Source organism: Malaclemys terrapin, chromosome 2, assembly GCF_027887155.1.
Source record: "Malaclemys terrapin pileata isolate rMalTer1 chromosome 2, rMalTer1.hap1, whole genome shotgun sequence".
NCBI classification, from domain to species: Eukaryota; Metazoa; Chordata; order Testudines; family Emydidae; genus Malaclemys; species Malaclemys terrapin.
This window is the reverse complement of record NC_071506.1, coordinates 181723419-181795507: the sequence shown is the minus strand read 5'-3', so window position 1 is coordinate 181795507 and position 72089 is coordinate 181723419. Positions and strand designations below refer to the sequence as shown.

General features: G+C 39.3%; 2 protein-coding genes across 2 annotated transcripts; both read left to right on the top strand.

Annotated features, from left to right (window-relative positions):
* Nucleotides 1-47946: 47946 nt before the first annotated feature.
* LOC128831298 (putative protein FAM10A4) lies at nucleotides 47947-48894 on the top strand. Its single transcript, XM_054017615.1, has one exon. It carries the CDS (start codon nucleotides 47947-47949, stop codon nucleotides 48892-48894), a length of 948 nt encoding a protein of 315 aa, XP_053873590.1.
* A 4543-nt stretch (nucleotides 48895-53437) lies between these two features.
* Nucleotides 53438-54385, top strand: LOC128831297 (putative protein FAM10A4). Its single transcript, XM_054017614.1, has one exon. The coding sequence runs from the start codon at nucleotides 53438-53440 to the stop codon at nucleotides 54383-54385; it is 948 nt and encodes a 315-aa protein (XP_053873589.1).
* Nucleotides 54386-72089: the final 17704 nt, after the last annotated feature.

Sequence of the window (72089 nt, the reverse complement as noted above, 5' to 3'; positions counted from 1 at the left end):
TTAGGGATCTAAAGGCAGAAGGCACCTGGGATTATTTCAAGTTGAAGTTGCAGGAGCTGTCGGAGGACTGTATCCCAAGAAAGGGAAAATGGTTCGTAGGCAGGAGATTTATACCTAGCTGGATGAACAAGCATCTCAGAGGGGTCATTAAGAAAAAACAGAAAGCGTACAGGGAGTGGAAGAGGGGAGGGATCAGCAAAGAAACCTACCTTATTGAGGTCAGAGCATGTAGAGAGAAAAGCCAAAAGCCGAGTAGAGTTGGACCTTGCGAGGGGAATTAAAACAAATAGTAAGAGCTTTTATAGCCATATAAATAGGAAGAAAACAAAGAAAGAAGAAGTGGGACCGCTTAAGACTGTAGATGGAGTGGAGATTAAGGATAATCTAGGCATGGCACAATATCTAAATGAATATTTTGCATCGGTATTTAATGAGGCTAATGAAAGGCCGAGGAATAGTAGAAGTGAGACAGATGGGAATAAAGGAATGGGGATTGACATTACCGTATCCGAGGTAGAAGCCAAACTTAAACAGCTTAACGGGACTAAATTGGGCGGACCAGATGATCTTAATCTGAGAATATTAAAAGAATTGGCGCGGGAAATTGCAAGCCCGTTAGCGATAATTTTTAATGAATCCATAAACTCGGGGGTGGTACCGTTTGACTGGAGAATAGCTAATGTGGTTCCTATTTTCAAGAAGGGGGAAAAAAAGTGACCCGGGTAACTACAGGCCTGTTAGTCTAACATTTGTAATATGCAAGGTCTTGGAAAAAATTTTGAAGGAGAAAATAGTTAAGGACCTTGAGGTCAATGCCAATTGGGACAAATTACAACATGGTTTTACGAAAGGTAGATCGTGCCAAACCAACATGATCTCCTTCTTTGAGAAAGTAACAGATTTCTTAGATAAAGGAAATGCGGGTGGATCTAATATACCTCGATTTCAGTAAAGTGTTTGATACGGTACCACATGAGGAATTATTGGTTACATTGGAAAAGATGGGGATTGATATGAAAATCCAGAGGTGGATAAGGAACTGGTTAAAGGGGAGACTACAGCGGGTCATACTAAAAAGTGAACTGTCAGGCTGGAGGGAGGTTACCAGTGGAGTTCCTCAAGGTTCGGTTTTGGGTCCGATTTTATTTAATCTATTCATTACTGACCTCGGAACCAAATGTAGGAGTGGGCTGATAAAGTCTGCGGATGACACAAAGTTGGGAGGTATTGCTAATTCGGAGAAGGATCGGGATATCCTTCAGGGAGATTTAGATGACCTTGTAAACTGGAGTAATAGTAATAGGATGAAATTTAATAGTGAGAAGTGTAAGGTTATGCATTTAGGGATAACTAACAAGAATTTTAGTTATAAGCTGGGGATGCATCGGTTGGAAGTAACGGAAGAGGAGAAGGACCTCGGAGTCCTGGTTGATCGCAGGATGACTATGAGTCGGCAATGTGATGTGGCCGTGAAAAAAGCGAATGCGGTTTTGGGATGCATTAGGCGAGGTATTTCTAGTAGGGATAGGGAGGTGCTGGTTCCGGTATACAAGGCACTGGTGAGACCTCATTTGGAGTACTGTATGCTGTTCTGGTCTCCCATGTTTAAAAAGGATGAAATCAAACTGGAACGGGTACAGAGAAGGGCCACTAGGATGATCCGAGGAATGGAAAATCTTTCGTATGAAAGGAGACTCGAGGAGCTCTGTTTGTTTACCTTAACCAAAAGAAGGCCGAGGGGGGATATGATTGCTCTCTTTAAATATAAGTTTCAGAGTAACAGCCGTGTTAGTCTGTATCCGCAAAAAGAAGAACAGGAGTACTTGTGGCACCTTAGAGACTAACAAATTTATTAGAGCATAAGCTTTCGTGGACTACAGCCCACTTCTTTGGATGCATCCGAAGAAGTGGGCTGTAGTCCACGAAAGCTTATGCTCTAATAAATTTGTTAGTCTCTAAGGTGCCACAAGTACTCCTGTTCTTCTCTTTAAATATGTCAGAGGGATAAATATCAGGGAGGGAGAGGAATTATTTCAGCTCAGTACTAATGTGGACAGTAGAACGAATGGATATAAACTGGCCGTCGGGAAGTTTAGGCTTGAAATTAGATGAAGGTTTCTAACCATCAGAGGGGTGAAGTTTTGGAACAGCCTTCTGAGGGAAACAGTGGGGGCGAAAGATCAAGCTTGATAAGTTTATGGAGGGGATGGTTTGATGGGATACAGTGATTTTAGTCAATAGGTCGATAACAATGGTCAATGATGGGATATTAAAAGTTACTACAGAGAACTTTTCCAGAAGGTCTGGCTAGAGAATCTTGCCCACATGCTCGGGGTTCAGCTGATCGCCATATTTGGTGTCGGGAAGGAATTTTCCTCCAGGGTAGATTGGCAGAGGCCCTGGAGGTTTTTCGCCTTCCTCCGCAGCATGGGGCAGGGGTTGCTTGCTGGAGGATTCTGAGCGACTAGAAGTCTTTAAATAATGATTTGGGGAGTTCAACAGCTAAGTAAAGGGAGAGAATTCTTCCAGGAGTGGGTGGGCCAGGTTTTGTGGCCCGCATCATGCGAGAGGTCAGACTAGATGATCATAATGGTCCCTTCTTACCTTAGAGTCTATGAGTCTATGTCTTTTGGAAAAATATTCCATCTTGATGTAAATACTTCAAGTGATGGAGAATCCACCACATCACTAGGCAAGTTTAAAACTTCTGAGTATACAGCACTTATGCACCAGTGTCCTACCTCTTATTGACAAGATGTTTCTGCTAATGATTTCTCTTCTGAAGTATCACATCAATCCATCATTTTTCTATCAGTAAATGGATTAAGATTATTTTCACTTTTCATGCCAAGATTCATATAGATTGAGTTTAAACAATCACCGTAAACCTAGAAGCATTCAGACCAGGATACATAATGTCATAGTATTTTTCAAGAAAGTGGATTTATTTGCAGTGAACAAGCAAAAATAAAAGCAAGGAATAAGCACTCTTATTTTCTAAATAGTTAATGCTAGAAATTTTGGCTTATGAAAAAGGCATTAATACATTTGATTTGCATCAGTCATAGTACAAAAAGGCATTATGCAAAAATCTGATGAAAAATAAGGTTTGGAGTGAAATGTATTATACCATATGTTCTCCACTATCCACATGTTATGTGCATAAGCAGAAGTAGTTTGGTTATACTAAAAAAGTAAATAATTAAGACAGAACTCCATTATGCTGGAAGACATATGGTATATTTCACCATCAGCTCTATTTTTTTTTCTTTTCCCTTTAAGGTAGTGACAGAATTTTTTTTTTCTTCAAAATAATTCACTCACCATCTCCATTAAATGATATAAAACAAAAGATAGCAATGCCATTGTTTTAAATATGCAAATTGTCATGATATAATAATTAGTCCAAGGCTGAAAATTGGTTTGCAGGTTAAAGACCTCTCTGCTCACTAGAATGGAGTTTTGACTGTGTTGAGAAGAAGGTGGCAAAAATATCTTTGGGACCTAGGACTCACAGCCCACGTGTGATGGTGGGAAAAATTCCATCAGACATTTGGAACAGAGCTGGGCCTGTGCCATGCCCCTCTGATTTGATTGGCTGGTTTGCAGTGCTAAGGGAGGCCTGATTGGCTCTCAGTGTGCCTAACTGGTGGTATTTAAGGAACCTCCCAGAAACGGCCCACTTCTGACTGGTGCTGTTTCTGACTCTAGTCTCTCTCTGTCTCTGTTCTAGTTTAGGAACTTAAGGTCTACTGGATGTGGCAGTTGACAGGGTGGGAGAGAGGGAAGCACCACTGATCACTTTACAGAGTATGGAAAGTCCCCCCCCCTCACCAACCCCCGTGGTATAATGGGAACAATCATGGATTTTATTTTTTTTTCCACTTTTCTCTCAGCATCCAGTAGGTTTAGTCCATTTGAGTTCCCTTGATTTTTAACTTGTCTCAGCACTTCACAGGCTTAGAGTGTGCACTGCATGTCACTTTTGGCCCCTGGACACCAGCTAGGTGCTGTACATATATTAGCTCTGGACATTGGCATTGCAGTAAGGGGAAGTGCAGTTATTGGTGTCTTGCGCTGGTGAATCCAGGTGGATTGCAATTTTCTCTGAGGGAACAGATTTCCTTTAAGTTTAGCTGGGATGGCTCCTGGCAGCCTCACCTTTTTTTCTTCCATGTGGCCAATAGGACTAATTTAGGATTCACACTAGAACAGTTCTACTAGGTAGATGATAGGATATTTATTTCCTTTGAAACTGGCAGGTAATAAAATTGTGGTCTCCTCTTTTAACCATAATGTTGGTATGTCATTATCTTTGTGTCTATGCATGAAGAAAAATATTTTGAACTTCTCAATCAAAAAGTGACCTACAACATATAGATATCTATTTTATTTTGAATTAAAATGAGGTTATTTTTTTTTCTAGTAAGATTAAGTGGTTTTAGTTCACATTAGCAAATGAGGACTGCCTGCCTGCAATATTTTTATATTAATAAAATATACTGCTCTAATTCTTCTACCATAGTAAAAGTTATGATCCTGGTAAATAATAGATGTGTTTGTACATTTTCCCACACAATGTCCTTGTGTATAGGGGAGCAATAGTGATTCCGGAAGTGCAGTTGCTATTTTACCACATACTAAAATAATTTACATGACTGGGCAGGTTTCTGGCTCCTGCTCTGACAACATACAGGGGCTTTTTAAAAAGCCCCCGTGCTGGCTAAGGGAGAATATTCTGGCAAAGGTCCCCTCATAGGTACCAATACAGAAAGCTTGCTGGGGGCAGAGGGGACATGCCAGAGGTGGGGAGGGGATTCCTCTAAGTGCAAGCCACTATGCGGATTCTTAGGTGCTGAATGCTTCAGAGTGTTCCAGAGGCAGCCCAGAAGAGTGGCACCATAAAGTAGTGGAGCAGGTTTAGTTCACTCTGTTTTATGCTGGGAGCCACACTGATTGCTGGAGAAGCTCCTAATGGAATGACTGAGCTCCCCCCATCAATGTCCTGGGCTGCATTTTCTGTGCTCCTCCCTCCCAGAAGGGACTGCACAGTACCCCAGTACTATATAGGACCCTCTGGGGCTCCACAACAAAACCTTGCGGAATGGGCAGAGGAGAAAGAAGTGATGCCAATGGTAGACCAAAATTGCAAGGAGTTTTGAGTCATAAATCTAGATGTTTGGGAAGGGGTTTTGAAGGCCAGAGAAGGCCCCCAGCTTCTGTAGAACATTTTAATAATTATGCATTTATCTCTTTGCCCATGAATATTTTTCCAAAGCATACTGTATATATACAGATTTTAGGAACTGTGGGGTTATCAGAAGTCACTCTCTCCTCTTCCTATTTGTAAATTATGTTGACATCCCTTTTGCCCTCTTACCTTTCAGTGAAGATATATGTGCTATTTCTGTCAAGATGAAGTTTCTCCATCATTCTCTCTTTCCACATTTTTTGTTTTTTTTCTACACTGTCTGGTTTTCTCCTCTCCTTCTCCTGGTTGTGGTACCTGCACCCCACTGGCATTTCTTTTACTTTAAGGCCATAAGAGAAAAGCAGACAGAGCAGAGATCAGAGCAGAGGAAGATAGACTAGCAGTACGAGTGCAGCACATGAAAGGCAAGTTTGAGGAAGGTGGCAAAATGATATACAGGGAAGGGAAAAAAAGACAATCGCTATAGTTTATAGGTTAGGTAGATGTTCTCTTCTACTCCTAAAAATATGTCAGAGCTCCACTTTCCTCAATATCAGTCACAATATTGAACCTTGATTCTTCGTATTATGGCATGAGAACAGACCTGGGTAATGTGGAGGAAGGGGGGAAATTTTATGCAAGAAACTTGTCAATTTTCCACAGAACAGAAACTGTTTTTCATTGCAAAACTAAAATATTTTTTGGCTGAAAATTCTTTGGTTTTTACCTTTTAATTCTCTTTAAAACTTAATCATCCATAGAAAGCAGGTACTTTTTGTGAAGAATATGGTAGATATCAGTATTTTTATGATTTGATGTAACTCTGATTACTGCCATGTCTGCTACGGGGTATAAAGAGTTAATTTAGGGCTTGTTTACATGGGGAATTATTTAGAATAGCTATTCCTGATTAAATCCCTGGATGAATGTTTGTATTCCAATATAAGTGGCTTATTCCAAATTTAGCTTAAACCATCTTTTCTCTCTGAGGCACTTATCTTTAGCTACATCAGCCAGCAGTCTTAAGACCCAATTCCATTAGCATTAAATGAAAGAAAATGCTATTGGCAATAGAGAGAATAATAAAATAAAAGTTGAGTGGACCTTTCATAGTCAAATACTACAATAGACATTAAACTGTGCTAATATGAAGTAGTGTATTTTAATAATGCACAACACAGCAAGAAAGAAAAAAAAAAACCCGTCTTCTCTAACTAGTTCTTCCTGCCTGTCAACTTTAACATCTGCTCGCATGTCCCACAGTAACCAAGTCCTCTAGTGTAATTAACACCCCATATAGATGTATCTCATAGGCAGTCTCTGTTTTCACTTGTATTGGGTTATACTGGTCATCTCAACTGAATGCTGAAAAAATCTTGGATATATGCCACACAATCATGTGTTTTCTCTGTTTTCACTTGTATTGGGTTATACTGGTCATCTCAACTGAATGCTGAAAAAATCTTGGATATATGCCACACAATCATGTGTTTTGCATATTATGCATGTGATCTAGCAAGTCTATATAATTCATGTATATTTTTAAAATATTGGGACTACTGTTCACATTCCTCCTCCTGTATGGCCGGGTACCTTAGTAACTAGGAGTACAGGAATGAGATGGAGCCATAAAATGTCTAAAGATTGCCTAATATAACTCTTCTGAAGCTACAAATGTCATGATTTTAAAATATGGCATCTCCTGTCTGATGGCCTAAAGCCTCCGTTTCTATCCCTGTAGGGTGATAGGTATCTGGCTTCAAAACTGTGACATTTTAGTGTCTTATGTATAGAAAAGTTCTCCGTGTCTTATGACTGAATTTTGCACATTCTGTGCAAAGGGTCACCGGACTAGGGGGTGGAGAGCATTATAGATTTAGGAGAGAGGAAGGAAAATATTTTTCTACCAGCTTGAGTTAGCTAACTTTAGTTTTTGATTTTAAGCTGCTCAAAGGTTGAGAGTGTTGGAATAAATCAGAAGGAAATGGGCTGATGGACCAGAGAGCAGGTGAGGTGGAAAGTTCATGAAAATACAATTTATCACATGGCTCTGAAATTTATTACATGTTTTTGCAACTTATCACTCTAGGTCTGTAATTATTCATTTGACACCACCTACATATATAGAATAGTACATCTAAAAATACCTAAGCATTTTTTATATATAGACTCTAAAGCTGCTAGGATATGCATATTAGCGCAGAAATTTCTTGAGGAAAAACAAGTGTCATGCCTAGGAAGCTGTGAATCTCTCCTTTCTGTGCTAAAAAATCTCCTTTCTACTTCTGGCAAGCAACTCATGGACTATCAGCCTTTACATCTGATAATGGCCTCAGATTGAACTTTGCACTGGCCTGATGTCCATGAAGGGTAATTTTTTTAAGAAGATGCACATATTGGAGGAAGCAATTTCACATATGAAGGGAAAAGAAGAAAACACTGTTGTGATAGGCCGACTTTCCTTTAAAACGGTGGCTGTTCTGAAGATGCTAAGATGTCTGGCATATTAGATGTAGCCCTGAGGGAGATGGATTAGTGGGTAGCATAGAAGGAAAGCTGGTCCAAAATGCCATTTATCACATGGATACCATCACCCCATATGTGATGGTAGTGATATTCATGCAATAAATTATTAAGCATTAAGATAAACTGGGAACTATGCAATAAATGTACATGCACCCTGTTAGTTTTTCTTCTCCAGTCACTCCCCTTCATCTCATATCCCTACTCTTCTTTTTGTCACTCCTGTGTGGGCACCCACCTCTCATGCTCTAGAATCTTCTTCATAGTTCACATTACAATCTGACATTCGCCCCCTGCAACCATCAGCCTGCTGCTGCCGCCTCTATGAACACCCTACACTGTTGCTCACAGCTCACTCTGCTAGTGCCCTGCTTCCACAAAGAAAATCCTCACTATTGTACCTACCTCATTAAAACAACCAGGCTATCATTTGTGTTACCTCCCACAAACTGCTGCTGCATCACCAAAACTTTCCCTTCCTCAAGAGGACTGTTGTCCTCCCATATCCAGGTACCTACCCCCAGTGCACTGACTGCCTGTTTAAAATTTCCAAACACTGCTGCTTTTCCCTTCACACTCCTCATTCATCCACTCTGACACAGCTGTTACCTGAAGGTACCCACTCATTTCCCACTGTACAGCTCACAGACCACATAGTCCTGCTGCTGTGCTGTCATGAATGTAAAGGGAGGGTGACCACCTTTCTGTATACAGTGCTATGGGGTCCCTCCGAGCCAGAGGGACAAAATCTTCTTACCTGTAAAGGGATAAGAAGCTTAGGTAACCTAGCTGACACCTGACAAAAGGACCAATAAGGGGACAAGATACTTTCAAATCTGGGGGCAGGGAGGGAGGCTTTGTCTGTCTGTTCTGTGTGCTTGCCGGAGTCAAATCAAGGAAGCAAGCAATCCAACTTCTATAGAGTTAGTAAGTATTTAGCAAGGAAATGTGTTAGTTTACTTTTATTTTGGCTTGTGTTTTCCTTTGTGTAAGAGGGAGGTTTATGCCTGGTTTTGTAACTTGAAGGTTTTGCCTAGAGGGGAGCTCCTCTGGATTCTTGAGTCTTTTGTTATTCTGTAAAGTACTTACTATCCCGATTTTACAGAGGTAATTCTTTTACCTTTTCTTTAATTAAAATTCTTCTTTTTAAGAACCTGATGGATCTTAAAACAATGAAAAATCAAAGGATTTGGGTCTCTGTTCACCTGTACCAATTCGTGAGGATATTAGTCTCAAGCCTCCCCAGGAAAGGGGATGTAGGGGCTCGAGGGATTATTCTCAAGCCTGCCCAGGAAAAGGGGTGTAGGGGCTTGAAGGGATATTTGGGGAAGGTATGGCTCCAAGTGGCCCTCTCTAAATGTTTGTTTAAATCACTTGGTGGTGGCAGCATTACTTAATCCAAGGTATAAGAGAGAAATTGTATCTTGTGGAGTTTTTAACCTAACCTGGTAGAAATAAGCTTAGGGGGTCTTCATGCAGGTCCCCATGTCTGTACCCTAAAGTTCAGAATGAGGAGGGAACCCCTGACATGTGCTAACCACACACATTGAGCTGCTTCTCACTGGCACTGCCTCCACCCCACCCACTCATCACTCTGCTGGATGTCTCACTCCAGTGGATCTATCTAGTTCACTCTGCTAGTACCCTCCTATCCCACTATAGCCTTCTGCTGCTAAAAAGTCAGCATGCAGGTGCTGTTGATTTCTTCAAGGTCTTAGTGGGAAAGGGTTTTTCTTCCCCCCCCCCCCAGCACCTTACATATGCACAGTTCTCTTGCCCCATCGAGTGCAGACAAGATGCCACTGCTTCTAGCAGACATCTTCCATAAGCACTGTGAACCCCACCAGACCACTAAGAATCACCTGCCTCCCCCCCATACAGGGTGCTGCTGCTTCTACAAATGAAGACCACCCTCCTCACGCTTTCCTGACCCCTGGCACACATTGCAAGGAGAGCAAAAAACAGCTGTTTTTGCTTCCACCTGACAGGTTGGGGTAGGAGACACTCAGGTATACATTGCATGGCTTCATGACTGACCAAAGACTCCTGGTTATGGAGTCTCTCAGTCAGACAGAAACTGGAAATACCAGACATTAAGCTTAACAATGGACCAGGATTATCTGTCCTGAGTATTTGTCAAAGGTAATTGAGTGCCAATCCTACAACCCTTACTCATGGGCTTTACTCTCCCAGATAATTCCCATGCAGCCAACAGCCATGATTTTTAAAAAATGGCTTAAACTTATGCTCCTACATCTGGACTTGGGCTCCTAAATAAGTATGGTGATTTTCAAGAGTCCTGAGTAGGAGCTGCTGCTTTCTCAACCCTTTTGAAAAAATCAGACAACTTATTTCAGAGCCTATAACTGGATTTAGAAGCCTAAAGTTAGGCTTCCATTTTTGAAACTCTAACCCAATATGGCCTTTACATGATATGACAGAGTGCTGAGGCTAGACAGATGATTCAGCATTGTAGCCTCAATTGGTTTCCCCAGTGACAGCCTCTTTCAGGAATAGAGAGGAAGTAGCTAATCATATAGGGAGGCTGGGTGAGTTACAGAATTAATTGGACAATGCAAAGGGTACACTCACTCACCACAGGTGCCACCTCATCCTGGGGATTAGCTCTCTTCCAAGTCCAATGTTTCCCCTTGCAGTCTCTCACATTGTTTTCTCTCTCTTATTCCGTAGCCCCTCTCTCAGTCTGGTCATTGCAGTTTCCTCTTCATGACTCAGCCCTCCAGCATGGTCACTATGTGATTTTCCCCTTCTGAGATAGAGTCTCCCTGCACCTACTGTCCAGGCAATGCTACTCAGTCAGTAGCTGGTAGGGGAACCTGGACCCACCCAGTACAACAGGTTCCAGTCAAAGGACCCTATAATATGTAGCCAAGGTCTGCTCAGTCCCCAACCTTGATGCTCCCTACTCCTCCTACAGCTTTTTTCTCCAACCTTTGCTCTTCTGGGTCTGCCCTTTCCTAAAGGCCAGGCTCCCAGGAGTCCTACTTTTCCCCTGGGTTTCCTCCCTCCTTTTTGCTCCAGTGCACAAAGGATAGCTGCACACCTTTCTCACTGTTACCATTTCTGTTGTCAGCTTCCTGGTTTTATACTAACCTGAAACCGGCTCAGTGGAACTTCGTCTTCCTCATGTGTGGCCTATTACACTAAATGGTCCTGTCTCAACTTCCTTAACCCTTTCAGAGCTGGTGTGGGGTGAACACCACATCACGGCCCATCAGCTGACTAGCTTGATAAAAGGCAGGAAGGAAGTGTTAGAGGTAAGAGGATAAGGCTAGCTGAGCCCAGCTTGAAGAATCACAACACAATTTAAGGCTATGCCTATATTACAGAGCCTGTGACACATTTATGCTGACATAGTCCCTAGTATAGACACAGTCTATACCAACACCAGAAAAACTCCTTCTGGTGTAGGAATACCAGCTCCCGATGTCATTAGCAACAACAACAGAAGCTCTCTTCTGTCAACCTGGGGGTTTTGGTTGCTATAGGTATGTCGGTCATTGGTGTGTTTTTTCCACACTGACTGACACACACAGTTATGCCAATATAACTTATATGTAGCCCAAGCCTGAATGAATCAGTGTTGGGTGACACTGATGTCATTTCATGCTTCCTAAATATACTACACTCAAAGAAGTGGCACCCATCCCTTTCTAAAGATATCTGAAATAAACAAAATCTTACAGTGTTTGTGGATCTCTGTAATTCTGTCCTTGAAGGTACTTCAAGTTTGCTGAACCACTTTTCCATAAATGTCTGCCTTGATTTATATCACCATAATTTAAATATTATCTAGCTGGTATTTTTGCAAGGTGTCAGTGAATGGGTAAAAGATAAAAATCAAAGCATAGCAGAGCAAGTTTGTTTCAAAGTCATAAATCTGTGAGAGTAGGAGAATTTAACTACACTGGGAGATTATTAGTCATTGGAATGACATAGGCCATGAAGCAACATATTCTAGTGATTAATCCAAGAGACTGGAACTCAAGAAATGTGTGGTTGATTCTTGATTTTCATTGACTTGCTATATGAGCTTGAGTAAGATGCTTAGGGGAATTGAAGCATGAAGATCTTGTCAATACTATTGAGATAATAATACCAATCTCCATAAAGTGCTTTGAGCTTCTCAGATGGTAGGAACTATATTATATATTCAATATGGAATAGATGGTACAGTATGAAATAAAGTTGGAGTTTGACATATCCATAATATTCGTAGATTCCAAGGCCAGAAGTGACCATTGTAATCATCTAGTCTGCCTCCTGTATACTGGGCAATAAAAATTCCCCAGAATAATTCCTAGAGCAGATCTTTTGAAAAAAAATCCAGTCTTGATTTAAAAATTGCCAGTGATGGAGAACCTACCACAATCCTTTGTAAGTTGTTCTAATGGTTAATTATCGTCACAGTTAAATATTTATGCCTTATTTCAACACTGCATTTGTCCAGTTTCAACTTTCAGCCATTGGATCATGTTATTCTTCTCTCTGCTAGTTTGAAGCGTTCATTATTAAATATTTCTTTTACCCATGTAGGTATTTATAGGCTGTAAAAGTCATTTCTTAACCTTCTTTTTAAGCTAAATAGATCAAGCTCCATGAGTATATCACCATAAAGCATATTTTCTAAACTTTAATCATTCTCATGTCTCTTCTCTGAATTCTCTCCAATTTATCAACATCCTTCTTTAATTGTGGACACCAGAACTAGACACAGTAATTCAGAAGTGGTTGCAACAGTACCAAATACAGAGGCAAAATAACCTATCGACTTCTATGTGAGATTCCCCTGTTTATGCATCCAAACACTGTGTTAATTCTCATGTCTATAGCATTGCACTTGGAGCTCATGTTCAGCTGATTACACATCACAACCCCAAAACTTTTTCAGACTTGCTGCTTCCTAGGATAATCCCCCATCCTGTAAGTATGGCCTGCATTTTTTGTTCATAGATATACGTTTCCCATTAGCCATAATAATACACACATTGTTTGCTTTTGCCCAGTTTACCAAGTGATCCAGAGATCTGTATCCGTGACTTGTCCCCTTAATTATTTACCATTATCCCAATGTATGCATCATCTGCAAACTTTATCAATGATGATTTTGTTTTCATCCAGGTCATTAATAAAAATGTTAAAGAGCATATGTCCAACAACTGATCCCTGTGGAAATCCATGAGAAACACATGTCCTTGATGATTCCCAGTTTACAATTATTTTTGGGGACATATTGGTTAGCCAGCTTTTAATCAGTTTTACTGTATGCAATGTTAATTTTATATGACTTCAGTTTTTTAATTAAAATGTCATGTGGTACCCAGTCGAATGACTTAAATAGTCCAAGCATATTACATAAACACCATTACCTTTATCAACCAAAGTTTTAATTTCATATAAAAAAGAAAATCAAGTTTGTTTGATAGGATCTATTTCACATAAACCCATATCGATTCGCATTAATAGTATTAATCTCCTTTAACTCTTGATTAATGAAGTGTCATATCAGCTGCTCCAGTATCTTGCATTATCAGATACATAGATGAACATGATTTCATGGAAAGGAAAATCATGCCTCATAAATGTATTCGAATTCTTTGAGGGGGACAGAAAATGTGGACAAGGGTTATCCAGTGAACATAGTGTAGTTGGACTTCCAGAAAGCCTTTGGACAAGGTCCCTCACCAAAGGCGCTTAAGAAAAATAAGCAGTCATGGGATAAATGTGAAGGTCCTTGCATGAATCAGTAACTGGTTAAAAGACAGTAAACAAAGGGTAGGAATAAATGGTCAGTTTTCAGAATGGAGAGCCGAAAATAGTGATGTCTCCCAGGGATCTGTTTGGGACCAGTGCTGTTCAGCAGATTGATAAATGAGCTGGAAAAAGGGATAACCAATGATGTGGAAAAAAATTGCAGACAATACAAAATTATTCAAGATAGTTAAGTCCAAAGCAGACCGCAAAGCATTACAAAGGGATCTCACAAAACTGGGTGACTAGGCAACAAAATGGCAGATGAAAGTCAATATTTACACATTCACAGTAGTGCACATTGAAAAACATAATCCCAACTATACACACAAAATTATGGGATCTAAATTAGCTGTTACCACTGAAGAAAGAGATCTTGGAATCATTGTGGATAGGTCTCTGAAAACATCCACTCAATGTGCAACGGCAGTCAAAAAAGTGAACAGAATGTTAGAAACCATTAGGAAAGAGATACACAATAACAGAGAAAATATGATAATGCCACTATATAATTCCATGGTACACCCAGACCTTAAATATTACATGTAGTTTGGATCAGCCCACCTTAAAAAAAGCTACCTTAGAATTGGAAAAGATACAAAAGAAGGCTCAAGAAAAAAGGTTGAGGGTATGAAAAATCTTCCACATGAGGAAAGATTAAAAAGACTGGGATGTTTAAACTTGGAAAAGAGATTACTAAAAGGGGTATGATAGAGGTCTCTAAAACCATGACTGGTGTGGAGAAAAAGTGTTATTTACCTTTTACCGTAACACAAGAAACAGGATCCACCCAATGAAATTAATAGACAGCAGATTTAAAATAAATGTAAACAAGTACTTCTTCACACAATTTACAGTCAAACCGTGGAACTTGTTGTGAAGGCCAAAACTATAATGTGGTTCAAAAAAGAATGAAGTTCCTAGAGGATAGGTCCATCAATGGCTATTAGCTGTGATGGTCAGGATGCAACCCCATGCTCTGGGTATCCCAAACCTCTGATTGCCAGAAGCTGGGAGTGGACAACATAGGATGGATCACTCAATGATTGCCTATTATGTTCATTCCCTCTGAAGGATCTGGGCATTGGCCACTGAAGGAAGACAGAATACTGGGCTAGAGGGACCATTGGTCTAACTAAGTATGGCCATTCTCAGGGCTAGCTTTAGGGAGATTCATCTGATTCGGCGGAATCGGGCCCCGCACCCCTAATAGGGTCCCACAACGTCCCAAAGGAGCTGCCCCCGAAGTCCCGCCATTGTCTTCGGCGGCAGGTCAATCACTGCCGTGGAGGAAGGTCCCTCCACCGAAGTGCCGCCGAAGGCACCGGCAGCCAATTGAGCTGCCGCCGAAGTCCTGGCACTGTTGGTTGTGGCAGCTCTGTAGCCTATAGGACTAACCTGCTTGCTTTTCTTATAGTTTAAGTATTTGGTTTATTGTAATAGGTTTATAGATTTATATTAAAGTAAGTTTGGCTGTAATGCAAGAAATCTACAGGCCATATCCTGTATGTTAAGCTAAGGGAAAGTTAGCATATCTATATTAAGACCTTTTACTCAGAAAGCAAAGTTGACCTATAGCTTGTTACCTAAATAGAAAAGTACCCATGTCTATGTCTATGACCTTTTATCTAGACCAATGGACAATGAAAAATGGCATGGGGGGGGGGGGGCGTTCCCACAGACTTAACAAGTACACCACAAGAGACTGATGTGCGTACATACCTGTCATCAATATACACATACATACTAGCCTATGGGGTAAGTGTACCTTAACATTTCTGTGAGTGAGGAATGAAATTTGGACATAAGAGAAAGGAGGTCCGGCATTTGCCCTATAAAAGAGGTAACCCACCTCAATAGAGGCTCTCCATTTCTCCATTCTCACTTTACTCTATTCTCATTTACTTCCTCCACTCTATCTATCTATGATGACTGCTACTACTTATAGGCTATATTTGTTCTCCTTAAACTTTAAGTTTCAAGGGAACTAGGCTAAGCTTGGTTCCCTACGTTTTATTCTTAGTTTGTTTATTAGGTTTTTATTTAAGTTTAAGTTAGTCAAGTAAACCCTAGTCAGCTTTGATAGCGCTTAGCATTTTCTAAGCGCTGCATCCCTCACTCATAAATTGAGAAACCTGAACCACAAGGCTGGTCCTGTGTATCTTACCATCAGGTTATCAAGGAAGGGTATAAGTATGTTAACCAAAGCCTTGTTGCATGTAATATTATATTATCATCTGTATCTTTTGAATAGCAGTAATACAATTGTAACTTTGTAACTCTGGGTATTTTACCATTTATTTACCATTACTAATTTTAATAAAAAGTCTTTAAGGCTATATCTGTCTCAGTGTGAGCTTCCTGTCATACCCCCGAGGGTCCTTTATAAATTCTGTGAAGCCTGATTCAGGACAAGAACTTTTATCTTCTAATCAAACAAATTGGCGAGCCTAAAACCCATACTAATTAATATTATTGATAACAATTAATTATTAAAATTAAATAAAAATAAATTAATGAATTAAAAATGCCCATATTATCCAAATTAATATTATCAGTGCAACCTAAATCAGGCTACAGCTCAATCGTTGCCACTGTCTTCGGCGGCATTTTGGCGGAGGGTCCTTCCTCCACGGCACCGACTGAGCTGCCGCCGAAGACAGCAGTGGGACTTCGGCAGCAGCTCCTTCGAATCAGGCCCCGCAGTGCTCAAAGCCGGCCCTGGCCATTCTTATATTCTTATGCCTGGGATCAATGTCAAACTGACAGGCCTATAATTACCTGGGTCATACACTTAACCTTTTTAAATATTAGCACATTAGCTTTCTTCCAGTCTTCTGGAACATCCCCAGTTTTCCAAAACTTATTGAAAATCAACATGAATGGTTCAGGAATCTTCTCTTTTAAAACTGTTGGATGCAAGTTCTCTGGACCTGCTAATTTACAAATTTCTAACTTCAGTAGTTGCTTTTTAACAACCTCCAGAGATTCTTGTGAAATTAAAGAATGTTATCTGATATGACTACATCATTTGTTTCCTTCCTCCTCCAATATATAGAATTTTTTATTGAACACTTCTGCCTTTTCTGCATTATTATCAATTAATTCTACCATTTCAATCTAGTAATAGACCAATAATATAGTTAGGATTATTTTTGTTTCTTTTATACTTCAAAAAGTCCTTATTGTATTTAACTCTGGTGACCGAAGATTTCTTCTTGTGATTTCCTTATCAAATTTTCTAAAATTCGCAGGTCCTAATTTATATTCATTACTATCAATTCCCCTTTCTTCCATTTGTTATATATCTATATTTTTATAGCTGCCTTTACTGCCCCCCTAAACCAGTATGGCTTTCTTCCTTTTTGGGCATTGAGTAAAATGTTCTTAAATGATTCACAATTATCATTTGGATTTTTCTGATTAAATTCTCTCTTGGATAAATTGGCTCATAATTTTTTTCAGTACCTTTTAAAGCACCGAGTGTATATATCACTACTCAGGACATTATTCTGTCTACACATTAGGTCAAGGCATGATCACGAGTTACTAATTTTGTTTTGTATTGTAATATATATTTTGAGAGAGATACTGATCTAATAGAGCTAGAAGGGACCCTGAAAGGTCAGTGAGTCCAGCTCCCTGCCTTCATTAGCACAACCAAGTACTGGTTTTGCCTCAGATCCCTAAGTAGCCCCCTTAAGGATTGAACTCACAAACCTAGGTTTAGCAGGCTAATGCTCAAACCACTGAACTGTCCCTCCCCCCTGTCCCTAGTAGTGCCTAGGGATCCCAGCCATGGATCAGGACCACATTCTGCTAGACACTGTACAAACACAGGACAAAAAGAGGGTTCCAGGCCCAAGGAGCTTACATGAAGAAGGGGGCTTGTTGAAAAATATCCACACCCACTCTTGAAGCGTCCATCCCTTGAGTGCCCCTTATCTCACAAACACATCCACTCTCCTCATTTTCCTCTTGATTTTCAAAATTTTCCATTATACTAGCAAAGTCTGAACCCACTATACCAATAGGTGATTTTAAACTAACTCAAGAAAGTTTTCACTAAACTGGCAGCAGATTACATTTTATTTTGAGGGAGATTTTTCCTGAAGAAAATCATTTAAAAGTTGGGCATCTAGATGGAAAAAACATAGATTAAGTTGGGATGGAATGGGGAAGCTATTTCTCTGATATCCTTTGAAGTTTTCTCTTATTAACAATGCCAGTAGTAAAACAGTCATTTGACATACCATAGTAATGTAGCTTAATATGAAGTTCTAGAGCTGACTGAACAAGGACAGCACAAGCGGTACTTGTGTTTCAATCCAAATGTCTAATCAAAAATATTTAAACAAGAAAAGAGGAAAAAATAGTCCCGGTCTGAAGGTAAATAAAGCTCATAAATACCATTTTATATTGAACCATGATTGTTAAATTGCACTTATGCCTCAGTGGCTATTGACTTAAATATTATAAATTCATAAGTAGTCTGTTTTTCAGAAAAGACATCAGGACATGCCCTAAGGAATGTGTTGCTAAACATAAGATGGCTTATCATGGAAAGTCTCAGCAGAGAAGCCATTAATTTGTGAATATGAGGTTCAATTTGCAATTATTTTCTGTCTTGCTTGATGAAGGTGACTTCCGTGAGACTCTTCTCTCTTCTTAACATGCCTCAATCTGGCCATTATAATAATATGTTTCCATGTAGAAAGGAGGCTGAATTTTCAACTAAGGTATGGCATATGTAATCAAATACATTATGATCCACTGACTTAAGAGTAGCTTGGTATGATGTTATATAGATGAACTCCCAAAAACTAGAGCAGCTACTAATGGATGAAGCATGCTTTGCATTTAATCATTTATGAATATGCAATATGTTGGGGAAAAAGCCTCATTTGTTTTTGTGCTCAAACACTAAAATGTAAAGTATCTGGGAACATATTATACATTTTTATATGTGGGGGAAGGGAAGGAAGAGACTGACAAAAGTAACTCTTAAATACATGACTTTTTTCTGTTGAAATACATGCACATATAAGTGTGAATTTCACACCTAAATGCATACTTAAAGATCAACTTACATTTGAGAGTCAGGCTCCAAATTACCTGTTAATCTGACTGCACCATGTAAATGGTTTAAAATGGTTTTAGAGATGAGAATCATATTTGAAGTCCTCGAAGTTGAAATTGTTTCTGACTTCTGACCAGGAATACCATGGCCATCACAAATTTCCAACCAATCCCCTTACCATATGTCAAGGTCCCTTCCCCACTCTGAACTTTAGGGTACAGATGTGGGGGACCTGCATGAGAAGCTCTAAGCTCAATTAAGAACTTAGATCTGGTCTTGCTGCCACCACTCCCAAGCACTAATTCCCTTCCCTGGGTAGCCTTGAGAGACTTCTTCACCAATTTCCTGGTGAACACAAATCCAAACCCCTTGGATTTTAAAACAAAGAGAAATTAACCATCCCCCCTCCTTTCTCCCACCAACTCCTTGTGGATCCAGATCCAACCTCTTGGATCTAAAAAAGGAAAAATCAATCAGGTTATTAAAAAAAGGGCTTTTAATTAAAGAAAAGAAAGGTAAAAGAAAACCCTCAGGGAGAGATTAGCATACCAGCTACTCTCACAGACAACAGATTCCAAACACAGAAGATGTTCCCCTGGGCAAAAACTTAGTTACACAAAAAATACCCAAATACCCAATTTGATTATTCCTCTCATTGCACAAGACAGGCTACAAAGAAATAAACATAAACCTATTTATTTCCTTCACTACTTGATAAGAGGCTGAATTCTGGAGCTTTTCCCTTTGCTCGAAAGTGAAACTGACCCAGACAAAGGGGACTTCCCTCCTTCCTTTTGAAACATCTTATCCTCCCATTGGTTCCTCTGGTCAGGTGTCAGCTAGGCTAGGTGAACTTCTTAACACTTTACAGGTAAAAAAGGCATTAACCCTTAATTATCTGCTTATGACACCATACAGGTCAGGATGATTACTTCAGGATTTCAGATCCCAGTCTTACTTTATGGAGTTATTTGTATATCTATCTATATCTAGATAGATAGATTAGGAAAGTTTAAACAAACTAGGAAAAGGAGCAAAATTGTTTTGAGACACTTAATGGCATCTTGGGATCCCATATTTTTACAAAGACACCTTTCAGAGAGGCACACTTAAAGCACACTTGAGAAGACACAATATGGTTAGCAGCTGGTGTAAATTTAAAAACCTTAAGGAGCTAATAGGCACATTCCCTGGATTGCGTATTTTAGGTAAAACAAACTACTTTAAGAGCACATAGCATTGAAGGTAGGAAATGCCAGAATTAAGGTTGCTCATGTGACCTTAATTTGCTTCCCCCTCTCTACCCCTGCTGTATATGCATTATGATAGTATGTGTAATTAAAAACTTTTTTTTTCACAAGATAGACATTTCTATTTAATGGTGTCCACTGTAAATAGACTTTTTTCATATTTTATCACACCTTAGATTGCAATGTGGGATCAGACAAAAAAATCAACCCCCAAATAAATGGGTACAAAATGATGGGAACTGGAACTGCTAGAACAGGTTTTTTTAAAAAAGCTTCATGTGGTGGAACAGAGTTTCACACAGTTATAGACGCCATAATTTGACAGATCAGAATACTACTTTACACTAGCGTACAAGCCACAAAAAAAATACAGTAATATTGCAAGATGTATCTTGGCCACTTGAATGCTGCATTATTTTTTTAAAACTATCAGCTGATCCATATTTTAGCTTCAGGACTAAGATACATTTCCTGCATGGTGTGCAGAAAGATATGAAAATTGCTGGTTTATAGACATGATATGGCATATTTGCAAAGTGGTAAATAATGTAACCTTCCATAATCACATACAGAAATTCCAGATTCAAAATGCATTCCTGTTAGCATAAATGCCCATACACTGTGCTGAATATTTGCCACTCTGCTGAATGGTTGTCAAATAACCTATGGCTGCGACCATTGCTTTGTTTTCACTGTACAAGAGAATTGAGAAAAAGGTGATTCAACATTAGAGTAAAAGGGTGTAATCACAGCCCTAGTCAAGTCAGTGACAGAAGTCCCATCTACCTCAATGGGGACAGGATTTCACTCAGACTACAGAAGGAAAGATAAACATAAAATAGCAAAAGGATGTAAAAATAAGGGAAGAGAACATTACAGATGAGAAAAGAAAATAACAAGGAGATTGACACTTAGCAACTGAGGCAAAGACAAAAAACCTTCATCTGGGACTAAATATAGATGATATTTAAACAATAAACTCAGCAGTAATTATGCTGTTATAAAGTTCAACATGCTTGAATCAGTGGTCAATGAGCCTCATGCATCCAGCTATCTGAGAAGTTCTGATATCTGTGCACATTTATACTACTTTTATTTCTCCTTTAATTCATCAGATGAACCCTCTATTTTGATAGTAGAGCAACACTCGAATTGAATTGAATACCAACAGAACTCCACTGGCCATCACCTACAGTCCTCAGCTTAACCCTCTCCAATGCATCATCAGTGATCTACAACCCATCCTGGACAATGATCCCTCACTTTCACAGACCTTGGGAGGCAGGCCAGTCCTCGCCCACAGACAACCGGCCAACCTTAAGCATATTCTCACCAGCAACCACGCACCGCACCATAACAACTCTAACTCAGGAACCAACTCTGTCCACATATCTACACCAGCAACACCATCACAGGACCTAACCAGATCAGCTACAACATCACCGATTCATTCACCTGCACGTCCACCAATGTTATATATGCCATCATGTGCCAGCAATGCCCCTCTGCTATTTACATTGGCCAAACTGGACAGTCACTACACAAGAGGATAAATGGACACAAGTCAGATATCAGGAACGGCAATATATAAAAACCTGTAGGAGAACACTTCAACCTCCCTGGCCACACAATAGCAGATTTAAAGGTAGCCATCTTACAGCAAAAAAACTTCAGGACCAGACTCCAAAGAGAAACTGCTGAGCTCCAGTTCATTGGCAAATTTGACACCATCAGATCAGGATTAAACAAAGACTGTGAATGGCCATCCAACTACAGAAACAGTTTCTCCTCCCTTGGTGTTCACACCTCAGCTACTAGCAGAGCACCTCACCCTCCTTGACTGAACTAACCTCGTTATCTCCATACTGATTTATACCTGCCTCTGGAAATGTCCATTACTTGCATCTGATGAAGTGGGCATTCACCCACGAAAGCTTATGCTCCAATACTTCTATTAGTCTTAAAGGTGCCACAGGACCTCTGTTGCTTTTTACAGATTCAGACTAACACGGCTACCCCTCTGATACTCTAATTGAAGGCCATAGGTGAAAACCTCATTGAAAGCCACTAAAGTTCCTCTGTTCTGAGTCCTTCCCATCACTGCAGAACTGGAGAATGTCTTCACAAGAAAAGGGAATTCCTGGAGTAGCATCCTGACATTGAGTTGCAATATTTGTGTCATAATATTTTATTGAATTGCAACCGTATCTCAAAACACTGCCATGCTAGGCAAGAACTTGTGGTTGTCTATCATTACTTCTTCTCTTCAGTGTCTTTCCTGCTTCTGGTTTCTGAGAATGACCGCCCTGCACCTTTAAGCACAGATTTTTTTGGCTGGTCTGGCCAAGAGAAGGGACCAGTGCTTTATATTTGGGGGTGGGGGGAGATGTGGTCAGACATGGTTCAGTGCAGGGTCTGGTAGGGAGCCTAGACACCCTCCCCCCCCCCAGAGTGGACAAGGCAAGGAGGAATGTGAACAGGGAGGTGCCCAAATTCCTTGGGACCACAGGAGGGACAATAATTTCACATCCTGGCATAGTATATGGGACAGAAGAGTTATTTTGGGAGGATGGGGTTCAGCTGTCTGACTTAGGTGCTGTCATGTTTTTAACTGATATAAAAGATGGCATTAGGATATGTCTGGGAACCTGTCTGAATGTGGGAAGGAGTCAGCCAAGCTAATTGCTGGTGCCTCCTTGTGGTGGATGTCCAGTGCATGTAGGAAAGGTTTACAATGACCGGATAAATGGCTTGGAAAAGGAATTAAAAAGAGGTATTCATTATAGGAACTAATGGGGGATGGTTGGGGACTCCTATGATTGGTACGGCAGGGAGCCAACCCTCCCCCCTCATTTTTATAGCCCAGCTTAACCCTCCTATGAGGTGGGGTTGGAGAGTAAGGTCCCGGCAATGGATTTGCTGGAGGGACTGGGAAGGAAAAAGAGGGGAAGCTCATGGCAGCCCCTCACCCCAGGTATGGAAAAAGTGGGGGAGCTGGTTAAAAAAAACAGGTAATTATGGAATAAACATGGAGGTTACCATTCACTTATCTGCCGCACCATCCACTTATCTGCCAGGTAATCCCAGACATCTAATAATAAAGCTGTGGCCTGATCAAGCCCATGTCAAATGTCTCCTGTTCTTCTTTTGGTATAGCCAGGCAAGGAATGTGCAGCATTTCTCATCTATCCACCCTGTTAGCTTCTTGAATAGGTAGGAAGGGTTCCTGACAGCCCTGCTCTCTTTGCTCAGATTGTTTGATGCACTGACTTGTGCATCAGAAAGCATATAGAGGATTCCCGTGATAGTCCCCCCACTCATCTTGCTTGGCCTTATCTACCCTAGCATTTTTCTTATCTCCCACTATTTCTTTAATGCCAATTCACTTTCTCCCTAATAGCATGGGTGGGAGCATAAGGATAGACAGGCTAACTGCATTTTAACACTGTGTTTTCTGGACAATGGTAGTAAATGTACAAGTTAGTGTAGACATAGTCCTTGAGACCAGGCTCAAGCTTGAGCGCTTGACTCAGTGAGAGCTGGATATAGTGCATATCTGTACAGGGCTTTGGAACCATAATCTTAAGGCCAGTGGTTAGCAAGGGCCATCTTGGACTTCCCTAGTAGACTTACAAGCAAAATAGTAGAGATCAGGTATAAGATAAATGTAGGGAGAGAAGCACTTATATAAAAATATTCAACCAAATCCATAACATTTACTTTGTGAATCAGTTTGATCTGTTGGAAGACACAGGAATATTAATTCAGGGATTAGGCAAACAATATCTGAACCAGGCAGTTTCAAATAAGAAATGTAAGTAGTTAGCATGTGTTGACTAATCAAATTTTACAATTTTTCAAAACCTATTTACAAATACTTTCCAATAGTTATTATGGAAGTTGCTATCACATACAAATAAGAGAGGTTAGACATACAGTATTTCAAGAACACATGAATATGAAAGTCTCATTTAAACAAGATCACAAAGGAGTTGGAAAATGATGCTTTTCCTTGCGGTTATGGTTTTGAGAGACTTTTTAGTAGGAATGTGTTTAGAAAAAACAACATAGCTTGGCATTAATCTTAGTTATAAATATAAACATCCATTCATTTGAAATGTCGAGGTTACTGAAACAACAGCGTAAGCAGTTTAACTGATATCAGTAGGAAATAAAATAAAATCTCTGCATCTTAATTTGTCCCATCTTGTTAAAAGAACTACATGTAAAAAAGTTAACACTCACCTACTAAAAACAAAACAAATCCTATTTACAGGCTAAAAGCATCTTTATCAAAATAGGTCCTGAAAACTGTAATACAGGTCCTATTGTTTAGTTTGGAAATTAAGGGACAAGTCTTGCAAGGTACTGAACACCCTCAGATCCCATTGGCCTCAAGATAAAATAGGGAATATACTATGTGGAATTGAAAACAAGTGAAAGAACCATTTTTACTTCTTTGGGTTTAAAAAAATCTTTGAACAGATTTCCTTTGTCAATGCTCATCTTCTTTTAAATCATGGCAACCAATCTTTGCCACTTTTGATACGCTGTCAACTCCATGTTGGACATTAACATACCCCTTTTATATAGGAAAGATGATTCTCTGATAAAATACAGTATATCTTCCAGTGCAAGTATGAAACAAATACCTAAGGGCCTGATTAAGAGAACAAGGCAAGAACAAAGGACGTCTCCTGTCATAAACTGGGGTGTGAGTGGTCATGCCCAGTGGTAAGAGTTGTAGGTGGTTACACTTGAGGGGTCAAGCAAGAGTTGGTAGCCAGAGTCCAGAGCCAAGGATCATGCCAAGATTAATGCCAAGGTCAATAGTCAGGAGCCAGACCCAAGGTCGGAATGGAGCTGATAGCCAGAAGCCAGAGCAAGAGGCAGGAACCAGGAACAAGGCAAGGGAGCATGAACAACGAGGGGTCATCCTTGTTGTACAGACAACTTACTGGTACTCTTTCCAGGCTTAAATAGTAGGTTTGAGCTAATCAGAGGTCACAGGGGGGCTGCCAATCATTTCTATCATGGGCAGACTTCCCACAGTGATTGGTCTCCCAGGATATGTGGTGTCACTTTATCGAGTGACTTACACAGTGACACACAGAAAGTCTATCAAAGCCAGAAAGTAAAAGTCAGCCCTATTTTTGTTCTAAATAGAAGCCTAAAATTAGGCTTATCTCTATATTTATGTCTTCAACTGGTGGAGTCAGCACTATGGTGGCAAGCCATCTAAAATATTTCACTTTGTCTAGCAGTACAATCTGTCTGTCCAAGGTTATGAACCAGCTTTTCCTCATCAATATGTTGAGTTTGACCAAACACCAGAACAGCAAAGTCATATTATGTTATGAAAGACAGATGGAGTTGTTTATCATCTGCATATTAGCAACTGAGCTCACAGAAAGCTCATGTTTCTCATGGTGGCTCCATGTCAATACCAAATATGTCAAGATAATCTGTGAACCATGAATTGGGAAGAGAGGAAATGATTGGTTTTGATTATGCATCCGAGGCCTTGTCAACATGGATTTTAATAGCCTCTGGAACAATAAGCCTGGGGAATTTCTTATCACAGCTGCCTGGAAACTGGAATTTCTGTTCAGTTGGAAATTCTGATATTTTGGGGAGAAAAGAAAATCTTTTCAATCTGGAACAAAAAGCCAAAACTTCCTGCAAAATGAAAATTCCAACAAAATATCAATTTGGGACCATCCAGTCATTTTGTTTCAATAATGTCAAATTTCATTTTGACTTTTATATTACATTAAATTAAAACTTTTCCAGTAGAAAAAAATTGACCAGTTCCATTCACCATCATCACCAAAAGCATCAGTGTCGCCATCTTCCTGAAACCTTTGGAGTTTTGAGTAGAAGAATGAAAAGTACATGTTGACTTTGTCTCTGGACTTACATCCTCAAAACCTGGCTTAAGTGGGACATACATTGTACATAATCCTTTGCACAAGGTTGAATTTCCCTCTTAGCAATGGCAATGGTTACCAGCTTAACAAAAATCTATGCATACAATGCGCTTGCTCCTACACTTCCCTTGCCATTTATCCAAGCACCTCTTAACTCCAAGGGGATTAATTTTAAGGGACATTAGGCAATTTTTTCCTCCCTTACTCTCAGTCAGATCATGGACTGTGCAACATTTCATATTTCAAATTGGAAATTTTTATTTGTAAAAATGGAACTGTGGGTTTCTAATCCTTTTCACCTTGAGCCTTGGTTGCTCTTACATGTATTATTGTACAAGATATACTTTATTACTGATTTTATGAATTTCTAATACATTCTTGATAATTTTACATTTTAAGATCCCTTGAGAACACTGAACATGTTGGATAAATAGCACAATATAATATTTTTTGCCAATCATATTCTCCTACCTGTGCTAGTTTTATTCACGTGTTATTCCTCCCACTAACTCTGTATTCCAAACACTGTTTAAGAGCTTTCCATCAGGTTTATTGCTGTATGTTTATATTATACTCTAAAGTGCTCTGGGGTTCATTGTATAAAGGTCATTAGATGAACTAAACAATTCGATAGACAATAGGAAATTAATGTTTGAAGAACCAAGATACAAACATAGCAAACTAGTAAAAAAAGCTGACATGAATGTAAAATGTAATGAGAACTGAGAATGGCATAGAAGACTAAAGTGATGAAAAGCTGTAGCTTTCGTTGCTGAATATGCATTATTTTGAAGGGGGATATGATTGACAACATAAATATTATATTATGCTATTTTTCCAAAATTTGTTAAGTGTTCCCATGGGGACTTAGAAAGCACAGTGATCCAGAGCATGTTGAAAATTTATAAATTCAGGTAAAATGCACATCTTGCAAAAATATAGAAATAAACAGCAACCAAAGCTCCTTTGAGGTGGAAAAGAGTCCTCACAAGTTTACTCTGAGAAATCAAAAAGCAACTCCAAAAGATTTAGTTTGTACCTGACAGCAGCTAACTCAAGGCAGAAAAATGTTACTAATTATCTCTTAAGATAGATCCCTTCAAAGGCTATTGCTCCATTACATAGAAGAACCTTTCCCAGGAAACCAGTAAAAAGATAATTTAAGCAGAATTATTTACTTCTAAGAGATCTGGCCTTTTTAGGTCAGTATTAATACCATGTTTAAGTTAGCACTTACATAAAATCACTGATTGACAAAATAATTTCCCACTGTAAGGAGAGCCCAGATGCCTTACGGTGTTCTCAAAATAAAAATGTTGACATGGCTTTCAATTTCCTCATTGCTGGGGCAGATTTTGTGGTGCCATACAAGGACCATGACAACACTGCAAATTCCCCCACAAAGGTACATCAGCCCTACGCTGTCCTCTTTGGAAGCCCTGCTCCAGGACGTACCCCAATGATGGACCCATGGGTAGCCTGGGAATAGCTGACATAAATTAGAGAAATGGATACTAGAGAGGGATAGAAAGCATGAGGCCAAAACACAAAAGATACTCAAATACTTACTTTGGTTTAGTCTCAACATAATAATAATAATAATTAATAATAATTAATTAAAAACACAATGATTTGAGAATCAGTTAGATTATATGACTGTACCAGTAACAGGAGAATTTGAAAGAAACATCTAAATTTCTTCTGAGAACCTTCTAAATAACATTTTGATTAAAAAAAATAGAATGATTTAAAATTAATGACAAACATTAAAAGCATTAAAAACTGGCTAACTCATAGGTCTCAAAATGTAATTGTAAGTGTGAAATCATCACCAAGCAAGAGTGTTTCCAGTGGGGTCCCATAAGGATCAGTTCTTGACCCTACACTATTTTACACATTTATTAATAACCTAGAAGTAAACATAAAATCATCACTGATAAGGTTTGCAGATGACACAAAAATGGGGGCTGGTGGTAAATAATGAAGAGGACAAGTCACTGATTCAGAGCAATCTGGATCTCATGGTTAACTGGGAGCAAACAAACTATGTGTTTTAGTACAGATAAATGTAAATGTATACCTCAAGGAACAAAGAAGGCAGGTCATACTTACAGAAAGGGGGGACTCTACCCTGGGAAGCAGTGACTGAAAAAGATTTGGGGGTTGTCGTGGAAAATCAGCTGAACATGAGCTCCCAGTGTGCCACTGTGGCCCAAAAAGCTAATGCAATCCTGGGATGCATAAACAGGAGAAACTTGAGTAGAGAGGTCATTCTATCTTTATAATTGGCACTGGTGCAACCTTGTCACCCCCAGGGTGCAGTCTGGGAGCCATGGAAATCGCTGTGCCCCCTAACCCTCCAGCTGGGCTGGCCCTGCATAAACTGCTTTTTTTGGAGGTACAGCCAGCCTTATCAGGCCCTGTTATCACCCAACATGACAGCAGATGGCACCACAAACCCAAACTGAGCTACCTGAGTGCTTTACCTAAACCACTCAAAGATAGGCAAGAGACAATAGCTAATTTCCCAGCTCCTCCACCTTGAACCCTTGCTGGAGTATAAACCCAGAATTCTACTGTTTTACACTGCACAGTACAAAGTAAGCTCATTAATATGTTCACTTTCCCCTCGATGTGGGAAAGATATTCAACAGCTTTTGTACCCAAAGCTGAGATTTCCCCCAGACACTTGACTTAAAGGCACACCGATTTAGATTAAAATAAAAAACAAGTTTATTAACTACAAAAGATAGATTTTAAGTGATTATAAGGGATAGAAAATAAATCAAAGCAGATTACCTAGCAAATAAACAAAACACAAACTAAACCTAACATACTAGATGGCTTGGATATGAGTTAGCAATTTCTCACAATGGCTGATGATACAATCTAAGCTTTTCCATGGTCCATTGTCTTTGTTGATGGGTCATCTGCACTGTCTAGCTTCTTCATTGTTGTACCTGAAAGGCTAGCTGTGGGTGTTTTCCAGAGTAAGCACAATTGAAATACAGATACATAGTCAATATTAAAAACTTCAGATACAAAAATTATACATGCATACAAATAGGATAATTATATTAATCAAATCATAACTTTTCCAGAGATACCTCACAAGACATATCGTGTACAAATATGCATTATAACTACGTCATAATCATACCATAATGATACCACTATGATGAATATGGGGAGTAGTGTCACAACTGTGTTCAGTTCTGGTGTTCACAATTCAAGAAGGATGTTAATAAATTGGAGAAGATTCAGAACCATGAGAATGATTAAAAGATTAGAAAGCATATCTTATAGTGATAACCTCAAAGAGCACAATCTATTTAGCTTAACAAAAAGAAGGTTAAGGAATGACTTGATTAATCTGTAAGTATTTACATGGGAACAAATATTTAATAATGGTCTCTTCAGTGTAGCAGAGAAAGGTACAATATAATCCAATGGCTGGAAGCTGAAGCTAGACAAATTCCGACTGGAAATAGAGCATAATTTTTTTAACAGTGAGAGTAATGAACCACTGGAACAATTTACCAAGGATTGTGGTGGATTCTCTATCACTGACAATTTTAAAATCAAGACTGGATTTTTTTTCCAAAAGATCTGCTCTAGGAATTATTCTGGGGGAAGTTTTATGGCCCACATTATACAGGAGGTCAGACAAGATGATCACAGTAGTCCCTTCTGGCCTTGAAATCTATGAATAAATAACCACCACCACATTACCTGACAGAACATGAAAACATATTTTTATTATTACTTTCCCCCTCAAACACTCCCATTGGCTTAAGTTTTATCTACTTTTTTAATCCCTTATTAAAATACAGCTGTTGAAGTTTTATGACAAAAAAATCAAGCTGTCTCTTGTTAATTAATACACTACTAGTCATTAAGTAAAAGTGCTAACGTATCAGTTAACATAACATTCAGTGCCGTGCACAACAAGCGTATGTCTACACTGCAACGGAACATCCGCAGCTGGCCCGTGTCAGCTGACTCAGGCTCATGGGCCTTGTGCTACGGAGCTATACAATTGTGGGTCTATAAAACTCCTCGCTCTCCTCGTGGAGTCCCAGAGACCTGGCTCCAGCCCAAGCCTGAATGTCTGCACTGAAATTTTATAGCCTCACAAGCCCGAGTCAGCTGATACAGGCCTGCCAGAGGTGTATTATTGCAGTGTAGACATACCCTAAGACTTTTATTGACTAGAGGAACAGTGTTCTTTAAACACATTTTGAATTAAATTTTTCCTCTGGTTTCTTCGCCCTGTGTTCATTGACAAACTCTGTAGGAACTATTTGGCGAGTGTGTTATGTAAATTCATGTTCTATGGCCTATGCTATACAGGAGGTCAAACTAGATGATCACAATGGTCCTGTCTGATCTTGAATTATAATAGTGCTTGTGTTTCCCTGGTATTCTCCAGTATTCTTTACAAATGAATATGATGTAAAGAAGCTACTCCAATTCCAGGCTCTCTTAAGGACTGAATAAATAATTAGGAAGTAGAACGGTAGAAGGAGGAACACACATTAAATAGATCAATGGGCCTGAGAAATTATAGAAAATTTAGAATAGGATTTTCAAAAGTGCTGAACAATGACTTAATTCTGCTCCCATTGAAGTGAAAGTGAGGGGTGGGGGTGGAAGGGAAGGGGAAAAAAATCTATTTATAGACATGAATGCCCCAATTCAGGAGAGTACTTAAGCACACAGTTAACTTTAAGATACTTAACTTTAAGCATGTGCTCAATTGCTTTCCTAAATTGGGGACTTGTAGAACAGTATTGGAAAACTTATACTTCCATATGGATAGTATTTCAGTTGCTAATGCTGTCACTATAGTACTTTTCACTAATAACAAATTCCTTTAAATTGCGATTGCATTTTTAACAAAAAATAAAACATTTTGGACAGTTGTATGTCTTTGCTTTCAGGCAGCAGATTTCAGTTTTTATGAAACCCAGGGCAAATTACACATAAAGTGCTGATCTCTTACCTATTGAATTATAAGCGAAAACTAGCTGTTCTCAGTAATCTAACTATTGAAGGAAATGAGGAGAGGGAAAAAAAAAACACATTATGGTCTCAACTTGTCCAGACTACTCAGAGAAATACAGACAAATGCTGTCACGATTGCTTACAGTTATCTGTGTCCACATAATTTGCAATGTGTATTTGGTTAACTACAGAAGAAGCTATATGTTAGAATCTGGAATCATATTGTGGGGAGTAAATTCAGAAAGACCATTTTGACCAATGAGTCTGGCCTACATTTTTCAGGACTATGATGTACAGAAGCAAAGTTGAGGTAAAATTAAGAGCTAAGTGCTCAATTGGTCTGAACACAAAACGCTTCACATTCCAGTCACATACATAAAAATAATTGTACACTGAAAGTGAGAATGGTAATAAACATAATTTTATGCCACCTTTCATCTGAACATTTAAAATCATCTAAGAATTATATATTAATCTTTACAACACCTGCAGGAGGTACACTAGGTAAAACATATTGTTCCAGTTTTCAGAATGAGTAAACTGAGACACAACAGTTACAGATTTGCACAAATGTCATGTAGAACCCTGGACTACTAGCAACTTGTCACTCTACTGGCCACTTAACATGACATTTTCTAAAGAGACTAAATGACTTAGGAGCACACATCCTATTGAAAGTCAATGGGACTTGTGCTCCTTTGTCATGTAGCTCTAAGGAAAATTCCATTCTAAATCATTGTTGTGAAATCAGCTGTGGGATTGTTGCTCATGCAAATTCTCATTTGCCCAAACAAATGCAAGATTTGTTTAGCCCTAAACTTACAATATTTTAAAACTTTAAATATGCAAGGCAAGCATTGCAGAGGCCATTGGTGGGACTTTTGTTTATCGGTTTTGATAGTATATTTTCATATTTAAAATTAACATTGCTATATTCACCCTCTTAATATGCATGTTTTTCTTCTTTACATTAATGGGTGTTGCACATGTTTTTGGAGAGGCAAGGAAGATTAACATAAATAATCCCATGAAAGCAAGGCAATTAAAAGTTACGCCTGAAATGAAATTCCATCTTTAACACACTCCATTGTGTATAGATTTAACAGCACAGATGGTTCAGTACTTTAGATCACTTCTTTTCTGGTGTCATCTACAATACTGAATCAAATTTCAATTTTTGGGGAAAAAAGGCAATCTGCCTGTGGTTTTCATTTTTAATTATGTAAAGTATTTTAAGGATGAGTTTCATAGTTAATGTTTTTGATAATTGTCAAAGACAGCTGTTATGATTATATTACAACTTTGGTTCAATAATATTAGTTAGAACTTTTGTTATATAGTACATATTATGATATTACCTCATATTTATGTTGTCTTTAAAATTTGTAATTCTGTAGTTCATTGGTTTAAAAACAATACAGAAAAACTATTTGAATGTTGTGAAGAATCTGGAACACTGAAGACATCAGTCACTATAACCAGTATCTGAGGTTAGAAAATGCCTGGTTAATTTTATTTATTTTGTCTATTTTCTGCAAAATGCTGATAGGAAAATCCTGATGCTATAAGTCAATCTCAAAACTCCAATTGACTTCAATGGGGCCAGTATTTCACCTTGAGTGTCTTCAATTCCCTCTCACTTCAATATCTTACTCAGTACCATTGACTGAGTGGAGTGGAGGGAGTGCAGGATCTGACACAGGTGCATAAGGAATATAATACCACAAAAAAGAGTTTCCATGGCTTTTTGAGCCCCATCCCAAACAATGAAGTACTGAACATCTCGCAGGAAAGACTGATCTCCTGAGATATCTAGATGAATTTATTAACCTATTCAATTTGGATAGGTTCAGTACTTTTGGATGGTTATAGGAACCAAATTTCCAAATGTTTGGCATTTTCCCAATGTGAAGAAGAATCCCAAAGGCCTGATCTTCATCAAATACTTGACCAAATTATTTTTGGGGGAAGGGGGGGTGAATTGAGCTGGAAATCTTATTAGTAAGGACTTCATGAGATTTCAGGCTGTACATTTTTTTCTGATAGATTACAGTATAATGTAGTAATAACTTATAGAATAATAGTATCATAGAAAAGTAGGACTGAAAAAGACCTCTAGAAGTCATCAAGTCCAGCCACCTGTGCTGAACAAGTAAACCTAGACCATCCCTGGCAAGTGTTTGTCTAACCTTTTATTTAAAACGTTCAGTGATAGGATTCCTCAGCCATCCTTTGAAGCCTATTCCAGATTTTAACTCTCCTTATATTTAAAAGTTCTTCCTAACAGCTAACGTAAATCTCCCTTGCTGCAGTTTAAGCCCATTACTAATTGTCCGACCTTCAGTATCCATGGAAAACAATTGAACACCTTCCTGCTTATAACAGCCCTTAACACATTTGAAGACTGTTGAACTGCTCTGATCATAGGCGCCTACTTCCCCTCAGCCCGGTGGGTGCTCACCCGCCCCGACCCCGCCCCTGCACCGCCTCTCCCCACCCCTGCACAACCCTCACCCTGCCCCCATTACACCTCTTCCCCAAAGTCCCTGCCTCCATTCCACCCCCTTCCCCCAAGTCCCCACCCCGCCTCTTCTCTGCCTCTGAGTGCGCCGCATCTCCACTCCTCCCTCTCCCTCCCGGAAAGTCCTAAGTGCCACCAAACAGCTGTTAGGTGGCAGGGGGTCAGGAAGCGCTGGGAGGAAGAGGGAGAAGTGGGGACACAGAGTGCTGGGGTGGGGGGAGAAGGAGACGAGGGGGGGGAGATTGGCTGTCGGTGGGTGCAGACCACCCACTAATTTTTCCTCGGAGCACCCATGGAGTCGGCGTCTATAGTTGTGATGTTCCCTCTCATTCTTCTTTGCTCAAAACTGAACATGCCCAGGTTTTTAAATCTTTCTTCACAGGTCAGGTTTTCTAAACTTTTTATTATTTTTTGTTGCTCTTCCCTGTACTTGCCACTTTGTTCACTCCTCGCTGGAAGTGTGGTCCCCACAACTGAACACAATAATCCACTTGAGGCCTCACCAGTGTTGTGCAGAGTGGGACAATTATCTTCTGTGTCTTACATATGACACACCTTTTAATACATCCCAGAATTATTAGCTTTTTTTTGCAGTTGCATCACAATGACTCATTCAATTTGAGATCCCACTATAACCCCCAGATCCATTTCAGTTGTTCTACCACCTACTCAGTTATTCCCCATTTTGTAGTTGTGCATTTGATTTTTCTTTTCTAAGTGAACTACTTTGCACTTGTCTTTATTGAATTTCATCTTGCTGATTTCAGTCTAATTCTCCAATTTGTTGAGGTCATTTGGAATTCTAATCCTGTCCTCCGAAGTACTTGCAACCCCTTCCTGCTTGGTGTCACATGGAAATTTATCAACATGCTCTTTGTTCCATTATCTAACTCATTAATGAAAATATTGACTAGTACCAGACCAAGGCTGCTGCCACTCAGGCTTCCTTCTTGGGCTGCCTCCAGAGTCCCCCCCCCCCGCACCCAACATCTAGCACTCTGTTAAGGTTGCCATTTTTTTATGCTTACCTGTGGGCTTTTCCCACCTGCCCTCTTCAAACCTAGTTTAAAGCCCTCCTCACTCGGTGGATGATTCGGTACACAAAGATGCACTTCCCTTTCTTGGTCAGGTGGACCCATCTCTTCCCAGCAGATCTTCTTCCACGAACAGCACCCCATGTTTGAGGAAGCTGAAGTCCTCCCATCAATAGCATGTGACAGAGTCTTTCTTTTCTGATCCTGGTAAAAAAGCAGAAAAATGACACTTGCTTGAATATTCAACAAGCTACTGGATTTGGTTGCGGTCTTAGGAAAAAAAGCTGAACAATGTCAGAATGTTGAGATTGCTTCTATTTTATAGACTTTGAAATTGACTGATTTTTAGTTTTTGCATAAAAAGCCAGGTTTTAGGCAAACAAAACATTTTTGCTACAGTTTAGATAAAAATGTCAATTCAAAATGTCCACATTTGTGAATTTTTCATTTTTGAAAAAAACAAATTAAATTTAAAATACAACTTGTATTTGAATACTTACAAACTAGACCTTAGACAAGTCATTTAATGTCTTAGTTCCCCCTCTGTAATATGGTGGTAATACTAATTTAGTTTGCTACATATATATCTGGTGGAATTTTTAATTTATCCTCATTCCCTTGATAGACTTTTAAATAATATTTAAATTTTGAATTATTTTGCCTTCTGGGTGGGTGACTTGGGCAATAAACACCTGTCCTAAATTAGCACAGTTAATCAGCAGCCTTCCTACTCACAGGTAGAGGTTATACTTTAAGAATTATACCCAGATAAGACAGTGATATTTTGCTATGCACACAAACTTAATAGAACACAATATACAGCTGAAGTAAAACAAAAAAGTTACTGATTTATATTTCAGAGAATACAATGTAAATCAAGGACCTGTCACTATTCACTAATAAATATGTTCTAAAAGTCAGCAGAACCTCAGAGGAATTTCTTGTGCATTTCATTGAAGAAATTACAAATGTAATTCCAGCAGCGAGAAAATCATTATCCCTAGTTTAGAGTCCTTCTGCAGCACTTACCTCTGAGTCAATTATTAAAGTCAATGGTTATCTCCTTGTGGTATCCTACTGTATTTTAATTGAATTCAGAAGATTTTTTTAATTATTAGGCTCTTCTGGATTCTTGTTCATTCAATCAACAGTGATCTCAATACAAACCATAAGGAATTTATTAAAATGTTAGTGTCACAAAGGGGAAATACAGCGCTTCGTTTGTGATAGGATGTGTGAGCTCCATCTAAATCAATGAAAAACTAAGTACAGTGGAACCCCGCTATAACGTGATCATTGGGGTCCAAAAAATTCAATCGCGGTAAATGCGGGGTTACTTTATAGTGGGGTTCCACTGTACTTGTGTTCAGCTTCCGTGCCCTGGCTAGGGGGAGGGAGGGAGCGGGAGGAGAGAGAGAAAGGGGGTGGCCAGGGCTTCCTTCAGCTGGGGTGCTGGCCACTCGGCCCCTCCTGCCGCCAGGGCTGGCAGGGCCCGATTCCTGGGGCGGCACTTGGCGACACAGTTCCCAGCAGGGCGCTCCCCTCCTCCGCGCTGCCTCCCCCTGCACCGGTTGGCGGGGCGGGAAGGACGCGGGCTGGAGCGGGCCCTGCCGGGGACAGAGATGAGAACCCCAGGGGCGCGCCAGGGCTGCAGGGAGAGTTGCTCCTGCTGCAGCCGCTGGGGCATGGATCCCAAACGCCCCGCACCTGCCTGACTCGCCCCGCGCCTGCCGCAGCCGCAGGGGCCAGACTCACCCCGGGTTATAAACAAATTTGTGTTATCACGGGGTGCGTTATAGCGGGGTTCCAGTGTACATCCACTTTTTATTTTGTGCAACTGTTAGCATGTACTATTAAGTCTTAACTGCTTAGAGGTTAGGAATGAGTAATTTGGTTTAATAAATAAAAGTTGTCTCCTCCAAAACCTTTCCCTGTTTCTGGAATTTAATTTGAATCAAACCTTGAGAAGCTTCTGAACTATTCAAATACATTTTTGTTTTTTGCTAGTGTCCTGCAATTGCCAGGAGTGTTGATATAACACAAAAAAGCCCTCATGATTTTGACTTATGATAGGAAATCCCAGAAAGTGCATGACATTCAGTTCTTCGTGGATCTCTAGCCTATTTTCTCAAATTGGAGAGCTTTGGGTTTTTGGCTCTGTAACTTCTCTGATCCTAGAGTCAGGAGAAACTTTGGATCCACATCTCACCTCTTGACGGCTTTTCCAAACCAAACTTGAATCCTTTTAAGTTTGTTCATTAATAGTAGAAATGGAGCACTAGTCATAACAAATTATTGTATTTAATATCATAATACATTCATAGATATATGTTCAATAATATTGTTACCTCCATTTTCTAGAACATCAGCTTTCTATTTTTTTTACTTTCTCAGCTGCCCCCTGAAACAACCTTCTTGCTTGAATGCACACAAGATGGATTTTTCAAAACCACTGAGCAGTAGCCTAACTTGTCTCCTACTGAAGCTCATGCTGAACATTTTAAAAACGTCCATCCACAGGTGTTTGTCATTATGGTTAATGTGTTTCACTTCTACAGCCTGTAGCCCCCCCCAACTCACACACACTTTAAAAAAAAAACATGTGAACCCAAACAGAGCTCCATAATTATTTTGTTCTTCTAAACCACACTCTGTGATTAAAAAGGTAATTCCAGTAGAGAACAAAGGAGCTTCATGAAATGAGCAAGATAATACAAGGGAAAGGAATCCATATGATATGCTATAGTCATTCAGTCATGTAAACAATTATCTGTTCCAGCTGACAATTTCTCAGTATGTGAATCTTTAAGCTATGTACCCATTTTGATTTATTCAGTCTTCTGTCCTGTTTCTATCAGATACAAAAACAGCAAACTGACAGCAAAAGAAAGCTTTCAGATCTGAAAGTTTTATGTTTCTGAGCAAAATCTGAACTTTGCTTCATGAAATTAACATCACTGTGTTAATAAAATTGTGAGAATAAATCATATTCAGCCACTTGTTCAACTTATGAATAGTATAGTATTTCAGAGGGAAAACATGATTTGCAAGAGAAGGCCAAACAGGAGATATTTAATATGATAATGACACTGCCGCCTACGGCTGAGAGAAAGGGAGGGAAGATTTGCAAAACTTCATTTAATCTTGTCTTGCTTCCAGAACAGGTAATTTTCCTTGTGTTTCCCTTTTCTTTTGACAGCATGAATCAGAACTTTTATTCATAGCCTATGATCCTCACAAGCATGAATTCTATCATGTAATGGAAAGAATTGTAGCCACTAATTTTAAAGTCCTCATGAATAATAACCAAATGTTTAGCAAAAGAGAGAGAGACAGAGAAATACATTGGGTGTCATGACTGTAGAAAATTAAAATACAAATTTGCCTAAATAATTGTTAATTTTCCCAGCTTAACGCAGCCAGCAGCCTCAATGTTGCTGCTGAATTTCATTTTTGTTAAAGTTGGATTATAAAGCTGAGTTGTCAAGCAGAGCTGTGCAAAAACACCAACTCCCCCCCCCCCACACACACACAACTCAGACCAGAGTAAACAGCAAAATATTAACCACATGTATATTAAGTGACGTAGTTTTGCCTAAAGCTTTTCATGACAATGATATTGCTGCTGGAAAAATATTTTACATATGAATGCTCAGCACGAGCCAAATTCTGATCGCATTGAAATCGATGGCAAAATGACCATTGACTTTTTAGGCACTAGGATATGGGCCAGAGCTAAATTCAGAAATTTCTGTGGAAGATGGAAAGATTCTTCTAAATCATCAGTGGGAGTACATCAAGGATGATGAACTTATCCCTTTCAATATCCAGTCTCATGGAATAGTATAAAGGGTATAACTAGGAACAAAATCCTTAAGGTACAAATCCTTTGTTCTTTTAGGACAGAATTCTACAACTGAATCCACGTGTTGAACTCTACACCCTCACAGGGAACAACCCATATAGAATTAACTGCAGGAAGGGGAAGGTTCAGCACTATGACTTTAGATTTTGTCAGACTGTTTTTTACAGTTTAAGAAATATTTACTTTTTTGAAAGACTGAATGAAAACAAAAAACAGCATCGACTTGACCTCTGGGAACTAAATATAGGCAGGTGCTAGGCAAGCTTCCACTTCCCCATAGCTATGTCTGGGAATATAAATTTTAACAGGATATGCACAATTCTGGGCTTTTCTTGGACAGAAATATGTGCAAACTAAATTTACGATCAACATGGGTGAATCTCTAAAGGTTTGGTTCTATTTGGAGAGGCAACCAAAAATTCAGACACTTAAATAAGTAATCCAAGCTGAGACTCTTACAGAGTCATAGTTTATCATGACCTCAGGTACTGTCTACTTATTCCTGAAGTAGAATTCATATGAAAATAACCTAGCTAATGGTGTTTCGGCACTTCAGCTTCTGATATCAACAGGAGGAACATAGTGCAAATGCAAACACAAATAAAAGAAACCAAAATAGAAACTGTATATTCATCTTCTGAAATAAATAAATAGAGCACTTTGAATTTGGGGTGAAAGGTTCTGATGTTATGTCAGCTTGTTCACTCAACTCCAGTTAGGTTAAATGTACCAAACATATTGCCACTTGTGATCAGAGTCATGATTTCAACTCAGATTTCCAGAATAAAAGGCTACTGAAGTAACTATCTTTGGCCATGTAGGTCCCATTACTATATCCTTTCTGCCCATTCTGTAAATACACATTTTTATGTAAATCAATAGGACTTCCACCAAAGGTTGAAGGAAGCATATGACTTTTAGATCTCAAGGATTTTGGGGAACCATCTGCAGCTTATCTTTTATCTACAAAACATTTGAAAAGTTTCTTGCTTTCACTCTACTTTCTTTCCATTGTTTTTTCCAATGCCTCCAACAATTTTGTTACTGTATTCTTAACAATTTCATTTGAAAATATATAAACCATTTCTTCTCATACCACACTGTTCAAATTGTTCTCTAAGAGTTGTGTATTGAATTGCAAGAAAAACATAATTTCAGGGAAATTAAACACCACTATTAACAATAAATTGGACCTCATTACATTTTCATAAGCCTTGATTTACGATGATTATAAAATTATAGTTTAATTGCTGTGGGTGTAAATGTTTTCTTCTTGGATTATTATTGGTTTCCTACCACCCCCCATGTCCTCTCAAAGAACAGTATAGTTAGTAAATTATAGGTGCATAATAAACAGCTTGTTTCTTATGTACATATTAAGTTCATAGATGACTAGTAAGAATATGAGATGCCCACCAATTTAATTATTTTAATTAATTAATTTAGGGGTAGCGTTTCTTTGAATAGAATCTTGTGCTATCCATTTGAATGCTACAAACTATATGCATGCATGTATTATAAAAGAATAGTGCAATCACTTCTACACCAAAAAGTCAAACACCCCATTCTCTTGCATGCTCCATTTTGTGAGTACACTGCGGCTGTCAAAAAGAGTGACTCTAATATTTAAAACAAAATATTCCTCTCCATCCACAACTTCTCCAAAAGAAGTCTTATCTATTTCCATATGCTCTTTTGTTACAAAGAAATGTTAAAATAATGTATTGGAAAGAATCTCATTGACATATTAGGCAGTAGAAAATACTTCAAGCACAAAAGTCATGATGCCCTTGAATCTGTAATGCCATCTCCCGTGAGGCATAAAGGCACAAATCCTCAAAAGGTATTTCAGTGACTATCTCCCACTGAAGTCAATGGCAGTTAGGAACCTAAATACTTTTGAAGATCTGGGTCTAAAAGGCTTCAACTCCTATTTAGTACATTGGTAGCTGAGAGCTCCACAACTGCCAGGAGGTTCTCAGCATCTATCAGATTGGGCCCAAAGGTAACATTCGGAACCAGATCACTTCCACTATTTGCTTTTTCTTTTTATTGTTGTTTTAGCCAATGATTAACCCTCAAATACAAAGAAATATAGAGCATGGGGACACCAAATGAACACTTTCAAAGTAACAATTTGAGCATCAAAGAGGCCTGATGCTGCAGACATTAATGCAAATATCCTTCGCAATGATTAGTCCCAATGGAATCAATAGGATTACTCACATGAGTGGGTTTGGAAGAATGGGTCTTTAGAGGGGAGGAGGAGGAGAAAACGACATATGAATGCAGCTCCTGCAGAACATTTTACGAGTGTTTTTTCTTTTCTTGAGCATAAAAATGACAGTCAAAAGAGGTCAAAATATGAGGTGAGTCCCCCAATAATTCATTTCAAGACTTTTTTAGTAAAAGAGAGAAGAAGTTCGAAGAGTTGAAGAGTATGGATTGAGTTGCAGACCTTTTCCCAGTTCTTTTCTTTTTCTTAACTGTTATATATGACCAGTTAGAGAAAAGAGGATATATGAATGTGTAGGCTCAGAACAAACATCTATGTTGTAATTTATTTTTGCTTTTTCTAAGTGATGTGCCAGTGTAATTTACGTCAGATCCTTGCACTGCTTTTAATAGTGGACAAAACTCTTGTTGACCTCAATGAATATTGGTCATGTGGACAGAGATTGATAAAGAGTTCCTAAGCACTTAAGCATGTGGTTAACTTTAAGCATGTGATTAAGTCTATCTCCATTCATCAAAGCATTTAAGCAGGTGCTTGACTTTGTTGGGACTTAAGCACATGCTTAAGTACTTTGCTAGGTATGGATGCACTAAGTACATGCTTAACCTATAATATGTAAATCAAACTGTATGTGCCAGTCCCTGATCAAAAGACCATTGAAGTCAAGGATCATCACCTATTAACTTCAGTGGGCTTTGGACCAGGGTCTGAGAGTGAAAGTGCATTAAGAATATAGCTAAAGATATTCATACCCTTTATTGCTTGGTATGCGCTTTCTATTGGCGTAAAGACTACCTTACAGCAATATATAGCTTATTTTGCTGTCCATATTGGAATAAGCTATATTGTTATAGTCGTGTCCACACCAGGGTTATTTTTGCTCCTTTAAGTGTGCTGGTCTAATTAGTGCAGCAAAGCATTCCAGTGTAGACAAACCTGAAGCTACATAAATTAAGTTAATTAAGACACTTAGAATTTACAATTTGACTCAATCTTCCCTGATTATGCTAGCCTCTTGTAGCAATAGTACCACTGTTTTGTGATAGTAGACAATTTCTTCCTTAGGTTCATTGATTTTTATCTTTATAATTATACATGATGGGCCTGACCCTCAGCTATTGTAAACTGGTCTACATCCATTAATTTCAGTGGACCTATGGCTGATTTACACCAACAGAGGATCAGGGTTGCTATTTCCTTCTTTTTCTTCTTACATATAATTATTTTTTAAAAATACTGTCCTCCAACCTGAAAAAAAATTCTACCTGGCAGGTTTAATTCCATTCAATAACACTAAGTTCTTCTTTTTAAATAAATAAATCATTCAATCAAATAAATACATAAAATAAAATATTCCTCTCTAGCATCAGGGCATGTGAAGTTTTGAATGGCTAGTTCTGTATGTGCTCCACTGCCATTTCAAACCATGCAGATGCACACACACATATGGAAAGATAAGGGAAAGGAAGTTCATCATCAAAGTGAAATATTTGTTTCTGTGCTGTGTGTTAGAGAACCTTAGCCCGGAACCTTATTGGGGGAACTCCTGGCCCCAATGAAGTCACTAGGAGTTTTGCAATTGATTTCAGTGAGGCCAGGATTTCACCAAGCAGCCCACAGCATACCCAGATCTCAGTATCTAGAGTATTTCCAAGCAGATTCTCTGCAGGAATAAAGGCCATGTAATGTCGCCTCACTCACAGTGCCATACCACTGGAAACTAAACTATTCAATGACCCATTTCATTGTGGTCACTGTTACATGTCTGTCAGAATACAATGTTTCAAGGACTTCCATAAGTCACCTTGAAAAGGTTTAGTAGAGCTTGAAAATGGCACCTTCTCAAAACAATTCAACTTAGGAAAGACCATATTATTCTAATGCCTTGATTTGGTTTTGCTACTATTTTTTATTTTTGTATAATAATTTTTACTCTGTTCTGAAGGTGCTATATGAGAGTTTAGCTTCCACATTGTTGATGCAGGAGAATTTTTGTTTTTCATAGTCTAGTTATTCTACATATGGACATTTTGTAATACTTAAGTGGAAAAGTTTTATGTAGGCTGGTGAGATCTGTTGATTGTCTAGGGATTGAATCTTTGGATCTTCTTGTATTTTGGTTTGTAGTATTTTAGAGGCAATTTCATAAATTCTTTTGTGAATTTGTTTAATAAAATATAAAATAAAAATAAATTAAAAATAAATTAAACAATTAAAGCAAATGTCCTTTCAAATTGTTGTGCGTTGTATAGACAAAAAGATAAAAGCAATCATTTGTGGTATTACAATTTTTTATCTCTGCATCCCTTTCTGAAGTGACATGCACCCAGTCAATATGGGGATAGTTGAAATCCTCCATTATTATTGACTTTTCTATTTTTATGCTTCTTGAATCTCCTAGAGTATTTCACAATCATCATCACCATCCTGGTCAGGTGGTCAGTAATACATCCCTACTTCTATATTCTTATTATTCAAGCATGGAATTAGATTCTATGGTAGAGTTTGATTCATTTAAGATTTTTACTATATTTGACTCTAGGCTTTCTTTCACATATAGTGCCAATCCCTGATTGGCATGACCTATTCTGTCATTCCTATATATTTTGTACCCTGGCATTACTGTGTCCGATTGATTATCATCATTTCACTAAGTTTCTGTGATACCTATTATATCAATATCCTCATTTAATACCAGGCACTCAAGTTCACCCATCTTAGTATTTAGACTTGTAAAATTTGTATGTAAAACTAAATTCCATAAGTACTCCCTTTACCATAAAGTTCCTTATGTGAGTAAGAGAGAAAAATTATTTATATAGTTAAGTGTTGCACAACCCCAATGAGCATATTTCACACTTGTTACAGAGTAGGAAAAATAATGACAATTTACATCTGTAGAAAAAAATAATATTTGTGAATACAGAAATTGTTCAACTGGAAATTGCAAATATTAATTTCCAACTTTTAAGAAACACACGGTGGAAGGTGGCAAACTTTTCAGTGTTTCTTGTGTCTGGTTGGGCCAGATATACCACTAAAATCTTCAGAAGTGTAGATGTGCTTGACAATGAAAATTAAGGAGAAAGAAGGATTAAAACATTTTTGAGCCATGAAAAAGAGTTTGCTTTGAGACCACATCTAACAATTGGGAAAGCTAATGGTCTTCTTTTTCAAAACAGGTTTGCCCTGACAGCATGTGTTAGAAGGTTTTAAGGCATTAATAAAGACCACTCAATCTAACTAGCTTTTGTAAACTTCCATTTGTAAATGCTCCATTGCCTAGTGATGCCAGCTAATTGTTCTTTTAATAATGCAATGTTTTTGCTTAAGTAATCTTGCCTGGATAGCCATTATACTGCTATGATGATTCTCTGTAGGCTAAATGTACTTTCTGATATATATCCTGATTTTTTTCCCCATTGCTTTTCATTCTACTATCTCTGCATTGATCCCTCTGGAGACTCTATATTTGCATTTTTCACTTACAATAGATTTGTCATGCATGATTACCACTGTTTTTCTAGTCTTCCTCTAATGAGGATACCACTTGGTAATACTAATTTCTTCCTCCATCAACTGGTTGATAAATATGCATTTGTTGTGTGCCTAAAACCTCTACTGATTAGATTTACAATTTTGGGTGTACAAGGAAGGCATTATCAAGTCTGTAATTTCAAAGGTGTTTCTGAAATCATATTTAATTTGGGATTATCTCCAAGATTCATATTATACATGCAATATAGATTTTTCACATAACATTGTCCTCATTAATCCTTTGTTTCCTGTCACTGGGGTCATCAGAGATACAGCCCTAAGTTTTCATTAATGACTAGTGACTTTGTATTCCTCAGTTTTGGAGTGCCCAACTTGATATATCTTAAAGGAGCTTGATTTTTCAGTTGACTGATGGTGATTTAAATAGGGTTGCCAACTTTCTAATCACACAAAACTGAACACTTTAGCCCCGTCCTTTTCCTGAAGCCATGCCCCCCCACCCCCCTTACTGCATTCCCCGTCCCTCGGTGGCTCACTCTCCCCCACTTTCACTGGGCTGGGGTGAGGGCTTTAACTGGGAGTGCAAGCTCCAGGATGGGGTCAGAAATGAGGGGTTCAGGGTATGGAAGGGGGCTCTGGGCTGGGGTGTGGGAGGGGGTGAGGGCTACGGCTGGGGGTGCGGCCTGTAGGGCAGGAACAGGGATGAAGGGTATGGGGTTCATGAGGGGGCTCCAGCCTGGGGGGTGGGGCAGAGGGGTTCAGGTTGTGGGAGGGTGCTCTGGGCTGGGGTAGGTGGTTGGGGTGCAGAGGTGCATGAGGGCTGCATCTGATGGTGCAGGCTCTGTGGTGGGGCTGGGGTGAGGGGTTTGGGGTGCAGGAAGGGGCTCCAGGTTTTGGGGGGGCTCAGAGCTGGGGCAGAGGGTTGGGGCTCGGGTTTGGGGCACAGGCTTAGCTCCGATGGCTCCTGGTCAGCAGCTCGACAAGGGGGCTCAGGCAGGCTTCCTGCCTGTCCTGGTTCCACGCTGCGCCCAGGAAGCAGCCAGCAGCAGGTCTGGCTCCTAGGCGGAGGCGAGGCAGGCACCTCTGCGTGCTGCTCTCACCCACAGACACCACTCCCACAGCTCTCATTGGCCATGGTTCCTGGACAATGGGAGTGTGGAGTCGGTGCTTGGGAAGGGGGCAGTGCGCGGAGCCCCATGTCCCCCCTGCCTAGGAGCCGGACCTGCTGGCCACTTCTGGAGCGCAGTGCAGAGCCAGGACAATCAGGGACTAGCCTTCCTTAGCTCTGCAGCACCTCAAACTGGACTTTTAACTGCCTGGTCAGTGGTGCTGACCAGAGCTGCCAGGGTCCCTTTTCGACTGGGTGTTCACCCTAGATGTATACCATTAGAAGATCTAGCCTACAATGCATGGAAAAAGGACAGAGGGTAAAATTACCAAAAGTGCTGTAGTGATTTGGGAGCTGAAGTCCCCTTTCAGACATGACTTAGGCACTTAGAAGCCAAAATCTAATTCAAAGTGCATTGGAGTTGGAGGTTTACCTACTTAGGTTCTTTTGTAAATCCCTTAGGCACCTATATTCATGTTAAAGGTTTAACCATTGCCCTTTCATTTAAGTTAGCTATAAGAGACAATTAAGACCAAAACAAAGGGGTGTATGAGTCTGCTCAGGAATTTGAATGATCTGGGTGTGTGTGTGTGAGAGAAAGAGGGAGAGAACAGAAAGCAACCACCTCTTGTTGTTTGGTCCCTCTTGTACTCAAAGAAACAAAACCTCATACATGCTTTTTAAACAGAGAAAGAAGATTGCATCAAAGGTAGCAGACTCCATCAATTTCTCCTCCTGATCAGAACAGCTTTTGGCTAGCAACTCAATGTAGGTACCTAAATGCATTTGTAAATCTGGCCCTAAGTCACTTCTGAAAATGAGATTTAGGCTTTTAAGTCATGTAGGTATTGAAAATTTTACTCAGATTAAATGATATAATAGGTCTCTTTCATCTCTAAGTACCGTGCTCCTATGAGTTGTGCTAACATTTTTCTATTAAAATTCAAGCTTTAGAAATTGAGAACTCTTGTTAGGGAAAAAATCATTCTGGATGAGCCCTTAATGTTGAGTTGCTTTTAAAAAAATACATTGCTGAGAGAGGTGAGTTTCATCTATGGCATTTTGCAAATCTTCAGAGAAAAGCCAAATAAACTACAAATTAGACACTACCTAAAAATTCCTAGTATATTCCATGGCATATTTTATGAACACTACCAGTATATGTACTAGGTCTCGTGAATCAACATTATAGTAAAATATAATTTTCACCCTGTTCTGCAACAGAAAATATGAAGTTTTTATCTTCCTAAATTATAGTGTTATTATTTGTTTCTTGATTTTCAGAATGAAGAGTTTTCTTCCATTAACTCTCATGTAGAGTATACAGTTTGAAGGGGCTAGTTTTGCAAGTTGTGATAGGGCCAAGTTTAAATTATTTGGACATCAGTGAAAACTGGAATTTATCCAGGTATTTCTACCCCCTCTCCTCATGCTTAAAATCTTGGGAAATGTGATGACAAGATTTTATTTATTCACAAATAAATTCCGCAATAATTAAATATAAAAGTGTAATAAAAAGGATTTGAGAGTGTGAGGAAAAGAAGATTGTGTCATTGCAAATTGAGTTGCCCATGTTTATATTTAGGCTTGTGGTTAAGTAGTTTGCTGAAATGGGACCTAAAACAGGAAAGTAGCTTGTAGGATGTATTAGCCTAAATTTCAAGGTCATTTCTTATCCTCCTTTATCTATTTACCTCATTAGCATTTTCCATTTAAAAACAAAACAAAAAAGACAAGGCACAATCACTAAGCATTTTTATTAGTTAGATGCCATGTTATTAGTAGATAAAACATTCAAAGCTGACTAATCACACAAACTATCAAAGGCTGATTTTTACATGTATAATGTTGATTTTGATTGGAACATTTTCTTTTGCTGGAGAAAGGGGTGTGTGTGTGTGTGTGTGTGTGTGTGTGTGTGTGTGTGTGTGAGAGAGAGAGAGAGAGAGAGAGAGAGAAGTAAATCTAGCACAAACCTCAACTACTGTGGGCCCAGTGCAGGATGTTGTTTCTTATGAAAATTTCCTCCTCTTATTAACCAGATAGACCAAGTGAAGTGTATAGATAAAGATTCAAAGTTGCTCAATATTGGGTCTATCACTGCAGAGAAGAGCTCAGTGGCCCACAATATAAATAAGTTTGGGTTAAAGTATAATTATAGCCACACCTGAAACAAAATGCTCTTGAGTCAATGGGAACTTTGACAGTGTGAGGACTGCAGGATTACTCAATCTGCTTAAGCACAATAGGTGCCTAACTCCTGTTGAAAGTCAATGGGAGTTGGGCACCTAGCTCACTTACGCTTTTCACTCCTCATCATGGAAAACTGCAACAGAGAACCAGGGGATTCCTCCTTCTCTCTCCCAACCTTACAGGCAGGATGATCTTCTCTTCCCACTAGATAAAGGCAGTTTGGAAGTCTCTTACATAAGATTCTCTCTAAACCAGAAAAAACACCACACATTGTGTACTAGACAATGATAAAGCTATTTAATTAGGAAATCCATTTTAATTGTAGAGATAATAAAACCCCAGTGTTAAAAACATGAAACATACTGTATAGCAGGCACATCTGTCATCTGTGCACGTATTGTACTTAGTCCTGGGCATTTATATACTTATATTTAAAACATTTTAAAAAATGATAAAAAACAATGAGAAAAATAGTTAGGTTTTTATGCTGTTATATCAGAACTGAATATATCATCAGAACTTGCATGTATTATGACATTAATCCACAGTGTTGGAGTACAGCTTTTTAACCACTGGCAGCATTATACTAGAGCACGGAAAAGCTACAGGTTGTTCTTCTCATTTGCAGCTCCACAGTGATTTTCTCTTCTGAAGAGCTTACTGTTTAATTCATATCTCTCTGGTTACAAGCAGAACAGCAACCTGCTAATTCCTCTATACTGTGCAGGTCAGGGTGTCATGGATCTTAGGAGACTGAAAAAACTGCAAGCCCTGGTGCATTTATACAGACAGGATCCAGACCTCCTGAGGGCTAAGCAGCTAAGTTTACTGAGTGACAATGTGAAGATCATAGGAGATCCCATATCACTTCTTCAATGCAATACCTCTGTAGAGAAGACAGCCGAGAAGGAGGAGGAATCACCAGAGACAGCTGAGAGTGAGGAGAGTGATTTGGAAATTGAGGATGATGGTGTTATTGAACCAGATTTGGATGATCCCCAAGAAATGGGAGATGAATATTTGGAAATAACAAATGAGATGATAGAGCAGGTCAATGAAAAGAGGGAACACACCTTTGCTGCCCTGAATGAAGGTGAATTTCAGAAAGCCATTGACTTGTTCACGGATGCTATCAGGCTGAATCCTCACTTCAATCTCTTGTACGTTAACCGAGCCAGTGTCTTTGTGAAACTACAGAAGCTGAATGCTGCCATTAGAGACTGTGACAGAGCCTGTGAGCTTAACCCCAATTCAGCAGAGTCTTACAAGTGGAAAGGGCTTGGACACATGCTCCTGGAGCACTGGGAGGAGGCAGCCCATGACTTTACTTTGGAATGTCAACTGGATTACAATGAAGACACTAATGCCATGTTAAAGAAGGTGCAACCAAGGGCTGGGAAGATTGCTGCACATCAGGAGCAGTATGAGCAAATACGTGAGTTAAGGGAGATACAGGAAAGGATGGAGAGGGTGAAATTGGCCTTGGAAGAGGAAGAAAGAATCCAGAGAGAGGAAAATTATTGGCAGGACATTATTAGAAAAAGTCACAGACAGCTGACATTTTTCACAACCTTACTAGATCCAAGAGTTCTGATTGCTTTCCTGGATGTTGTCTGGAACCCAGAAAACATTTACAAATACCGTGACACACAAAAGTTAATAAAGCTTACTGCAAAACAGGACTGAATGTGGTCAGCCAGAAATGACCTATTATTCAAATTAAAACCACAACCTGTGACGTGATGTGTGCATTTCTTTTCTTGTTTTATTTGCTTCAGCTTTATTTATAATGAGAACTCTCACTTTTGGCTTTCTGTGAGCCACAAGAAAATGTTTCTGGGGGCAAATAGCAAAGCAACTCCATTCCCTTAAGCATGCATTGTTGCAATGCAACAATGACTTGACTTAGGAAATGGGTTTCTGTATGGGAGACCAATCATGTAGAATAGCAACTGAGTGTACAAGACAATGAATTTTAATACTCCAGATTATAACAAAACTGGTGAAACTATGGGGAGGTAAATAGGAGCTGATGATGACGGCAATCCATGAAGATATATCTTGAACATTTAAGCTGTTTTATCCAAGTTTGAATATGTCCACAGCCTATGATGCTCTTTACATGAACATACAAGGCTGGCTGGAAAGGAGTTCAAATTCCCTTTTTTTTTGTACCTTGCCAGGGAAAGGAAGTGAGCAGATGAGGAATTAAAAGTGAGCCTGAAAAAAAGCAAAAAGTTGACACACACATTAGAGACTTGCCAGTTGACTCATGGGGAGAGGAGGCTCTGGGATGGCTTGATTTTGTAAAGATAAATTTTAATAGCAATATTTCATTACTATTTGCAATTATGCCTACACACTATAAAGCCAGTAAGCCCAGGATTCCATGCAATCATTTCCGCGTAACTCTGTCCTTGATCTTTTTTTTTATTTTGTATTTGAGTGCTCTTCTGAACCGCTGCCTTTTGGAAGCATGATATGAAAGGATTTGCACAATAAAAGTGAAAATTTGCATGAATTCTAATCAAGATTTGGAGTACACTTCATCATGCTGAGTGGAAACCTGGACTCATTCAACATTAATTGGGGGAAAAGGATGTAAGCTGGTTTCTTTGAGAGTCTCTGGATACCTCATGAAAGCTAGTGTTGAGCAGACATGACATGGTCAGAAGGGTTCTGTGAGAAATGGGTGGCAAGCAGTCAGAGCGTACCTTAAAAATTGAAATCAGCCCAAAATGAACAAGATACAACATTATACAAAATAAATGGGAGGAGACATGGTTCTTTTGAATTTTTTATATCAGGTATTGAGGGAGGCTCTATGCTACAGTTCAGAAAAGCTCATCTTCCGGAGATTCACAAACTGACTAAAATGATCTTGAAGGTGTTAAAGGGTCTGACTAAATCTCACTTGAGAGGGGCCTTGATTAAAAATGATCAGACATAGCACATTCATAGATGAGGGGAAGGAGGTGTCCATATACAACCCTAAGTCCTAATACTACAATTTCCCTACTTCAGGATGGAGAGAGCATAGATTAATTTAATTAAATATTTAAATGTATTTAACTGTAGTGGATGGTGCTCAAAATAAATGTCAGGGCTGAGGTGATATTTAGACACACCCTTCTCTTGAACAATACATTTCTGACTCCCTATCTCCACATGCACACATGCAATCATTTTTCATCTTCCAAATAAAATCAACTAACCAATTTGTGGTTCTTCCCTGCACCCCAAATAGCTCCTTTGCTTCATCTCCCTTCTGAAAATGAGCACAGCCTCCACCTACACTGCTCCCTGATTCATCTTTTGCTGCCTTCAACAAACCCAAAGCCTCTAGCTGATCTGCTTCTCTTCCTCAACTCCTCCGCCCCTCCCTTCCGCTCTACACAAGCTTGGGCTAGAAACCAACAGCCCCTTCCCTCCTCCCCAGGTAGTTCTTTCACTTAAGCAGCTGGAGAGAAGAGAGCCATCTGATTCAAGCTGTTTTGTTTAAGAGTATAAAGGAGGGAATTCAAATAGAGGCGTCTTAGCCTCATTTGTCTTTTATTATCAATCACTACTGATTGATAGTCAGTCCCAACATGGACAGTGATATGCTCTCTCATTCACCTGCTATCTGGAAGATCCTCAATTTCAAAACCAGTAGCTTCTCAGGACAAGTTCGGGCACCTAAATAAGTGGACCGATTTTAAAAAGGATAGAGCACCCCAGGAGAGCCCAGGATAGCTCCTCAGAGCATTCTGAGAATCATCAACTCTTCCAAGTTCTTTTTCCTGAATACAAGTCAGCCTCTAAAACAGCAATAAACTGTGTTTCATGACCACTAGTGGTACACAAAGCACTCATTACAGTACAGACCCGTTTACGCGCGAATCTGCTTAGCACGTGGTAGTGCCATGCCTCCCAGTGCTACCTATTTAACATGCGAGACTCATTAACATCCAGTACAGGAACTTGCTATGTGGTGCTACTAACTCACTGACATAGAAATCGACAGGAAGTGCGGAGAGGAAATGTGTTGTACATGTTTACCATCAGGGGATGGGGTGGAAAGGGGCAGCAACTTTAAAGCACTGCTGCGGCAGTGCTTTAAGGATGGTCCTTTGCTGTGGCAGTGCTTTAACATTGCTGCCTCTTTCCCTCCCTCCCCATCGGTGGCCCTGCTGGTAGGGACACTACCAACAGGGCCGCCGACGGGGGAGGCAAAAAGGGCAGGGACATTAAAGTGCTGCCTTGGCAGCGCTTTAAGGACAGTCCTTTGCCATGGCAGCACTTTGAGGATCCTTTTTCCCCCCCTGGGCCGCCGACAGGTCAGGGGGGCAAAGGGATCAGCTGCCCCGGGGACGGCAATTTAAAAGGGCAGCGGCGTCTGGAACCCCAGGCCCTTTAAATCACCATGGGAACCCTGCGTGGCGCGGACCAGACGGCCTGGAAGGGCTGGCTGGGGGATGCTGACCCCTAGCCCCACCCCTTCCGCCCAAGGCCCTGCCCCTCTGGGGACCAGAGCCCCGCCCCGTACTGTCCTGAGTTACTTTCACCCCTGTGTAGTAATAATAATGTTTTTATTAGATAACAGATTTAAATGTATATTCTTGCAAAGCGCCGTTAACAGATAGGCCTGCACTATTTGGGACACTGTGAATACGTATGTAATCCTAGATAATTATAGATGTATATATAGATATCTTAAGATATTTCAGCATGGCCTTCTTAACCCGCAGTCTGTTAACACGCGGTCATGACAGCTTGACTCCCGATATCCATGCATAAATGGGTCTGTGCTGTACTACTGGTTCATGGAGAAAAGTCTGGTCACATGATTCTGGATTCTTCTCTGTTTTCAGTTACTAGATCACATTTGAAAAAAAAAAGTAAGTGTCTTTCTAAAATTGCTTTCTCCATATATGCAATTGCTATGGTAGCCACAAGGATGTTATAGGGAGGGGAGATTATCCATGTGAGTGTTTCATAGCACAAGCCTGTCTACGTGGGCTGGGATGCTTCTCTTTTATGAAAATGAACTAGAAAGCACTGACTCTAAAACTGATTATTACTTATGTGAATGGCACACCAATGCCATTGCTAATACAGTGTAATCATTCCAAAGAGCGGATATGGGACAGCATATTTAACTATGTAACATTTCAAATTTGTAATGATTTTTATCAGTGATATATTTATAGAAAAGCGAGTGTGCAGCTCTAGTGAATCTTATGAAAACATCAGAAGATTTCTATTCTGAATCAGGAATAAGTGGCTATTTCACAGTGCAATCTTGATTATCTAAATGTCAGTAGTCAGAAATTGAGTTATTCTAAAGAGGATAAAATTTCCTACTGAAAATTTATGTTGTTATGCAAAATTATTCTCTGTCCTCTGTTACAGTTTACACTGAATTATCAAGTGTAAACTGTATGTATCTTGCCTTTTTAGGGGTGAGAAAAATAAACAATCTGAAGACACAATGATCTCTCCATTTAAAAAAAATGTACTGGACAAACATTACTCAAAATTAAGGAAAAAGCTTCCTTCCTTGGTCAAGAATCAATCAGCTGTGTTTTGACCCAGAGGTAATTAGTAGTAAATATACTGTAGGGGCTGTCAATGGAAATGCTGATACAGCTTGGCTATCGTGCCTCAGATCTGGTGTTATAGTTACTACAGTAGTCATAATAAAATATTGAGAGGTAAAATATTCTATAATCACAATATGATTGCATTTATGAAGCCCATGCAGTTAAAATTGGTACATTACCCTCTATATAGCAATGCAAGATCTCATATTCTTTAAAAATAAATAAAGGGATCAAACTAATCATATTACTTATACATATATTAATAAAAGGTGATAAAATTCCATTAAAAATATAGGTGGATGGTCAGCCACTTTCCTCTTGTGCTTTCCTATAATATATGAAGTTCAGTGAATGCATGCCTGGTGATTAAATAGATAAAAATCTTTTTCTGGGTTCAGATGATGTCATAATTTATGACATAACCAGAGCTGTAATAGAGAATGACACCTTTCAAAAAACCACCATAGACGTATTTGCAAACTGCAGTATAAAGACCACGTCAGAAGGGAACGTACAAGTCTAGTTTGTTCCTCCATAGTGTAGTCTCACATTGAATTAGTAGTTAAGCAACTCCTACAGCTTTTATCTTTTCCCTCTGCCCCAACACAGTCTGTGTTGCCCAGCTCCCTTCTGGCCAAGCCACCATGGATCCGAAAAAAATTACTGAACTTCAGGTCTTGGTGGATCTCTACAGCCAGGATCCAACTCTTTTGACGGCCAAGCAACTGAGTTTCCTGTGGGACTCTATAGCGAGCATGGGAGATACCATATTATGTTCAGTGAAACATGCCTCTGCAGAGAAGATATTCAAGGAGCAAGGGAAACAACCCGAAGCAGCTGAGAGTGAGGAGAGTGACATGGAAATTGAGGATGATGGTGTTATTGAACCAGATTTGGATGATCCCCAAGAAATGGGAGATGAATATTTGGAAATAACAAATGAGATGATAAACCAGGCCAATGAAAAGAGGGAACATGCCTTTGCTGCTCTGGATGAAGGTGAATTTCAGAAAGCCATTGACTTGTTCACGGATGCTATCAGGCTGAATCCTCACTTCAACCTCTTGTACGTTAACCGAGCCAGTGCTTTTGTGAAACTACAGAAGCCAAATGCTGCCATTAGAGACTGTGACAGAGCCTGTGAGCTTAACCCCAATTCAGCAGAGTCTTACAAGTGGAGAGGGCAAGCACACATGCTCCTGGGGCACTGGGAGGAGGCAGCCCAAGACTTTACCTTGGCATGCCAACTGGATTACAATGAAGATACCAATGCCATGCTAAAGAATGCACAACCAAGGGCTGATAAGATTGTTAACCATCGGCAAATGTATGAGGGTAAGCGTGAATTAAAGGCACTCCACAAGATGCTGGGAAGAGTAAAATTGGCCTTGGAAGAGCAAGAGAGAACCCAGAAAGAGGAAGGTACCTGGCAATGGATGATTAGAATCTGGTGGAAGTACTTTGACTTTTTTACAACCATTCTGGATCCAAGGATTATAATAGCATGGGTGGATGTGACCTGGAACCCAGATAACATTTACAAATACCAGAACGACCGCAAGTTCATGAAGTTGATTGGCCAGTATGACTGAACTCTGAGGTCAACCGTAAATGGCCTTTTCTTCAAATAAATTTAAGGCTTATGGCAAAACATGATTTTTCCTTTGTAATGTCTCTTTAAGGCATGGGCTATATATTGTTTTTGTACCAGTATAAGTATTTCACTTAAGGGTGTGATTTTATTTTTAAACCAAACACTTCTATCACTACAACCCCTACCATGGATATAGTAGGCTTGATATAATTTGATTTTCTTAGAATTTCAATGGATGACATTCATGTTTATTTTTAAGCATTTTTTCTTACTTTAAATTATTTAAATTTTTGTGGAAATTATGGGGGTCAGACAATAATTACTGACAGACATTGAGATTCAAAAAAGTTAAAGCTTTATTACAATTAACACACTAATTATCTATCACATGTAAAAAAATACAAAGGGAACCAATCTCTTAAATCACTCTAAATTTAAAGCATTTTTCTTACTTTGCCTATATGTAAATTTCTATGATTATCAATTGACATATTTTTTTCATCTCTGTGTGTGCAAGCTGAAATCAATTTTTACCAACACTTATTGATAATAATCTTATCCTTTGAAGACTAAATAGAAAAGTACTTTATATTAGTATAGGTTATTCCTTTTCCTGCTTGGGAATAGCTCTACTGGTATACAGCACCTTTGCAATTTTCAAAAGTGCACAGCATTGGCCTAATTGTGCTCCCATTGAACTCAGTTGAAAAATTTACATTGCCTTCAATGGAAGCAGAGTTATGCTAAGAACTGAGTACCTTTGAAAATCCCATGTTTAACCAATGAAGCATTCAGTGCTCTGCCACAATATTTAATTCAGAAACCAGACATAGGGGGAACAGAGCTTTAATGAGAAGATATCATTTAACATCTTCATATTTGAGAGAAGGCCCTTTTCCCCCTTTGTTCTCCATTATTGCCACTTAGAATTTTACCAGACTTTCTCCACAACTTTGTAAACAAATCATTTATATTTGGAAACTAAGTTATGTTTTGGTTCAGTTATATTTCCTAAGTGAATTTCCAGTAGTAAAATCTCCTCTCAGCAAAAACTTCTAAAAGCGATCTTTCTTCAGGGAATTTAACCTTTCCCCATTAATACCAGTGATGGTTTCAAAATTGCTTATGCCATCAAAAAAAAATCAATACAAGCCTTTCTTTTGCTTAATATATACAGCAGAAGCATGAGCCCCTTGTAGAAATTCAGTATATCCAATATCACTTACAAAGTTTTTAACATTTGTCAGAAGTTTCCCATCACTTATCACCTCTGCCCTTCTGTGGAGAGATAAGTGAAACTAAATCAAATAATGAATAAATGGATTGGCTATCGCCCAACTTTTTACAGAGATTAGGGATACCCTGGTCTTATCCATCACACAATGAAATCCCATTTCTATAAGTGCATTCCACACCAGGTGACAAATAATCCTGGAAGTGAAATTTCAGCAGTAGTTAATTAAACCTTTCTAGCAAAATTCAAGAACAAAGGACAGAGCATCACCCAAGAGAGCATATGAAGAGGTTGCAGAGGAAGTGTGGAAAGCATACATTGTACAGTGGTGGCTCTAGATGCTTCTGTCATTCAAAAGCACAATAGAGGTTTAGTTGTTCTGTCTTTTCTTTTTAATACAGATAAACATTTTCCAACATTGTAAATAATCTACATTGCAATAAAGATGTGGCTGGAGGGGGATCTCATCAGTACAAGAAAAGACCAAAGAGAAGGATAACACAGCAACAGCAGCAAAGGCACCAGGGGACAGATTCTGCTACTCTTCCTCACAGAGACTTGTGTGATGCAGAGAGTTTAAACTGGATGATTATAATGATTTCTTCTGGCCTTAATATCAGTGAATTGCTGAGTACTTAATTGCATGTGATGTGAGGGCTTACTGAAGTCAGTGGGACTTCTCAAGAAAGTAAATGCTCATCAGTGTGAGTAAGAGGCTGTTCCATAAAGCCCTTAATATATTTTAAAATAAATTATGTAACTCCTGTTTTGTACCAGTGAAGGAATAAAATGGACACAGTGTAGAGTCAAGCACATGGGTTTATTACACACAGCGTTGGCGGAGTGTCACTTTGCTTATTAGGCTCAAAGACGCTGCCAAACAATAGATTATATAGATTATCTGTGGGCGGAGGGAAGCGGCAGGGTAGGAAGTCCCAAGCCCCTGGATAGGTCTAGCAGCAAGACAAGATAAGCACAATAAGCCAATAATCTAAAAGATTACATAATGGCTTCGCCCATAGTTTCAGGTTAACATATAACATACTGTTAGTATACAGGTGTTTTCTCTCAAACAAGGTATAAAGTGTATAATTATAAAATATATATGCTGGATTGTGATTTGGGGTCCATAGGAATGAGGTAGCTCTTCCGGTTGTCCAACAGGTACATTCCTGGGGGTTAAAGCAAAAAGACATTGAAAAGTACATGGCCATAGAAAGTGTTTTCAGGGTGCCCCATTGCATTCCTAAAAGCTAACATTGGCATCTAAGAGCGGGGGGGATGCATCTGTGGAAGAGAGGATGTCATATCTCATACTGACATGCTTGGGCCTCTCCATGAACTCAAGGTTGGTATGTGGGAAGGGTATTAGCTATCTTCTTCCTGCATGAAGGAGTGAACATGGAGTCCCCTTTCAATACTTTGGTATGTCTGTAGCTTCTGATAAGGACACCAATTACCTCTCCCCATTTGGAGTTTTGCTGACCATGCTTATCTTAGTTAGTAAAAAGCAAGGTTGTCTCTTGTTTGTTCAGATTCTTTTAGCCAATATCGTTCACGGTAGGCCCCCAACTCAAACCAAGCTTTGGATTTTGGGCCTATGTGGAAAGCTGCTGACAGGGCCTGTGGTCAGGGTTTTACAAACACAGCGAATGGATTTTGGCCCTTCAACCAGTGAGTGATGCAGCCAGAGCTCACCATATTTTTGTACAAGCAGCTAAAGCACTTTTGCAAATTATTTGGGAAAAGGAAATGGAAAGGGATGGACAGACTTTCTGAGACTAAGAGTAAGAAGTCTAAGGAGTATTTATCATGAATGTGGAACAGTTTTATAGAAAAGTGTGAGAAACATTTTACAATGTAATTGATTTGTGGGAGAATGAGCACTGTGTCTTTAAATCTGCAGCAATAAGCCAGGCAGAAAGGAGGTTGGGGAAGTTTATAGGCAGAAAATGTTCCATGAACCAGGGAGTCAGAATACATTAGGATAATGCTGGTTCCTTATTTTAATAATGTGTCTTCTAGGTGTAGAAAAAAAAAAAAAACCAAACCTCTGTGATTCTTACCATTGTCATATGACAATTCCAAGGGTAATTCATTACCAAAGAATTTATTACATCCCATTATAGTCTATGCATTGACTTTCCAGATGAACTGTTTCTTCAGATTTGCTGCTGAGAGAACTTTCTGAATGCAGTCAACATGCTCTGGTGTAGGACTGCAGCCTCCTTAGATTTCTTTGTGATGCTGGCTGCTTTGGGGAAACATTGTGTCCCTACCAAAATTTCAGGTGATGCCGTGTAGCTATGATCCATCTGACTAGCAGGCAAGGATTCAGTTTGATTCCCCTGAATCTCTGCTGGACTGCAGGATCTGGTCCAAGTTCTTTGAAGTATCAGCAAACAATACTTCAGAACCCTGCTAAAATTTCATTTTATACTTCAGTCTCAGAATAGAGTTCAACAATTCTGGTCTAATGGAACCCTGCTGTTCTGTGCTCATGCATATTGGTCCCCTTTTAGAGCTCTGGTTCATGCTAATATATTTAATCTGTGTCATTACAGAAACAGTGTAGCAAGCAGAAAAGTGAGAAAGACTGGAGAATGGACTGAGCCCCAGAACTCATATCTAAGATCTAAGGCATTTTCTGTGGGAGGGACAGCTAAGGTTGTGTATCAGAGAAAAGAGGAATTCCATTGGTTTTAATTGTGTTATTTTGGCTTGAGAGTTTGGTGAGCTTTATTTTTAAAACCGACTTTCATGCCAGCTGGATTTTCTCAAAGACGTCACTACAGCTTTGCCTAAAACCACTTGAACTGCATAAGGCTAGAAGTGAAAACATTATCATATAGTTAGGCTTGGTTGAGGAGTCAAACAATTTTTTTAGTGATAGTAGAGAGAGTCAAAAAGTTTAATTTTATAACTGATAGAAACACAAATTTTATAACTGATAAATACCACATGTCAAAATATAAAAAAGTAAATATCCTGAAATCAAAGTCAGTTTTGAAGCAGCATTTTTCTTATTTTGCCTATCTGTACATTTCACTTATTATCAATGGAATTATTTTGTCATTGGGTATTTGGTGTATGGTGAAATCGATGTTTACTGACATTTACTGATAAGATCTAATCCTTCAAAGCCTACATATTGTGCTCAGCTTAAGCATCTCAATTTTTTATTGACTTCAACCATGCAACAATACAAATGGAATTTGTTAATCTCTTGATTAAATATCAGAGAGATTACTACAGCACTATACAGAATACAGAAAGAATAGATACACCAAGGTGGTAATGTAAGGTAAAGAGCTGGCCTCTATCTCGCTTTCCCCTGTAACTGCTGGGATGTCAATAGTTTGCACTGCCCAACCTAATTTTTTAAGCCCTCTGTCTTATATAGAGTACGAGACCAACCTCCCCATCCTCCTTTCTGGAGGGAAAAACCTTTCCCACAATTAATTTCACTATATGTTCTGTTTTGACATTTTCATTTTACCTAATTACTTATGGGATTTATTTTATGGTATCTTTAGGTTACATGATTAATAAGATAAAGGGAATTCTAATCTGATCATTATTACTGAGAGCTATACCCACTGGCAGTTCTTTCTGAGTTAAAAATTACAGAAAATGTTTGCAATAACAAGTACCTCTTATCAATCACCCAGTCTTGTTTAAACCATACTTCTGTAAACAGCTTTTTATCAGTTTAAGGGATCTTTTCCCTAGACATTTATTTTCCCACAGACTTGGAAGCACCTGTCATAATGAAGTGCAGCCAAATACTTGATCACATGAAGTTCCTGAAAACAGGTTACTCACAGGGTCAAGAACCAACACTCTGATCCTTAGAATTCAGACACACTCTTTGCTAATACTGTAAAAGATTCTGGGGGAATAATTAATATGGAAATAAATTTAGTATACAAGAAAAAGAGGAATTAGAGAGTAATATTTACTATCAGGTAATAACAGAATAAATAAAACAGTTTCGTGTTCTGTAACTCTTGTTCTTCAAGATGTGTTGTACATGTCCATTCCACTTCAGGTTTGTGTAGGCCCAGCACACAGTTGTAGGAGGTATTTCTCTCAGCAGTACCTGTCGGGGCAGCACATGCGCCTTCTGCTGCCTTGCACCAGTGCATGCAGGTAAAAAGGACAGAGCCACCCCCAAACCTCCTCAGTTCCTTATTATTGGATATCCTCCAATCAAAAGGGGAAGGAGAGTGATTTGCAAAATGGACATGTGCAACACATCTTAAAGAATGACAGTTACAGAACAAGGACAACGTAGTAACTGGTCTTTTTTAATTCAAGTGATTGCACATGTCCATTCCACTTTAGGTGACTCATAAGTAGTTCAATATAGAAGTGGGATTGGAGTCTATCTGAATAAAGATGGAAGGACCTCACATCTAAATTCGGCATCATCTCTGGATAGTTGAGAGATGGCATAATGAGAGGCAAAGGTATGGATACAAGACCAAGTTGCTACTTTACAAATGTCCAGAATATGCACTTGAGCTAGAAAGCTGCAGAGGTTGCATGAAATCTGGTTGAATATGCTAGCACCTTACTCGGTGGTGTTACATTAGCCAAATTATAGCAAAAACAAATACAAGAGGCAATCCATAAGGATATCCTTTGAGAAGAAACTGGAAGGCCCTTCATTCTGTCTGCAGTTGCCATGAACAACTGTGAACGTGACCTAAATGGTTTAGTCCATCCAGGTAAAAAGCTAACGCCCTCCTAACATCTAAAGTGTGGAGTGTCTCCTTATCCCTATTACTATGAGGCTTAAGGAAGAAAGTTAGTAAATGGATAGCCTGATTGATGTGAAAGTGAGACACCACTTTGGTGAGAAATGTTGGATCAGGGCATAGATATACCTTTTCCTTGTAGAAGACCATATACCGAGGTTCAGAAACTAGAGCTCGTAATTCACCCACTCTCCTGCAGGGACCAGATGGAGAATCTCTTCCACTTTTCCAGGTAAGAACACAGAGTAGAAGGTTTCCAACTATTTAAAAACACATCTTGAACCTCCTATAAACAAACCTCCTCCTAACAAGTCAGCCATGGAGCATCTAAGCATCAGATGGAAGGCCTGCAGGTTGGGATGGAGTAGACAACAGTGGTCCTGAGAGCTGAGGTCTCGGTCCAGTGTCAGTGTCAATAGAGCTCTATCTGAGAGCATCCTCAGAGCAGAAAACCAATGTTTCCAACACCACGCTGGAGCTATTAATATGACTCAAGCATGGTCCTGCCTGATTTTCAACAACATTCTGGGTAGGAATGGGACTGGAGGAAATATGTACAGAAGCTTTTCTGTCCCGGGCAACAGAAAAGCATCTGTCAGAGACCTTGGGCTGTGACCTGCTCAGGAACAAAAGCTAGGACACTTCCTGTTGATCTGTGTTGCAAAAAAGTTAATATAGCTAGTCCCCCACCTGGCAACGTTTAGGTGGGGAGACCACTTGTGGTGACTGGTGAAAGGGCTGCTCTACCAGTCTGCCAGATTTTTCTGCACACCTAGAAGGTGAGAAGCTTGGAGGTGGATTGAGTTGGTGACACAATAGTCCCACAGCTTCATTGCCTCCTGGCACAGCAAAGTTGACAAGGATTCTCCTTGCCTATTCACATAGAACATGGCCACTGTAATTACAAGCAGATTTCTTCCCTTGATATGGGGAAAGAAGACTTGACAAGCTAGCCAGATGGCCCTTAATTCTCTGTCATTTATGTGTAGAGTAAACCTGGCATCTGCAGGGATCCCAGGTGAGATCTCCAACCTAGGGCAGATGCACCTGTGAATAGGATGAAATCTGGTTGAGAATCAGCAAATGGAACTCCCACACAGATATTTGCAGGGCCTGTCCATCAGTCTGGAGAGGCCAAGGCTTGTGCAGGTACCTGAACTGACATGTCTAGAGGATGATGTATGTATGTATGTATATATATATAAAGTGTGTATATCGATGCTAGCCACCCTTTCAGTTTCCTGAGATGGAGCCTGGCATGCTAAACTACATCAGTGAATGAGACCATATGTCTTCAAAGCCTGAGGCAATTTCAAACTGTAGTGGTAGGATGGGCCTCGGATCCAAAGCAGTGGCCAGCATTATCTGGTATCTTAGCTGTGGAAGGAAGGCTTTGGTTTCTATACAATCCAAGAGAACTCCAATAAACACTATATTTTGTACAGGTGACAGAATTGACTTCTCAGTGTTGATGAGCAACCCCCGGCATCGAAGGTGGACTAGGTGACCAACAGGCTGGACAGCACCTGAGGCTAGGACATCCCAGTAAGGAAACACTTGAACTCCTGAGATCTCAGCAATGCTGCCACCACTGCCACACACTTTGTAAACTCATGTCGGAATATGGACAGGCCAAATGGCAATACTACAAACTGGTAGTGGGATTTTTATTACTACAAATCTGATAAATTTCCTGTGGCTCTGATGTATTGCCACATGAAAATATGCATCTTTTAAGTTAATGGCACTATACCACAGTTTCCAGAGAGAAGATAATGAAAGCCAAGGTGACCATTCAAAACTTTATTTTCTTCAGGTATTTGTTCATCTTTTTCCAGTCTAAAATAGATCTGAAAGACCATCTTTTGCTTTTGGGATTGGGAAGTACTGAGAATAAAACCCCTTCCCTCTGAGAAACAGAAGAGCTTCCTCTATGGGTCCCACTTAGAGGAGAGATTGCACCTCCCAAAGGAGAACAACCTCATGAGACTGGTCCCTGAAAAGAAATGAGGAAGGGAGAATAGAAATTAACTGAATGTTGTATCCCAATTCCACTGTGCTTAAGACCCACTGATCTGTAGTGATGCAGGACCAAGGATTTAGGTAATGGGACAGCAGGTTGGCAAACAGTGGGGTAAGAGAGTCTGGCACTCTGGAAAGTGATAGACTGTCTTGAACAAACACATTAAAATGTTTGCTTAGAACTCCCAGGCTGTCTAGATGAACTTGAAAGCTGCTGCAAAAGAAGTGGGGGGAGGGGCCAGATGATCTTCTCCTATAATTTCTGCTTTTTTTCCCTAGCTAGGTACTGGGGATGAGGTATGAAAGCTGAAGAATGGCTTCCTCTTTGGGACAGGTGTGTAAGTTCCCAAAGATTTGAATGTCACTCTAGAGTCCTTCAGGCTATCCAGCTTGTCATCTGTCTGCACAGAAATGAGTGACAGACACTCAAAGGGCAGGTCCTGTATAGCCTTTGGACCTCTTGAGGGAGATCTGATGACTGTAGCCACAAACATCTGCACATTGTAATAGCTGATGCCATGACCCTAGCTGCAGAATCTGCAATGTCCACATTCACTTGGAGTGAGGTCCTGCCACTAATTTATCCTTATCCACCAATGACAAATTCCTGTCTCACCTTCTTTGCGAATGGTAGGGGCTGAAAGGGGAATGGTGCCATATGTGATGTGGCTGCAAATCAGAGAAGCTGATCTCTGAGTCCAAAGATGAATCCACCTCCTCCAACCAAGGGAGCACTCATGCCCTTAGTGCCGGGTGTTGGGAGCCTGGAAAAATGGATACTGGTGAAATCCTGACTGACTTCTCTGTGGACGATACTGCTCATAGGAGCATGTGAGAGAGTTAAGGTGACGTGGGAGAGTGGACTGCCCCCAGAACCACATGCTGGGACACCACCGGTAAAGAAACAGTAGCCACCATTCCTGGGCATGAATACTTTTGGATTGCGGGCAAAACCGGCAACAGTTCCTGGGCTGCAGCACAAGCCTTCAGAGTAGATGCTACAGGAGTACACTCTTACTGGTTAGACATTCAGGTAGGAACTGATGAAATAGATGGAACCACTTCAGGAGCCAGTCTCAATGAGGCTGGGGCTGGCACCTCTCCTGAACTGATGACTGCCTTGTAGAGTGCCTCAGCCGGGAGTGCACTCCATTGGCTTTGTTCTTGCTGGACTTTGGTGCTGAGGACCTCAATTTCTCAGATAACATGTCCTTGGATACGTGTTTTCTGGTGCCTCTTCCTCGGTACCAGGGAGGATGATCAGCCCCGAGGCTCAGTCAAAATAGGAGAAGCATTTCTGATGGATGCACATGTGCTTGTTACCTGCTCCAAAAGGGAAAACTCTAAAGGGTGACTGCAGACCTGCCTCCATCAGCAGAAACATAAGCCTGGCATCCCTGTCTTTCTTGGTTCTAGACTTAAAGTCTCTGTACATTTGAAACTGATCACTGATGTAAGTCTCCTCAAGACACTTCAGGCAACTGGAGTGTAGGTCACTCACTGGCATCAGCTTCTTTGAAGGAGTGGCAAGGAATGAATCCTGGTGACTGAGACATGCCCCTGCATTGGTCCCGGTACCCAGTCACTGGAACCAAAGGGTTAGTAAAAACACTTAAGAGGAAAACTGTTATCAATAACTAACTAGCACCATAAACTACTAGGGCTACTAAAAATGAATATGTACTATGTAAAAAGAGAAAGAAAACTTGCAATAGTAAGACCACGCGCTCCAACAACAATCACAGGCAGTAAGAAGGAACTGAGGGGGTTCAGGAGTGTCCCTCCAGCAAGGCAGTAGAGGGTGCCTGTGCAGCCCCAATTGGTACCACTGAGGGAAAAATCTGATGAAGAAAAAATTGATTTATTCTTGAAGTACACATTCATTACAATATTATGTGCAGCAGGCAGTAAATAATACAAATATACAGAAATAATATTTCTGTAAGCTCTTTCTAAATAGTATGTGATGTCATATTTTTAATAAGACTAAATGTAAACAGAAGGTAATGCTTCACCTAACCATTTCTGATTAAACAATATTTTTAAAAGCAGGAGGGAAAATTGCTGAAATGCATTCTGAAAATAAGCATATTTCCATTATTGTACCACATTGCAGATTTTGGCCAGCTATTTTCTATTTAGCATCAGAGACTGGGTACCATATGTCCACCTCTCATTTAGAATTGGTATTTATCTTATTTGGAATAACAACGATAAGAACTAAATGAACAGCCACCAATTTTCTGGTAATGTACAGTCATCTTTCGTTTTTTAAATTAGCACTCTGACTCCACTGCAATCAGAAATGATTTCTTATCAGTCTCCGACTTCTTTGCTTTATTCATATTTAATAAGAATTATAAAGTGCTAACTTGGAGCCTATTATGTTGCACTCAAAACCTGCTGTTACACTTTTTGGAATTCAGTGCTTTTGTGTGATAACACACTGTGTCAAAAGAGATCATAAAAAATGACATAACATTATAGTGACTCCAGTTTTTGTTTTGTTTTGTTTTAACTGCAAATCAGGTGCTGTACATAGAACTTACACAGACAGACTTGCAAAGATCAGATCTAATCCAAATCCTATTACACAATAGCACCAGGAATACCAAGTCATAGCAGCGGGTGGGAAAGGTATATGTTTGTTGCTCTCTTTCTTACAGATTTTCTAAAGCAAATTCCATCTTGCTGTTGTCACTGGGCTGTTAGAGTGAGAAATAGCAGATGGCTAATCAATCCCAAAATGCCCTTCAGGAGCTATAACAGCTGTGTGTGGTCAGCAGTAGTAAACACATCCAGAATAAAAGTAAACTGGGAACTGCACAGCATGGAAGTACAATAATTTCCTTGCCATGTTACAATGAAATTGCCAGTGTGCAAGTGTTTCTTAAGCTTTGAACTTTCCAGTATCAACTCAGTTAGTGATTATACTATAATTCTACAGCACTCTAGTGTATGCAGTCTACATATAACATTAAAAAAAAACTATTTATTAATGGGGAGTCTATTTGATTATAATTAAATTGAAACATCCCAGACTGAACACAGTGTACATTCTGTGAATCATAGACAATATCCCGGCAGACAATAATCCTAGCAAATATTTTCTTGTCTCAAACTACTTCCTTAGCAATGCCTCCCAAATATTTATATAACCTTTGGGTTTTTCTCTTTTATTTTCTCTATTATCTGAATTTTTCCATTTCTTTATAATGTGTGCTTGTATGTCATTTTGTCTCCTGTTTTGTATAATTGAATGTAAACTCAAATATATCACATGAATCAGTGCAGTGAATAAGAGGGAACAAGAAACTAATTCTTTGTATAGAATGCTTTTGTCCTTGGGTGGATGAACCTTCACTACATACCCCACTGATTTAAAGAAATGAATGATACTCTTTTGTAAAATTTACAGTGTTTCCTGGTTTGGCCTTCTGTTTTTCCATACACTAAAAGCCAACAGATATTTTCTGACTGAATGGCCCTATTGTCCCCAAATGTGAAATAGTTGTGGGTGAGGACAAAGTCACAAAGTTCAGCCACCAGTATCCACGATAATGTCACAGCTAACCTGGTGGCTGAACTTTGTGACTTTGTCCTCACCCACAACTATTTCACATTTGGGGACAATATATACCTTCAAGTCAGCGGCACTGCTATGGGTACCCACATGGCCCCACAATATGCCAACATTTTTATGGCTGACTTAGAACAATGCTTCCTTAGCTCTCGTCCCCTAATGCCCCTACTCTACTTGCGCTACATTGATGACATCTTCATCATCTGGACCCATGGAAAAGAAGCCCTTGAGGAATTCCACCATGATTTCAATAATTTCTATCCCACCATCAACCTCAGCCTAGATCAATCCACACAAGCGGTCCATTTCCTGGACACTACTGTGCTAATAAGCGATGGTCACATAAATACCACTCTATACCGGAAACCTACTGACCGCTACACTTACCTACATGCCTCCAGCTTCCATCCAGGACACACCATACGATCCATTGTCTACAGCCAAGCTCTAAGATATAACCGCATTTGCTCCAATCCCTCAGATAGAGACAAGCACCTACAAGATCTCTATCAAGCATTCTTAAAACTACAATACCCACCTGCTGAAGTGAAAAAACAGATTGACAGAGCCAGACGAGTACCCAGAAGTCACCTCCTACAAGACAGACCCACCAAAGAAAATAACAGAACACCACTAGCTGTCACCTTCAGCCCCCAACTAAAACCTCTCCAGCGCATCATCAGAGATCTACAACCTATCCTGAAAGATGATCCTTTACTCTCACAGATCTTGGGAGACAGACCTGTCCATGCTTACAGACAACCCCCCAACCTAAAGCAAATACTCAGCAGCAACCACATATCACTTAACAAAAACACTGACCCAGGAACCTATCCTTGTAACAAAGCCCGATGCCAACTCTGTCCACATATCTATTCAAGTGACATCATCATAGGACCTAATCACATCAGCCATACCATCAGGGGCTCGTTCACCTGCACATCTACCAATGTGATATATGCCATCATGTGCCAGCAATGCCCCTCTGCCATGTACATTGGCCAAACCGGACAGTCTCTATGCAAAAGAATTAACGGACACAAATCTGACATCAGGAATCATAATACTCAAAAACCAGTGGGAGAACACTTTAACCTGTCTGGCCATTCAATGACAGACCTGCGGGTGGCTATTTTACAACAGAAAAACTTCAAAAACAGACTCCAACGAGAGACTGCTGAGCTGGAATTGATATGCAAACTAGATACTATCAATATAGGATTAAATAAGGACTGGGAATGGCTGAGCCATTACAAACATTGAATCTATCTCCCCTTGTAAGTATTCTCACACTTCTTATCAAACTGTCTGTACTGTGCTATCTTGATTATCACTTCAAAAGTTTTTTTCTCTTACTTAAGTGGCCTCTCAGAGTTGGTAAGGCAACTCCCACCTGTTCATGCTCTCTGTATGTGTGTATATATATATATATCTCCTCAATATATGTTCCACTCTATATGCATCCGAAGAAGTGGGCTGTAGCCCACGAAAGTTTATGCTCTAATAAATTTGTTAGTCTCTAAGGTGCCACAAAAACAAATAAAGTACATCACTGTGTTTAATGTAAACTACTAAACACATAAAGGGAAATCAGTATTTTTCTTGTACATAGTAAAGTTTCAAAGCTGTATTAAGTCAATGTTCAGTTGTAAATTTTGAAAGAACAACCATAATGTTTTGTTCAGAGTTACGAACATTTCAGTTCAGAGTTACGAACAACTGCCATTCCCACGCTGTTCATAACTCTGAGGTTCTACTGTTGTTGTTTTTGATTCCCTCCCGCCCCCCGAAAAAACTCAAGATATTTAATTTTGATTTCACTTTTCAGGTTTTTTATTTTTATTTCATATTTTATATGTATATTTTATGTTTTATATTTCATTTTCTTTTTTCATTATTTTAATATAATTCTTTTGAACTTATAAAAAAACTTGGTTTTGATGTTTTAAATGAAATTTAATTGAAATCAACATGTTCCAGCAGAATCCGAATGTTCTAACAGAAATGTTCTATCAGAAAATTTTCAACCCGCTCTGGTAGCTAAATAGGCCTGTCTTGGGAATACCATGAGAACCATGAGATGGTACTTATGTTTATATGGATACATACAAAACCAGGTAGTTCAGGAGCACACAAACATTTAAAAAACAGAAACCTTATCCACCCACATTTTCTAAATTCAGAAAGTATATAAATAATGGTAAATAATAGTTATAAATAGTGACACCCTATAACTATGTAGCTGTCTATGGCTACATTTAAACTCTGATATAGAAGTGTGATTCCCCTGCTTGTGTATACATACTCACACAAGCTTTTATTGAGTTTGTGTGAATATAAATGGAGCGGCATAGCCATAGTAGCAAGGGCAGCAGCAAAAACCCACCTAAAACCAGTGTGTATGTACTCAGCACAGCTCAGCCATAGCTCTGCTGCTGTTACCCATGCTATTGCAGTTACACTGCTATTTATATGCAAGCTAGCTTTATGACAGTTGGTGTGAGGATGTGTACTTGAGAAGGGGAATCATCTGCCTAGCCATAGTGTAGATGTAACCTAGATTTCTTCAATGTGCTATATAAACATCAACTAATCCTCTTAATGTACTAAAAAGTTTCGGTTCGGTTCTAGTTTAAGGGCCTGTCTTATTTAATCCAAACTATTTCCCCCAGCCTTCATCTTAAATGTTACAATTAAAACTTTTTTGTTGTTGTTAGAAAGAGTGGAATTTCTTATTCGAGTTTTTATTTTATTATGCACAGTTAGAGACAGATCTATTAGACCATTTCACTCAATCTCCTTACAAATACAGGAGTGCTTCCTACAGTACATTTTCTCTTGTTTACCCCAGACTAACTTTTAATGTCACATCAGACGCTTCCATTACTTCCCTTGAGAGACTACTCTGCAGCCTAATGCAATTCTCTGTTTCTATGATGTTCAGCCTAAATTTTCCCTTTCTCAGCTTCATCCCATTATTCCTTATTCTACCTCTGAAAGCAACACTACATAATTTCTCTCAAGACGTGGCATTTACATCCTTTAGATATCCATAGACTGTTATCATGTTCTCCATTAGTCAGCACTTAGGCAAACTATACATATCTCACTCCTTTAATCTTTCCTCTTAAGTCAATTCTTCCAGTCCCTTGATCATTTTTATGTTACATAAGTAAGGTTATCTTTGTTATTCTGAAGCTCTTCTACCTACAGTGAATGGCATATATATATTTTTTACATCTTTACAAGTCATCAAGATACCCATCAATAGCATAATGATATTTGGGTATATTTTCAAATGAGGGTATATACGCTCTTTTGATCATAAACAATGAATTAACAGAGTACAACATGAGCTGTCTGCTTTGTTCCTTGTTCTATAAGTTTATTCTTTATTCTAGTGATGATCAGAAATAGTTTAGCATCATGGTGCAAGAGCAATACAGCATAACAAGAACTTCTCATAGCCCATTATAGCCAATGGAAAGACCATTGGTGATAATTTTTTTCTGATAGCAAAGGAAGTAATGGGGGGGAGGTAATGAAATCCTGAAGTAACAAGTTACATGGCCCACTTTATGGATTGTCCTTATATTCAAAGAGGATGAAATCCCATTTCAGCCCATACCTAGTCCTGACCCAGGAAATATTGCAACATTATCAGTTGAACTATAGCTACAGAGACATGACACACAGGGAATGCTGTCAATTAAGAAAAAAGACCAAGATAAATATGACAAGTGTACCTATTTCAGAAGTTACCATTTTATTTATGCTCTGACCCACATACATTTTGATATAAGAACACATAAGGGAAAAAACAATGGACAGGTTTTCAACTGAAGCAAATTGGTATTGGCTTTACATTGCGTACCTGTGGTATTGGCTTCACATTAAGTACCTCAGTTGGTTTCCTCTTCCTTCATTGTGAATAAAATGCATCTTGTCTTCCAGGGTCATAGATCAGAATGTTAATTGTAATCCCTGGTTCCTGGGAAGGCTTCCTTTATAGAAGCACTTGGGCCAGACACACAGCTCATATAAACTGATGTAGCTCCATTGACTTGCTACCCAATGTGATTTAAAAGATGCATTCAGGAAAAGATGCAGTTGCTGCCCATAGAGGTGCTTTAGTTGGCAGAGAGGAGTCTGTGCTGGAATAAAGTGAGCTTTCCTATATTAGAGCTCTCAGGGTATAGTGACCTCCCATTACATGTAGGGAAAAAATCTTTTACTTTATCAATCCCTTGGCAATAAAAAGTATATTGAAAGACTGAAGCCAAATGAAGTGATGGCTTTGAGTAAATGGTTAAAACTGGAGCTGAGCGAATCATCTGTCTTTTGCCTCATAAGAATTCTGCAACATATGTGGACATAATTACAAAATGTCATGGATTTTATCAGTATACAATCCAAAGTGAAAGGTCATCCAACTTTAGGCACATTCACAAATGGTGTTATTTAACTGATTTTTGCAATACATCGGTGACAACATGTGTATACAGTAAGACTTGAAAAGAAAGGGAATTTCTCCTTGTCGTTCAAGAGTGCAACATGGGATAAATGGAAAGGATGAGGGATGGTAGATTAGAATGGTCAAATAAACTACGCATCTACTAAGACTCTATAGACATTAATAGAAAGATAACTCTGTTCTTGAAGTCCATCCTTCCAGAGAATGTAAAAAAGAAGACCACAGAATAGTTTCCAAATCTGCCAAAAACTGTGGTTCTCAAACAAGTACACTGGCTGCAACAAAGTGGTATGCTAGTTGGCTTTAAAAAAAAAAAGATTTTCTAATCAGCAAAGTTGATCAAAAATGGTGTTTTTTGCCTCTGTGAAAAATCCCACCTTTTTTGTGAAAAACCAAAAACTAACTTTTCAGTTGAAAACCAAAAAATTAATTTAAATATACTGACTCAAGGAAATTGTGATTTGGGTGCCTCATGCCCTCATTCTTTTCTATAAACTAGGCTGCCTACTGGACTCCCATGATACATCACAATCTCCCTTCTTGCTGCACTACTGCTGTGCATCATGAGATTTATAATCAATCTGTTCAAAATGGCCCATAAAGAATGGGAGAATGAGGCATCTGTACTACAAATCCAATGAGGCAATAAGGCACCATAACCTAATCAAAATTTTTGATTTTCAGTTAAATGTTTTCAGCTGAATGTTTTAGTTTTCAGTTACAAGGTGAAAAGCTTTACATTTTTAGGGTTTTTTTAATTATAAAAAATGTAAGTAGTCCACAGAAATCTGATGCTTTTGGGGGAAAATGTTTAGTGAAAAACCCAATTTTCTGTCAAAAAACAATTTCAGTGGAAACTATTGATTTGAAATTATCTGAAATAATCTGAAACTCTAAAGAGAGTCCTACAAAGAGTGGAAACTAGGTAAAATTACAAAGGAAGAATATAAACAAATAACACAAGTATGTAGGGACAAAAATCAGAAAGGCCAAGGCACAAAACAAGATTAAACTAGCTAGAGACATAAAGAAGAAAACATTAGAAACAAGGGGAAGAACAAGGACAGAGTAGGCCTGTTACTCGATGAGGTGGGGGAAACGATAACAGAAAATGTGGTGATGGCAGAAGTGCTAAATGACTTTTTTGTTTCAGTTTTCACCAAAAAAGTTCAGTAACGATTGGATATCTAACATAGCATTCACTATGTTGAAAATGAGGGAGGATCAGAGGCTAAAATAGGGGGAAATACAAGTCAAAAGTTACTTAGACAAGTTAGATGTCTTCATGTCACCAGGGCCTGATGAAATACATCCTAGAATACTCAAGGAGCTGACTGAGGAAATATTTGAGCTATCAGCAATTATCTTTAAAAAGTCATGGAAGATGGGAGAGATTCCAGAGGACAGGAAAAGGGCAAATATAGTGCCAATCTATACAAAAGGGAAATAAGGACAACCTAAGGAATTACAGATGAGTCAGGACCAGGAAAGATAATGGGGAAAATAATTAAGCAATCAATTTGCAGACCCCCAAAAGATAATAATGTGCTAAGTAACGGTCAACATGAATTTGTCAAGAAAAATCATCTCAAACCAACCTAATAGCTTTTTTTGACAGGATATCAA

What these genes read in the sequence shown, in the direction of transcription:
- LOC128831297 (XM_054017614.1), top strand. Translation starts at nt 53,438, where the DNA reads ATGGATCCGAAAAAAATTACTGAACTTCAGGTCTTGGTGGATCTCTAC.
- LOC128831298 (XM_054017615.1), top strand. Translation starts at nt 47,947, where the DNA reads ATGGATCTTAGGAGACTGAAAAAACTGCAAGCCCTGGTGCATTTATAC.